The sequence below is a fragment of the Sciurus carolinensis genome, chromosome 16, assembly GCF_902686445.1.
Source record: "Sciurus carolinensis chromosome 16, mSciCar1.2, whole genome shotgun sequence".
Classification (NCBI taxonomy): domain Eukaryota; kingdom Metazoa; phylum Chordata; class Mammalia; order Rodentia; family Sciuridae; genus Sciurus; species Sciurus carolinensis.
Window position 1 is genome coordinate 52,671,588 of NC_062228.1, and position 67,046 is coordinate 52,738,633.

The 67,046-nt window shown below is 58.2% G+C and overlaps 4 protein-coding genes, 2 long non-coding RNA genes and 1 other non-coding gene across 8 annotated transcripts; 5 read left to right on the forward strand and 2 right to left on the reverse strand.

The window, feature by feature from the left end:
• Positions 1–4,048: 4,048 nt before the first annotated feature.
• Positions 4,049–13,512, forward strand: Igsf23 (immunoglobulin superfamily member 23). The gene is made up of 5 exons (XM_047528191.1): positions 4,049–4,191; positions 7,650–7,991; positions 10,404–10,682; positions 11,367–11,520; positions 12,778–13,512. The coding sequence occupies exons 1-5, from the start codon at positions 4,128–4,130 to the stop codon at positions 12,785–12,787; spliced, it is 849 nt and encodes a 282-aa protein (XP_047384147.1). The 5' UTR covers positions 4,049–4,127; the 3' UTR covers positions 12,788–13,512.
• A 3,210-nt stretch (positions 13,513–16,722) lies between these two features.
• Positions 16,723–30,516, forward strand: LOC124966658 (poliovirus receptor-like). Its single transcript, XM_047528190.1, has 8 exons — positions 16,723–16,884; positions 19,107–19,460; positions 20,596–20,901; positions 22,241–22,358; positions 25,443–25,594; positions 26,445–26,570; positions 28,496–28,527; positions 28,902–30,516. The coding sequence occupies exons 1-8, from the start codon at positions 16,833–16,835 to the stop codon at positions 28,971–28,973; spliced, it is 1,212 nt and encodes a 403-aa protein (XP_047384146.1). The 5' UTR covers positions 16,723–16,832; the 3' UTR covers positions 28,974–30,516.
• A 3,974-nt stretch (positions 30,517–34,490) lies between these two features.
• On the forward strand, positions 34,491–46,161 carry Ceacam19 (CEA cell adhesion molecule 19). The gene is made up of 7 exons (XM_047528192.1): positions 34,491–34,720; positions 35,339–35,707; positions 42,893–43,043; positions 43,189–43,235; positions 43,596–43,681; positions 44,968–45,021; positions 45,469–46,161. The coding sequence occupies exons 1-7, from the start codon at positions 34,666–34,668 to the stop codon at positions 45,520–45,522; spliced, it is 816 nt and encodes a 271-aa protein (XP_047384148.1). The 5' UTR covers positions 34,491–34,665; the 3' UTR covers positions 45,523–46,161.
• A 3,451-nt stretch (positions 46,162–49,612) lies between these two features.
• LOC124966662 (uncharacterized) lies at positions 49,613–52,767 on the reverse strand. Its single transcript, XR_007105383.1, has 3 exons — positions 52,471–52,767; positions 51,685–51,890; positions 49,613–50,548 (listed from the first exon to the last, which is right to left on the reverse strand). It is a non-coding gene; the product is annotated as an uncharacterized LOC124966662 (long non-coding RNA).
• A 1,026-nt stretch (positions 52,768–53,793) lies between these two features.
• Positions 53,794–66,397, reverse strand: LOC124966661 (uncharacterized). Of its 2 annotated transcripts, none has more exons than XR_007105381.1 (3): positions 66,190–66,397; positions 65,703–66,025; positions 53,794–54,282 (listed from the first exon to the last, which is right to left on the reverse strand). It is a non-coding gene; the product is annotated as an uncharacterized LOC124966661 (long non-coding RNA). The 2 variants fall into 2 exon arrangements; XR_007105382.1 differs by lacking the exon at positions 53,794–54,282 and adding an exon at positions 58,735–59,017.
• Positions 55,314–62,593, forward strand: Ceacam16 (CEA cell adhesion molecule 16, tectorial membrane component). The gene is made up of 6 exons (XM_047528188.1): positions 55,314–55,426; positions 56,674–57,018; positions 57,304–57,579; positions 58,605–58,883; positions 60,575–60,901; positions 62,415–62,593. Exons 1-6 carry the CDS (start codon positions 55,390–55,392, stop codon positions 62,423–62,425), a joined length of 1,275 nt encoding a protein of 424 aa, XP_047384144.1. The 5' UTR covers positions 55,314–55,389; the 3' UTR covers positions 62,426–62,593.
• LOC124967684 (U6 spliceosomal RNA) lies at positions 64,343–64,444 on the forward strand. The gene has a single exon (XR_007105602.1). It is a non-coding gene; the product is annotated as a U6 spliceosomal RNA (small nuclear RNA).
• Positions 66,398–67,046: the final 649 nt, after the last annotated feature.

Below are 67,046 nucleotides of genomic sequence, written 5' to 3' on the forward strand. Positions count from 1 at the left end.
CGAGGCCCTGAGCAGCTCTGTGAGACCCTGTCTCTAAGTAAAATGCAACAAAGGCTGAGGATGTGGCTCAGTGGTTAAGCGCCCCTGGGTTCCATCCCCGGTACCAAAAAAAAAAAAAGTGACCAGCTCAAGTTCAAGATCTCGTCCACGTGGGTGGTTGTCATGACCAGTCCCTAGCGGGGCGTGAGCTTTGGGCGGCTCTCCAGAGTCTGCACCATACGTGGACTGACCGGCTCTCTGGTCATGGTCGCCTGCTTACCTTGGTCTGCATGGAAACGTGCTGGCCACGTTACTGCACCACGTCCCAGGTGACTAAAAACTGAGCGAGACTTCTTTCCTCGAGTCATTTAAAGGGAAACGCCCCTGAACAGAGAGCGGGAGCTGTGTGTGGAGTCTCCATGGGGCAGGCGGGAGCCCGGGCTGGGAAGCTGCTCAGGACGAGGGAGGCTGGCACCCAGCTCCGGGACGCCAGGGGAGCATACTCAACCTGAGTGCGCGTTTCTGTGGCTGGGATCGCACCCATAGCCTGGCTCGGGAGGAGGGAAAAGCAGGTGTCACTCAGCAACTTCCGAAGAGCAGAGTTCCGCCCCCAGCTGTGTGGAGGGGGGTGGGCATCGGTAGGGGACAGTGGGAGAGGACAGAGAGGACACAGTGGGGAAGGACCACGGGTGGCTCCGTGTCACTGTGACCTGCTGACAATCCACAGAGCTGGGATTCCATCCTCCCACGGGGGCAGGAGGCAGGCTTCCCGAAGGTTCCATTTCCAAGGGGCGGCGCGCTCTCAGGCTGCTGTAGCTCAGTGGGCAGGCGCAAGGCCCTGGGTTCCAGCACGGGGAGAGAGCGTGCCATTCCAGAGTTTCTGGAGCCATCACACGGGGCTCCTCCGAGGAAGGGAGGTGAGGGGCACAGTGGATTCTCCCGGCAGCCTGGAACTGCCCAGGGCAGGCTGTTGAACGGGGAGCTGGTGCCATCTCAAGGACTCTGTGCAGCGGTCAGTCACGCTGGAGCGTGTTCTCAGTGCAGAGGCTGGATGGAGTTCTGCAGTGATCAGAAATGCTGACCTGCCCGATCCTCCTCCTCCCTCTGGGGTCATTTTGACTGTTAGGTCCCTTATCCAACCTCAGTCTCCTCTCGATCAGGAGTCACATCCTCTCAAATCATTATTCATCTTTGCTTTCAATCGGCTGAACCTTTGGGATGTGAGTAACTGAATTCCAAGCCAAACTGGCTCAGGAGAAATAGTGGGAAAATTAGACTAGAGTAACACAAGGGTTAGCATGGACTTCAGGCACGGCTGAATCTAGGTGTTTGAATGATGTCATCAGAAATCTCTCCACTGCCTATGACTTCCTATATGTTGGCCTCCTTGTTAGGCAGTCTCTCTACTCAGGGTTGGAAGATGAAGCCCAGCAGCTCCACATCACATATCTCCCCCCAGGGTAGCAAATCCAAAAGAAAAATAAATGAAGTGTTCCCCAGCGCTCCAATGAAATTCCTTGGGTTGCTCTTTCGTGGCCTGCCCAGCTCTCAAGTCATTACTGTCACTCAAGATGCTCTGATTGACAGACTGGAGTCACACCAACCATTCACTGTGAGATGGAGATGGCCTGCACCCTACCTCCTCTCTGCCCACGACCCCGGAGCATGGCATGCCTGGGAGAAAAGACACAAAGGGAAGAGGCCCACAGAGTCTCAGTCCTCACAGGTTGACCTGGGAACCAAGCTAATCTTGAAATTACGCGGTTTAGGGTTTAAAAGTTACACACAACTGGACTTTTCAAGACCCGGAAGAGAAGGCAATTCATTAATTATCTGAGAGGCCCGTGGGTGTGGTCTCTGAAAAGCCTGATCTCAGGAGCCAAAGGATCCAGCTTCAAATCGCTATTCTGCTCCAAACCTCCCTGAGCCTCGGTCTCTTCTTCTGTGAAATGGGGTTCATACAGCCCCCGCCACTGTGGTGGTGGTGGTGGTGGTGGTGGTAGGGGGTGGGAAGTGTTCTGATTGGCCAGTCGTGAGCCCCTCCCCTCCCTGAAGCCCCCAGGGTGTTGATTTTTCAAAGGAACGTCTAAGTGGTGTTACCTGGATGGTGATACCATGACTCTAGAGGCTGAGGCAGGAGGATTACAAGTTGGAGACCAGCCTCAGCAACTTAGTGAGGCCCTAAGCAACTTGGCAAGACCCTGTCTCAAAATAAAAAATAACAGGACTGGGGATGTGGCTCAGTGGTAGAGTCCTCCAGATTCAGTCCCCAGTTCCAAAAAAAATAAAATAGAGTGAAGGGGAATGAGCAGAAACCAGAGTCCTTGTGCACACTGCACTTGCCTGCCCGTGACTCATCAGTGGCCTCCTGGCCTGCCGATCAGCCCAGCAGAGGCCAGACAGACCATGAAGAGGGGGTTTATTAGCAAATACTAATAAATAACCAAGTCACCTGTAATGACTATTATCCGAGTCTCAGGGGTGAGCCTTTGCCCCTGGGTGGAACTCGGACCTCTCTAGAGACGGAAGCACAAGCTTGTGAGTCAGACAGATCCAAGTTCAAGTCTCCCATTTCAGTCTCTCACTCCCTTAAGAAAAAACACAAACAAAAAACATATCCTAAGCCTCTGATGTGCACAGCTATGAGCCAGACCAAATCCCTGTTCTCCTGGATCTTTTCAGTAGGGCTAAGAAGGAGACAGATTGTAAGCAAGTCAACAAAAGAATAAGTGAAGTTGTGTCTGAAAAAAATGTAAAGAAAATTTTAAAATGTGGCTCAGTAGCAAGGAGCTGGGGACCTGAGTCATAGCAGTTGTGTGTTGGAAGGCCTTTTTGAGGAGATGACATCTAATTTGAGACCAGAATCATGAGACACAGTCAGCCATGAGATGATGTGTATAAAGCTCTAAGAAGCAGAAATGTCAAGTGCAAAGGCCCTGAGGTGACTCCCTCCAAGAACTGACAGGAAGCCTCCATGAGTCACTAGTGAAGTCAGGCGAGATTCTGAGCCTCTTGGCACCACTGGAAAGTGAAGATGACCATAGCCACCCCTCGGAGGTTTCAGTGAGGATTCAGTTAGGCAACCGCCGTAAGAGTTAGGCAGCTGCTGTGCCTGGCAGACAGTAAGTGTTCAATAAACACCAGATATTCATTTGAACAATATAAAAAGGCTTTTTGTTTTGTTTTGTTTTTTTCATTGCTGGAAGTCAAATCCAGGACCACTGAGCTACATCCCCCACCCCAAGCGATAAAATTATTAATTTGAGGAGGAAAGAATGAGCCTGAAGAGTCAGTAGGGTTAGGAAAAGGAGATTTTCTGGTTCATTCTTCCAGTGTCTACACTTCAGGATATAGCATGAGCAAGGTCCTGCTAAAGCCATTCTGAACATGCCTCCTGGACACCTTGGAGGATTATTTTAATAGCTGCTGGTTTACCTTGAGCACCTACAATGCAGTATGGCCCTCACACTGATGTCCCTCTGCCTCTGGGACAGGCACAATTATTAACACACTCATTTAAAATTTTTATTTATTTGTTTGGTACTGGGGTTTGAACACAGAGGTGTTTTATCACTGAACTACACCCCCAGCCCTTTTTATTTTTTAATTTGAGACAGGATCTTGCTAAGTTGCTGAAGCTGGCTTCGAATTTGCCATCCTCCTGCCTCAGCCTCCTGAGTCTCTAGGATTGCAGGCTTTCGACAAGGCACCTGGCTGCATCCTCATTTTACAGAGGATGTAAGTTGAAGCTCAGAGCCCATGGTCACAGAGCCTGGGCGGGAAGCCAGGAGGCCAGCCCGCGGTCTCCTACCTGGGACCTTTGCCCACTCCTCCCCTTTGTGGGCAGAAGGCTGTTCTGCCCCACTTCGCCTCGTCACGGCTCTCCCAGGGAGGGCAGCGGGGTGGGGGAGGAGAAGGAAACCCCAGGGTCACTGCCGCCCTCCCGCCACCCCTAAGCAGGTGCTGGGGAAACCGGGCACTGCCTGCAGCTGGAGCCGCGGCCAGGGAGGGGCCGGGGGCGGGGCCGGGAGCTGGGGAGGGCGGGGCGAGGGCGGGGCCTGCAGGGCCGCTTAACAGGCGGTGCGACCGACCCCACATCAGCACAGTGCAGGACACTCCCAGCTCGGTCCTGGACACAACGCAGCGTCATGAGGTGTCCTCCGGACACCGGCTCTGGTCACAGCCCTGCCTGGAAGAAGCTGCTTCTAACAGGTGAGTGAGAGACAGTCACTTCCCCATGGGTTGGGGACAAGGAGGGGACACCCCCAGAGAGAGACTCTGCAAGTCAGTCACCCCGCTCTGGGCAATTTTAAGGCCGGGCAGCCAGTTCACAGCTGCCTTGAATCACACTCGCTCCAGCCGCTGCAGGCGGCACTGCGGACCCCTGTGCCCAGGCGGACAGCCAGGGGCTGACAGGGCAGGGCACCCGCCCGGACCGGGGCTGGCAGAGGGCAGCACCGGAATCCGGAGTCCCAGCCCAGGCCCTTTGTACCAGAGCACCCTGCCTCACCGCGGCGGTCCACGACCTAACAAAACAATAAGGACAATAAAACATAACCACAGTGGTCCTCAGAAGTCACGTACCCGAGTGCATCCGTCGCCAGCCCCTTTTAGGCGCTTCCAGGTGGGAACAGCTAACTCTTAACACAACCCCTTCAGGCAGGGGCTGTATGACCCCCATTTCACAGAAGAAGAGACTGAGGCTCAGGGAAGTTTGGTGCCCTCCCCAGCTCACATGACTTGGAAGTGGCAGAACAGTGATTGGAAGGTGGATCTTTTGGCTGCTGAGACCACACTTTTCAGAGACCATGCACACGGGCCTCTCAGACAATGAATGAATTGCCCACTCTACTGGGTCTTAAAAAGTCCAGTAGTGTGTAATTTTTAAACCCTAAATGACCCAGTTTAACCTGTGGGGCTGGAGACACTGTGGGCCTCTTCTCTCGGTGTCCTTTCTCCCAGGCAGAGCTGTGCTCTGGGGACCCGGAGGGTGCGGCCACTTCCATCCCCACCAACCCATGGCCTTCATCCACCCCTCCTCATCTGGGGGTTTGTGGGTGTGAGTGAGCTCCCCTTCTCCATGCTCCCAGGGGACACATCTCAGGGTCTCCAAGAAGTCCCTTCAAGCTGCTCTCCCTCAGACCTACACCAGGTCTCCGCCCTCCTCGCCCTCTCCTCCCCTCGAGATCTTGGCCTTCTCCCCAAGGCCTTCTGGCTGGCCCATGAGGGAGCCCCATTTCCTAGACCTTGGCTGGGAATGAGGGTTCCCGGTATCTGTTTTGTTCTTTTTTTACTTTTAAGCATAACAAAGGATGACATTTCAGAGCTGGAACCACATAGATGATTCCAGAACTCTTACTTTCCCAAAACATGGTTATTTGGAATAACAGAAAAAGAAAGAGAGAAAGAGGAAGGAGGAAGAAGAAAAGAAAGAAGGAAGGCAGGCAGGCCAGATGCCCCACAGAAATGATCAAGCCAGGAGACAACTGGCATCAGGTACAACGAGCAGGTACAGAAGAAACACTGGTCAGACACCCGATCAGCGGTGGATAAAACAGGAGCCTGTCCACCCCCACCCCTGGCTGAGGACAGAACCCAGGGCCTCACGCAGCTTGTAGGCAAAAGCTCTACCACTGTCCCCACCCTTTTTAGTTTTAGGGTCTCCCTAAGTTGCCCAGGTTGGCCTCCAACTTGCCATCCTCCTGCCTCAGCCTCCTGAGTAGCTGGGATTATAGGGGTGCACCATGGAGCTTAGACAGGATTTCTTTTGGGGGTAACGAAAACGTTCTAAAGCTGATTGTGGTGATGTTTGTACAATCCTCCAGGGAACGGTGCCTCCCCAAATGGCTACCTTTGAGCACTAGAACTAAGGTGTAGGAACATTCAAAGCCACCGAGGTGCACACTTTAAGTAAACTGTTGGTTCAAAGGGTAGATTTTAAGTGTTCTGGTCACAAGGATGTGAAGTCATGCATGCAAATAGTAATTACCTTGATTCCACAGTGTAGCAATATTTTAAAACCCCACGTGGTATACCATAAATACACAAATTTGTATTTGTGGATTAAAATAGTTAATTGACCTTTAAAAAGAAAAGACAATGTTATAACCTATCAGAGTATCTAGACCAAATATCCCATCATGCTCCTAAAATTCATACCGCACACTGGTGTATAACCCATCATGATTCAAAATAATGAAAAATGTGGGTAGCAGAGTAAATTATATTTTATATGAATTTGGCATCAACAAAACTATAGATTATAGACAATTGTGTATACCTACATGTATAGGCCAATGTATATCAAAAAAGTCCTCAATTAAAGCAAGGTGTAGGAAAGCAGAAGAAGCACCCATCCAGAGAGGAGGCACAGGCGAGGGCTGAGGTCCTGGCAATTTGCAGCTGAGCTGAGGACAGGGTGGTCTGCTTGTTCCAGGTCTCCAAACCGGGAATGAGAATGAGGATTGGGTGGTGGGACCTTTAAGAGGGGGGGCCTAGTAGAGGTGATTAGGTCATGGGCGCATCATCCTTCGATATGGTTAATGCCCATTTTGAGGAGTAGGGAGTAGGTTAGGTCTCATGTGACTGGATTAGTTCTGTCAAGAGCAGGTGGTCAACTGGGTGTGGTAGTTCATGCCTGTCATTCCAGCAACTCGGGAGTCTGAGGCAGGAGGATCACAAGTTTGAAGCCAACCTCAACAACTTAGCAAGACTCTGTCTCAAAACAGAAAATAAAAAGGGCTGAGGATGTGGCTCAGTTGTAGAACATCCCTGGATTCAAACTCCAGTACCAATAAAAAAGAAAGAAAGGAAGGAAGGAAGGAAGGAAGGAAGGAAGGAAGGAAGGAAAGAAAGAAAGAAAGAAAGAAAGAAAAAAGAAAGAAAGAAAGAAAGAAAAAGAGGGAGGGAGAAAAGCAAAGCAAAGTAAATTGTCATAAAGTGAAGCCGACATTCATGCTTGGTCCCTTCTGCACATGGAGGTTCCCCTTCCGTTTCTCCACCACATGGCAACACACCAGGGGGCCCCTCACCAGTGTGGAACCTTGTTGTTTGGACTTTCCAGCCACCAGAACCAAATAAACCTCTTATCTTTATAAAGTACTAGCCTCAGGTATTTTGTTATAGCAGCACAAAATAGCCTAAGACAGCCCCTAACTCTGAGACTCAAGCCTGCTGTGCCCTGGCTTCCCTGCCTGTAAAACAGACTGTCACTCCCATGACATCAGAGGCAAATGTCTTGAGTTCTCTGTTTTCTTATCTGTAATGGATTGGCATTAGTCAGGGTTGGGCCAAGAAACAGACAGTCTGATGCAAGGGAGAAATGAGTTGGCGCACTGGCAGAAGCCAACCAGCAGCAAAAGGCGAGTGGACCCCAAAGCTGCAGCCTGGGGGGTCAGCCTTTTGGGAGAGCCGAGCAGAAAGGTGAAAATGGGACCAGTGACATCAGCAGGGTAATGTTGTGTGCTTTGCGGGGTGAGTGCGACGAACTGCTGGGTTGTGACTCGAGGGCGCTGGGAACTGAGGTGAACTCATGGCAGGTGCTCAGCGACTGTCAGCGATCGGGATTTTTGTGCGGAGTCATCATCGGCCCACTCTGGGCAGCTCTGGCAGGGACTTCCCGGGGCAGCATCTCACTGACCTCTCCCCATCCCTCCTCCCACCTCTCCAAGGTACCCTGCTCGCCTCCTGCACCTGTTCTGCCTCGCCGGAGCTGCCCTTCTCGGCACCCCAGGACTCCTGGACAGAGGGAGCCAGTGCCCACCTACCCGTCCCCTGGCGCCCGGGAGGCCTTCTCGCCACTTCGTGGTTCCGAGGGCGCGAAGCCCAGGCGGCAGCCATGATCGTCTCTCCTGAGGGCCTCCCGGGACCCGCTCACACAGGCAGGGAGGCGCTGGGCGCCCAGGGCAGCCTGCTCATTGCAAATGTGACCGCCGGAGGCTCGGGCAGCTACACCGTGGTGCTGGAGACCAGCAGGGGACGGAGGAGCGCCACGAAGGAGATCCGCGTCAGCAGTGAGTGGAGCCCCGGGGTGGGGGGACCAGGTTGTCAGAGGGCGAACCTGCTGGCCCGCCGAAGGGCCTGTCCCAGTATGTCCTGTGCCGATCATCGCCTTACGTCGTTTTCTGTTGCTGTCATCGAGTGTCGGAGCGCAGGGGACTTACAAAGAGGACAGGTGTGCTTGGGCTGTGGTTCTAGGGCCGGAGGAGTCCCGGAGCGTGGCGCTGGCATCTCGGGCCTGGCAGGGGCCCGGTGTGCTACAACTGCTATAGGGAGTCACTGGCGCGGAGCCTGCATGTCTTCGCAGGAGGCTGCGGACCCAGCTCCGGGCCGCACCCTCGGACTTCACCTCATTCTGTCTCCGCTCCCACAGGCCCCGCCTCCCAAAGTCCCGCCTCCCACAGGCCCCGCCTCCCACAGGCCCCGCCTCCAAAGCCATCCGTGTGTGAACTGCGGAGCTTTGGGGGACACACAGAACCTGAGCCCTTACCAAGGGGGCCTCTACTGTGGTCAGAACTGAGACCCCCCCCAGATCCATGCCCTGGGGTCCTAACCCCCCAGCGGCTCAGAGTGCGACCTCTTTGGGGCGAGGTCTCGGGGGTTAGGACCTGCCCTGGCCGGCAGCTCGCAGAGGACGGTGAGGAATAACGAGGTAACCCAGGTCAACGGCCTGCAGGCGCCGGACCGATGAGGGTCAGCCCTTCTGCGTCCAGGGCGGGCCCTCTGCCAGCTTCACTTTCCTGCCAAAGCGGCCCTTCCGCGCCCCGTGTGTGGGAGGAACACCTCCGCCGACCTCCGCGAGGAGGGTGCCTGGGACCGGGGGCCGCTTGCCTGGCACGCTCCCGGCCCGGCCTCCACCGCCAGCACCGCGGAAAAGGAAAGAACGAAAATGCCTTTCTCCTGGCGACCCAGCGCGTCCCAGGCGCTGCACGGTGTTTGGTGCTCTAAAGGCTGAGCGCGACCTAAGCGGCCCACCTGCCTCACGAGCCTCGCGCAGCCCGACAGGCGGGAGTCCACGCGTGTGCCCAGAGTGGCACTAGGCTCGCGCTAGGACCCGGGCGGGAGGCCGTTTCTGCACTTGGCTCCCTCTCCCGCTCCCGGGCCTGGACAGGCACCGCCTCCTCCAGGAAGCCTCCCAGGAGCTCCCTGGTGGTGCCAGGTCCTTCGCACTTACCGACGTCGGCTCTGGGTGGAGGTCCCAGTGTGTGCCACAGTGTCAGACAGCCCGAGTTCAAATCCCAGATGTGTCCCTCTCCAACCACGAGGCTGGCCCTAGGACCCCGGGACCTGGAAGCCCTTTACCTGAAAAAATGTGGAAAGAGCACTCTGGATCCGCGGCCGCCTCCTCGCTAGCTCCCGTCTCCATTCCTGCTCCTTAAAGTCAGTCTCTCCATGGGCGCCGAAGAGATGCTGTTCACTCAAACCAGCTCTCTCCCCTCCTCTGCTTAGAGGCTGCGCCTCATTCAGAGTCAAAGTCAAGTCCTCCCCCTGAGAGGGGCTCGGTGGCCCAGGCCTGTAATCCCAGCGGCTTGGGAGGCTGAGGCAGGAGGATGGCAAGTTCATAGTCAACCTCAGCAACTTATCGAGGCCCCAAGTCATTTGGCAAGACCCTGTCTCAAAATAAAAAATAAAAAGGGCTGGGATGTGACTCAGTGGTTAAGTGTCCCTGGGTTCAATCCCCGGTACCATAACAAAAAAAAGTCCTCCCCCAGTCCCTCCCTCCTGCTCTCTGGTTTCTCTCCAGGCACACCTCAGCTCGCCACCCCAGGGCCCTTGCACCTGCCGTTCCTCCTGCCTGCAACACTTTTCCCCAGGAAACCCCGGGGCTCCCTCCTCACCTCCTCAAACCCTCAACCCCTCATGAGGCCTTCTTTGACCTGAAATGGGCTCCCCCACCTCCAGTCCAGCTCCCCACCTCTTTCTTCACAGTTCTTACCTCACCCCAACTATATATGCACCCACCTGTCCTCTAATTGTCCCCCCACTCCATCTCCCCCTCCACCAGGCAGGGCTGTCTGTCCTCTTGCTCCTGAGCCCAGGGTCCTTGGTTTGGTTCACCCCGAAGTAGATGCCCTCGGTTAACTGCTGGGGAGCTGGGGAGGGCTGGGGTGGTTATCACCATGGCAACTGGAGCCCAGTCCCACTGAGCGGCTCAGGGTCCCAGTGTGGGACAAGTCCCCAGAGCGCTCCTACCCTGCATCGGCCATGGCGGGGCTCCCAGGGTGCCCGCTCCCTGCTTACATGGTAAGATGAGAAGCTGGGACGCCCAAAGTTCTGTCCTCCGCGGTCTCAGCGGGCACCAGGCCCAGGTCAGCTGCTCCGGGCTCCTCCACTGGTGGATGAATGAATGCTGCCTCCACGGTGGGCAGGGAGGCCAGCCTCCCTGAGTGGCCTCCACCCCTGTGGCCTTCTCCCTGTTCCCACAGACACCCCCAGGCAAGTGCCGCTGCGGACATACCCCCAAGCCACCAAGGGCATCATCTACAGTGACCTCAACTTCTCGGTGATCCTGGAGTGGGTGGTAACAATGGACCCCGAGCCCGAGCTGACCTGGACCTTCAACGGGAGGATCTATGGCACCGGAGAGAAGCTGTTCATCCGGCGACTGTCCCGGGAGCAGCTGGGCATCTACGTGTGCACGGGCCAGAACAGCCAGACGCTGCTGTCCTCGGAGCCTGTGACCATCTCGCTGCCTCCTGAGCCACGTGAGGCTTCCCCTCTGCACTCCTGCTGGTCAGCGGCAGCCTTCATGGCTAGACCCAGAACTGTCCAGAGCTTGAGGCCCTTTCTTTTCTTTCTTTCTTTCTTTCTTTTTTTTTTTCTTTTCCTTTTTTTGGTACCAGGGACTGAACCTGGAGGTGCTTAACCACTGAGCCACCTCCCCAGCCCTTTTTATTTTTTATTTTGAGACAGGGCCTCACTAAGTTGCTGAGGCTGGCGTCGAATTTGAGATCCTCCTGCCTCAGCCTCCCGAGCAACTGAGATTGCCGGGCTCTGTGAGGCCCATCCTAGCCAGTGTCGCCCTCCCTCCTCCACCCGGCCGGCTGTGGCTCATTAGGTGGGAGGCTGAGGTCGGGAGAGGCCGACGCTAAGGGAAGCCCAGGACAGAATCTGGACCGCGGCCGGCCTCCAACCCTTTCCTTTCTCTGCGTCCCAGCAGATGTGTGCAAAGCACGCCACCAAGTTTAAAAGTCAGAAAATAGAAAAGAAAGACCGCCTTGGCCTCCAGGTGGTGGGGATGTGGGCGGGGCCAGGCTCGGGGAGGAGCCTGGGAGGGACCCTGATGGGAGGAGGGCGGGGCCGGGCGGTGTCCGGAGGTGGAACAACCCGGAGTGGGGATGTGCAGGGAGGGCGATGGCTCTTCCACCCTCGCCCTCCTTGGTCCCCAGAAGTCGACGTGACTCCCACCGCTGCTGAGCCCTTTCAGCCCGACCCTATCCTGCCCCTGTCCAGAGGTTCAGCCATCGCACTCATCGCCGCAGCAACTGTGGGAGGTGTAACGCTGCTCGGAATCGCCGGCTTTTACTGCATCAAGCACCTAAGGTACTGCTGTCCCTTTCCTGTCCTCTGGGGACGTCCCCACCAAACATAGAGCTCCCTCTTCTTCAAGACAGACCAAAAAACCGGGTGTTCTGGGGCACGCCTTGATCCCAACGATTAGGGAGGCTGAGGCAGGAGGATCACAAGTTGGAGGCCAACCTCAACAACTTAGCCAGGCCCTAAGTAAGTTAGTGAGACCCTATCTCAAAAATTAATTAAGATAATAATAATAACAACAACAATAATAAGACTGGGGATGTGACTCAGTGGTAAGAGCACTCCTGGGTTAAGTCCCTGGTACCAAAAAGAAAGAAAGAAAAAAGACCAAACCAGTGGCTCCATCAGAGAGCGTCACCACGACCTCCCATGTGCCCGTGTGATTCATCAGTTTCAGAAGCAACATCACACAACAGAGGGGCAGGAGAGGGCGCTGGAGCTGGGCTGCCTGGGTTCCCACAAGGCAAGAGACTTACCCCATGCCTCAGTTTGCCCATCTGCAAAATGGGGGCCAGAATAACAGCACCCACCTCGCAGGGTTGGTGCTGATGTGAAGAGTGGAGCAGTATGGGCTGCCCGGTCCCCTCTTCACACCTCCTCAGCCCACCATGTGCCCGGGGCTGAGGCCCCAGGGGAATAAACCATGAAGAGTCCCTTGGGAACCCCGTGTCCCAGTCGGGGACACCCATAATACCCACGGTGAGCAAGGAAAACGTGGATAATATGTCAGACGGGGTTGAGTGCCACGGAGGGAAGGCCTGGAAGGGGAACAGGGCATGTGGGGTCAGGTGCCTTATCCAGCAGGAAAGGTCTCCCGGAGAAAGGGAGGGAGGCAGGAGCCACATGGCGTCTGGAGGAAGGGCAAGCCCAGCAGAGGGAACAGCCTGTGCGGAGACCCTGAGGCAGGACTTCCTGGGGTGCGCAGGAACCACGAGGAGGCCCCGGGGCGCTTGGGTTCATGGCCTGGTTCTGCCACACATCAGCCTGTGGCCCTCTGGGTCCCTCTGTCAACCTCTCTGGGTGCCGTGTGTAAAAGAGGATGTGACGGTCCTTCCCTGGGAGGGGACGTGCCAGGAAGAGTAGGCAGAGAGGGAGGGAGGGAGGGCGGGACGTTCCAAGCCCAGAGCTGGGACGTGGTGACCTTCTGCAGAGGTCTTGAGCACTAGGATCTCCTGGAGACACGGCTCCAAACGCAGTCACGGGGGCCAGGGCCTCAGTGCGTGATGATGACGGTGACCTCCTGTCTCCCTGTCTTCCTTGCAGCACTGACTGACAGGCGAGCTGGCAGCGCTCCTGTGATTTCAGGGAGGTGAAAGGAAATCCTGGCTCTGGGAACAGGATGAGGCTCCTGAGCAGGGGGTCCTGCTGGGACCGCCTCCCTCCTGGTTCCGGATCGTGGTTCAGAGACCCAGGACTGCTCAGCTCTGCCCCTGCCGACTGCCAGCGCCCCACCTGTCTAGCTTATGGGCTCCTTGAAGGCCACGAAACAGGCAGTCGATATGTCTCCAGGGCCGCGAGCAGAAGAAACTCACGGAAGCAGATCAAGGACAAAAGGCAGGCGCCGGACCCGTGGCCAGTAATCCCAGCACCTCAGGAGGCTGAGGCAGGAGCATCGCCAGTTCAAGGCCAGCCTCAGCAACTTAGTGAGGCCCTGAGCAACTCAGCGAGACCCTGTCTCTAAATAAAATACAAAAAGGGCTGGGGATGTGACTCCGTGGTTAAGCACCCCTGGGTTCAATCCCTGGCACCAGATAAAAAAGGGGTGGTGGTTAGGATTGGGGTGCAGCTCAGTGGCAGAGTGCTTGGGCAGCATGCATGAGGCCCTGAGTTCCATTCTCAGCACTGCAAAATAAATAAATAAGCAAATAAATAAATATAAATAAAAATAAATTTAAAGGAAGACTTTAATATTAGGATCCCAGAGGATTTTCAAGGATCCAAGGCATATCAGTCAGCATCTGCTGTGTGACAAATGACCTCCAAAATAAAGTAACTTGAAAACCATTCCCGATTCTGTGGGTGCTCCGTGTGGGCCGGGCTCTGCGGGGCGGTTCTTCTGGGCTCTGCTGGCTGGTTCCCGCCTCCGCAGGCAGACTCTGCGGCTGCCTCGGGCTGGCTGGGCCAGGACAGCCTCCGCACTGACCACCGGCCTCTCCTACCTGCTGCCTCCTCCTCCAGCAGGGCGACCCAGGCTCCTTCCCGTGACGGAGTCAGGGCTCCACGAGGGGGAGCAGACGCTGCAGGGACTCTTGAGGTCCAAGCTCAGAACTGGCCGCGATCATCCCTGCCACATTCTGGGGGCCAAAGCAAGTCACGTGGCCAGCCAGGGGCAAGGGGCGAGGAGCCCGGCTCCACCTGCTGCTGACAGGGGAAGCTTGGGTGACCGCCACCAAAGGCAGACGTGCGTGGCTGCGCCCTCAGCTGGTCACCTGCACCCTCTTCTCCAGGCACACGCACCTCACAGTGCGCCCCCTGCCTGTCTGTCTGTCTGTCTGCAGACGGTGTCCCACGCTTCTCTGTCCACGTGGAGAACGACCCTCCATCCCATGACTCTGCTGTCCCAGGGAGCAGTCCGTCTTAGCTGGACGCCCTCTCCCTGCCTTCAAAGGACAAAAAACGGGCAACTTTTACCGCATTAACAGACTGGGCGGGGCCAGGTCTCTTGACGTCATCGCAGGTAGGGGTGGGGTTGGAGGTGCGCCTGCGCTTTCTCCCGGCTCATTATTCGCCGCCTCGGGGTGCAAAGGTTGTTAAGCTGAAAAAGCACGTGAATCTAGGTTGCTTTGGTGGGTGTTTCACACGTGGTGTTTGCTACTTGCCACCTGGAAATTGCCCCTTTTCATCTGGGAAAGTCCGAAAGATTATTTTCAAAACAGGACAGGCCATCGTTGCCTCCACGGGCTTGATTTTAATGACGCTGCCTTTCAGGGCTCTGGCTTCTTGGGTCCCCGCTGATCGCACAGACTTTGACGGCTGAGCTAACTTCTCTACTTTCTGTCTTTGGATGTGTTATCTCAATTCCATAACCTTGAAGACTGGTCTGCCTTCTCACTCCCAGTTTCCTGGTGTTTACTGAGCCGGTAACCAGAGGGCTAAGTTATCCGTCTCAGAGGCATTTAGAAGGAATTCTTCCTCGTCTGCTCACCCCGTCTTATTTTTCTTTGTGGACTTTCCCAGGTTCCCACAGAGCACCTGTCTACCTCCCCCGCCTGCCTCCCACTGGGGTGTGGGAACTGCAGAGGGGCAGGGACTTTGTCCCTTGCTCCTGTGGTGTCTTCAGCACCTGGGATGGGGCCCTGCATGTAGTAGGTGCTCAATAAATCTGTGTTGCCTGAATGAATGCAAGGGACAAAAGACCCAAGGTGGGGGAGTCCACAGAGCTGTGGAGCCGAAGGAGGGTCATTTCAATGAGATCCCCGACCACCCCTGGCGCTCAGAGGTGGGGAGAGGTTGCCAGAGGAGCCCCTCCCGCCCGACAGCAACCTCCTTCTACTGCATTCTCCTCCAACCATACCCCACATAAGACATTTAACTTAGCCATTTTGATAGCATGGAACTTTGGCCGCCTCAACTATTTGTTGACCCAGTTTGTTTGTCTGTTTTACTCAGGAATACCCGCCACCAAAATCCCAGCCCCATCCCTGAGGCCCTCCCATTTCTTGAACTTGTCTCTGACTCCATCGCAGCCTCACCCCATTCCTGACCCTCAGCCCTGCCTCCTGCCCATTTCTGAGCTTCCACGACTAGGAGCCCATACTCTGCCCATTACATGGAATCGTCCAGGACCAAAGCGTCCGCAGTCTGTCTCAGAGTCAAGGCCCCAATCCTGTCACCAAGAAGACAGAAGCACAGGGGGAAGAGACAGAGGATGGGGTGACGGGGCCTCAAATGTGAAGCCCAAACATGGGCAGGGAAGGGGCGGCCCCTGACCACCCAGAGCTCCGAGAGAGGTAGAGCCACGGCAGCAGGGGACCCTGGGAGCTGGGGGAACCCTGACAGTGACAACGTGCTCCAGAGGAGGAGGACAGCAGCCGCAGGTTCCCCATTTGGCAATGCGTCAGCAGAACAAGGACACTAGAAAACTCAGAGCTTTCTGAGATTTCCCCGCCCACCCCGCCTCCATGACTCCATTCAGTCACCCATGCGCGTCCAGGCTGAGAGCTGCCCGGCCTCAGGTCCACAGACACGAGCCACCAGTGGGCATCAGAACCAAGGCAGAGGGTGACCAGGGACCAAATCCTCCAAAGTAACCAAAACTCAAAAGAGGAACTTTCTAGAATGATATAGGGATGTCACTGAGGAGGATCGGAACTGCTGTTGGGGCTTATGGGGACTCTGCACCAGGAAACCTCGGGCTCTCTGCTCTGCCTCTCTTGTCCTCGTTCTCTTGAAGCTGTAAAGTCACAATACTAACCATTGTTAATGGTTAATCGCTGCTGCTGCCGCTGCTGATCCTGGGAGCGATAGAGGTTCTGTTCCTGGAATACAAACTGTGTGCCAGGAATTGGGCCAAGCAGTGTCCTTACAAGTGGTCATGAGGTACTACCACATACCCAATTACCAGATGAGAAAACTGAGGCCCGGGAGAACTTATTTTCCCCGTTTGCGCCCAGATCTGCCGAATTAATTCCCCAGCCCATGGGTTGGATGCGTGGAACATCAGCTGACGATTTAGAGCTCGGATCTGTCAGCTCTGCCACTCAGAAGCTGAGACCCTTTAGAGAATTGCTCAATCTGCCTGTGATCTCAGCGGCTCGGGAGGCCGAGGCAGGAGGATCGCGAGTTCAAAGCCAGCCTTAGAAGCAGGGCGAGGCCCTAAGCAACTCAGCGAGACTCTGTTTCTAAATAAAATACGGAAAAGGGCTGGGGATGTGGCTCAGTGCTTAATTGCCCCGGGGTTCAATCCACGGTACTAAAAAAAAAAAAAGCCAAATCTCCCTGTGCCCCAGTATCCTCGCCTGTAAGCCGGGAGTCCTCGTATCGAAAGTGTCGTGGGGTGAGCACCCACCTCCGGGCTCTGGCGAGTACCAGATGCCCACGCCTGCGCAGGGGAGGCGCGCCGTTCTGCCTGGCTGGGTCTGCTGCTTGGGCGGCAGAGGGGACCTGGCAGCCAGCCGCGGGCACCGGAGGCGCCGCTGGGCCGGGCAGCAGTGGGACGTCCCCTCCCGCTCAGAGGCCTGGGGCGGGGGCGGGGGCGGGGCCGCGCCTGCGGGATCCCGGCGCTGGAGTCGCCTCCGTCAGTAGCTGCCACACAGCGGAGGAGAAGCCAGAGGATCAGATCGCAGGGGCACACGGAGTCGCGACGCTGAGGAGCCAACATGGTCCCACTGCTGGCGCTGCTGGCGCTGTCCTGGGCGCCCCCAGGAACCGGTGAGTGACAGCCGCGCCGCTCACGGTCCCTGCCCCGCCCCCCCACTTTAGTGCGCGCCGGGAGCTCTCAGCCTCCTGGGCGGCCGAAGGCTGCAGGCACCGCCCTTCGCCACTCACCCTCCTTCGCCCCAGCGCTGGAAGGAATGCGGGACCCGGGCGGGACCCTCCTCTGAGCGGGCCGGGAAGGAGCCGCGCTGGGGTAACGAGATTCCCGAAACCAGAGTCAGACTTGGGGAAAGGAGGTGACGCACGCCGCCGGGTAACCTTACCTCCTCTCGTGATCCCCACGCCCGAGCCACATCCTGCGGCCAGGACTTCTGAGAGGGCTGAAATGGGAGACAGCGCACAGGGCGCTTCCCCTCGGACCCCAAGGATAGACCCCAGGAGCCTGGCCAGCTGCGCTCTCATTCATTCAGAGACTGGGGCATTCGTCCCACGCTCGGCTATTCGGCACCTCTGTGCGTCAGGGCGGGGTTCCAAGTGTTGGCGCTACAGCTCCGAAGTCAGTGCAGCCTGGGTTCAAAACTCAGCTGTCGGCCTTTCATACCTGTGTGATCAGGGGAAAGTTAACTATGCTGCGGTGGTGGGGCCCCTGCCTGGTAAGGCCGTGTTTTGTGAGGCTACAGTGACGCCCACGCCCCCATCCCCAGCGCCAGGATGGTCCCGGGGCTCGGTGGCGCCCGCCAAACCCAGCTCCAGACCCAGGCTCCGCCCCTCCCTTGCTGGCAAGCCCGGGAAGAGACCCCACCCTCCCAGCTCAGCTCTCCCGCTCTCCAAGGGGATGACAATTCTAGTGTGGATTTCGCAGGACTCTGGAGAGGGTTGGAGGACCTGCAGGAGAGGCCACCTCACCCAGTTTCATCCCACAGTAGTCCTGCCAGGGAGGAGGCCCCGATCACTCCAGAGGGGATTCCCTGACCCAGAGCTGCCCAGCAAGTCAGTGGCAGAGCATCAGAACCCAGATCTTCAGTCACTGGAAAAAATGCCTGAGATCATCAATTTCTTTTTGTTTGTTTGTTTTTTGTTTTGAGACAGTCTGGTCTTCACTGACATGATCTTGCTTCATTAATGTGTTTCTTCTGTGCCCAGCTGGTGGGAGTCCAAGGGTCTCAATCTGACATGATCTTGCCTTGAATTGCTGTGGGATTCCAGAAGCCTCTGGGCTGCAGGTTGCTCTGGGTGAAGATACTATTGTGCTACTGAAATCGAACTTTTTCTTTTTTGGGGGGGGGGGTGCCAGGGGCACCTAACCACTGAGCCACATCCCCAGCACTTTTTTGTGTTTGATTTAGAGACAGGGTCTCACTGAGTTGCTTAGGGCCTCAGCTGAGTTGCTTAGGGCCTCAGCTAAGTTGCTGAGGCTGGCCTTGAACTTGTGATCCTCCTGCCTCAGCCTCCTGAGCGGCTGGGATGACAGATGTGCACCACTGCACCTGGCGAGATTGTCAACTTCTAAAGAGTAAAACTGGCTCACAGCTCTGGAGGTTTTTGCCTCTCATTAACAGCCTGTGACAAGACAGCTGTAATAGCGGGAGGTGTAGTGCAGCAACACTGCCCACACCCTGGCCTGAAAGAGGAAGAGAGGAGAAGGCAGCCCAAAGTCCCACCGTCGCCGTGGAGGGCACACCCCAATGACCTGAAGTGCTTCAGGGGTCCACGCCTTTACCACGTGGACCTTTGAGGGAATCTTTTTTTTTTTTTTTTTTTTTTTTTTTGCGGTGCTGGGGATCGAACCCAGGGTCCTGTGCTTGTAAGGCAAGCACTCTACCGACTGAGGTATCTCCCCAGCCCCTTTGAGGGAATCTTAAGACCTAGACTCTAGCACCCATTTTACAGAGAAGGAAACTGAGGCTCCAAGGTGTGAACCACCTGCACAAGGGCCCCAGTGAAGGTTGGGCTGGAGCTCCCAGAACTTCGTCCCCTCCCACCAGGCCCCTCATGTTCCCTTGTCCCCCAGACCCGCTCCTGTTCCCTGAGCACTCTGAGCCAGGTACTGGCCTTATTAATAAGAACGTGGCATTATGTTCACAATGTCAGTAAGGGCTAACACACACTGAGGACCTACTGGGTGCTGGAGGCCCACAGATTTTTATGTAGGGTCTGGTGGCCTGACTCCAGACAGCCCAGGTTCGAATTCCACCCTTCCTGCTTGCCCCTGTGTGACAGACCACTCTGCCCCAGAGTCCCCATTTATAAACCGTGCCCTTGGTCCCCCCCCGCAGGGACTGGGACTGTCATCGTCCAGGCACCTGCGCAGGTGAGCGGCTTCCTGGGCAACTCTCTGATACTGCCGTGCCTCCTGAAGTCCTCGGAGCCCAATGTGCAGGTGACGCAAGTGACCTGGATGCGGCGGGACCCCGACGGCGACTTCCACAGCGTGGCGGTCTTCCACCCGCAGCGGGGCGCCAGCCTCGCGGAGCCCGAGCGCGTGGAGTTCGTGGGCGTGGCCGCGGATGTGCTGAACGCCTCGCTGAGGGTGTCGCCGCTGCGCGTGGAGGACGAAACCAGCTACACCTGCCAGTACGCCACCTTCCCCAGGGGCAGCAGGAAGGCGGAGACCCGGCTCCGAGTGCTCGGTGAGCCGGAGGGGACTGGGGAGCAGGGGTGCGAGGGGACCCGGGGGAGGGGCTGCGGGGGGCGTTGGGGTGGAGCGGGGACCCTGCGACCTTGGGGACTGGGACGAAAATGGGAAAACTCCCATAAACTGCTCCGCACTCAGAAAGGTGTCCTGGGGTCGCGTGAGTTTAGCCAGGTGAAGCTTTGCAAGGAGGCGCTTGGGGACTTGTCCCCGCCCCGGGAGTTGTTGCTCCCGTGTTTGGTGAAGAAAGAAAAGTTGAAAGCGAGGCAGCGACCTTGATGTCCCGAGTCAGGCTGGGACCACTCTGATGAGCACGGGGAGGAGGTAACAGGTTTTTCTCCTTGAACTTGAGTAGGAAGTCCCGATGCCTCAGTCCTCCCCACCCCTATGTGTAACCGTTCCTGACTGTTCCAATGAGTCACTCATGAGATTTTATCAAAATCCTGGTGTCCTGTGCCGGCCAGACACTTGAACAATTCTGGCGGCCGCTGGGGGGTGGGCTGGGATTCCTGGATCCGGATCTCAGGGTCAGGCTGGGGTAAAACTGAACCTATGAGTCAACCCAGAGACCCAGGGAAGCCCCAGGCTTGGGAATCACCAGCACTGCGACTGAGATCTGGTCAACAGGGTTCTGGAACCAGACAGACCTTGCCAGGAAGCCCCGTTCTGTCACTTGCTGTTAGGTGACCTTGGGTGGGCCACTTCCCCTCCAGCCTTCCAGGGCTCAGACTTCCTCTCCTCCACAGCGTCTGACTCAGATGCCCCTGTGCTTCCCCCATCCCACCCCGGATCATCGCTGTGTGGGGAGCATCTGCTTGTACCCCAGGAGGGTAGGGCCGGTGGCCTTGGTCATTACTGCCCACCAAATAATATTTACTGGGCATTTACATGCCAGGGACACTCGAAGAGCTCTGCCTGCCTGTACTGTCCCTTCCTGTGACCCTTTACTATCCCCAGATGATGAATAAGGAAACCAAGGCACAGGCTTGCCCAAGGCCACCCAGCTGCTCAGGGACAGAGCTGGGACTTGAGCCTGGCCATCCTGGATCCTGAAGTAGACACCCCTGCTGCTGAGGGGTTAGTGGAATGACCACAGGTGGGAGGTGACCCGTCCCTGTCACTTCTCTCCCCAGTCAGGCCCAATAGCACAGTGGAGGCCAAGGAGGTCACCCTCCCGCCACCCGCCGGGCAACCCGTGCCCATGGCCTGCTGCACCTCCACACGGGGCCGCCCGCCCGCCAGACTCTCCTGGTCCTCGCTCCTCGGCGGCTCAGCCAACAGCACCCTGGTGCCCGAGCCAGCGTCCGGCACCTACACCGTCATCAGCATCTTCACGCTGGTGCCCTCCAGCAAGGCAGATGGCAGGAACGTCACCTGCAGAGTGGAGCACGAGAGCCTGGAGGAGCCCGTCCTGCTGCCAGTGACCCTCACTGTGCACTGTGAGTGTGCCCACGCGTGAGCGAGGGGGACAAAGTCGCCATCGTCACACGGGCTCCGCTGAGCCACAGGCAGCAGTGCCCCTGGAACTGCAGCCTGCGCTATCCTGGATCCCCCACCCTGTCTATACCGACTCCCTTCAGCACAGTCTACACTGCCCTCGCCCGGCCTGCAAGCTGCTTCCCTGGGCGACTCTCTGCACTGACCTTCCCACGTGTCCACACTGCTGATCCCGTGGTCTATATCAAGCCTTGTCCATTTTTTTCCCCCTTTTTTCTTTTGGTACCAGGGATGCTCTACCCCTGAGCCACACCCCCAGCCCTTTTATTTTTTATTTTGAGACAGGGTCTCACTAAATGGCTTAGGGCTTTGCCAAGTTGCTGAGGCTGGCCTCCAGCTTGTGATCCTCCAGCCTCAGCCTCCCAAGCCACTGGAATTACAGGCGTGGGCCACTGTGCTCAGTCCTGCTGGTCCATTTTCTACATGGCTTCCCATCATCTACCCTGACCCCCGACCTGGTCTGTACCAATTCTGCTGAACCCCCATCTCCACAGGGTTAGATCAGTCTGCCTGTGTTTTCCACACTGGCTCCCTGAGCCGCATCTACATGGTTCTCCCAGTGTCTACACTGCCTGCTTCCTGGGCTGCCCATCTCCCCTGTGTCCATAGCCCCTGGTCTGCTCTGGGTCTCCCACACAGCGTCACTTCCTCCCGCTCCCTCCTGGCGTCCTCGTCACTGACACCCCCGGCTCTCACCAGCACTGTCCATGGCAGGAGGACGTGAGCTACCTTACGACTTTAAATTTTGTAGTAGCCACCTCCTTAAAAGGAAAAAGTATGGTACCAGGACTGAACCCAGGGCCCTCTGCCCTGAGCCACACCCCAGCCCTTCCTATATTTTATTTTGAGACAGGGTCTCACTAAATTGCCCAGGATGGCCTTGAACTTGCAGTCCTTCTACCTCAGCCTCCCGGAGTAGCTGGACAACCGTGACCCTGATGTGGGGTCAGCCAGGACTCTGCAGGCCTTGTCAGAACCTTGAATGTGCTCCTACGGGTTACAAGTGTCCAAGATGCTTTTGCTCACAGGACACGCAGGATAGGCCAGGACCTGTCCCAGGAATGGTGGCAGAGAAAGGGAGGTCCTGAGAAGCCCCCTCCACAGCCCCAGGCCAGGGCCACCCAGGCTTCTGGCCTCCGAGGGAACCCCGCCCTGGACTATTCACAGGCCTCTCCCTCTTGGGCGGCTCTGCACACCCACAGAGGCTCCTGCCAGAAGGGGACACCAGTCCCCTCTCACCCCTGAGAGAGCTCCCACTCAACCTGCGTCCATTTCCCCCAGACCCCCCCGAGGTCTCCATCTCTGGCTATGATGGCAACTGGTACGTGGGTCAAAGAAATGTCACCCTGAACTGTGAGGCACGCGGCAACCCGGAGCCCACAGGCTATGGCTGGAACACGTGAGTGTCGAGGACCCAGGACCTGTGTCCAAGGGAGGAGGCTGGGCCTGGACCCCTGGGTCTGAGGGAGGAGGCTGGGCCTGGACCCCTGGGTCTGAGGGAGGAGGCTGGGCCTGGACCCCTGGGTCTGAGGGAGGAGGCTGCGTCTGGACCCCCCGGTCTGAGGGAGGAGGCTGGGTCTGGACTCCTGGGTCTCTGAGGGAGGAGGCTGGACCTGGATCCCTGGGTCTGAGGGGGGAGGCTGGGCCTGGACCCCTGGGTCTGAGGGAGGAGGCTGGGCCTGGACCCCTGGGTCTGAGGGAGGAGGGCTGGGCCTGGACCCCTGGGTCTGAGGGAGGAGGCTGGACCTGGATCCCTGGGTCTGAGGAGGGAGGCTGGGCCTGGACCCCTGGGTCTGAGGGAGGAGGCTGGGCCTGGACCCCTGGGTCTGAGGGAGGAGGCTGGGCCTGGACCCCTGGGTCTGAGGGGGGAGGCTGGGCCTGGACCCCTGGGTCTGAGGGAGGAGGCTGGGCCTGGACCCCTGGGTCTGAGGGGGGAGGCTGGGCCTGGACCCCTGGGTCTGAGGGAGGAGGCTGGGCCTGGACCCCTGGGTCTGAGGGGGGAGGCTGGGCCTGGACCCCTGGGTCTGAGGGAGGAGGCTGGGCCTGGACCCCTGGGTCTGAGGAGGGAGGCTGGGCCTGGACCCCAGCACCACAAAACCAAAGCTAAGCAAAAGAAGAATAAACCTGGTCTGGAGTCTGAGTCGGCTCCAGACTCAATCGTGTCAGCCCCTGGGCAACGCCACCTCCCTATCACCCAGTGAAATCTGCGTAGTCACCTCCAGGGACTACCCGAGAAGGCTGAGGCTCCCAGCCATAGGATTCCCCAAATTCACCCCAAAGTTGAGGCAGGGAGAAAAAGGCAAAGGACTCAGTCCCAGGGACTCAGGAGGCTGAGGCAAGAGGATCGCCAGTTCAAACCAGCCTCAGCAATTTAGCGAGGCCCTAAGCCACTCAGCAAGGCCCTGTCTCTAAATAAAATATAAAAAGTGATGTGGCTCAGTGGTTAAACACCCTGAGTTCCATCTCTGGTACCAAAAGATAAATAAATAAAAAAGGAAAGAAACAAACAAAAAGAAAAGAAAAAGGCAAAGGGATAATTTATTTATTCATTCATTTGGTGCAGGGGGTGGGGTTCAGGGCTTCAAAGGTGTTAAGCAAATGATCTTCCACTGAGGTCCACCCCCAGCCCAAAGGGGTAAATTGCTTTATGTTGTTGATCTTGGGCCTTTTTCCTAATGATGAAAATAAGTTGTGGCCTTTCTTGAACCTTCAGACAGTAGTTAGGAGTGAAAAGAAGAAAATAGTGCCTAGAGTCCTGTGTAGCCAGTCACCTCCAGTAGTATCTGCTGTTACCTTTTGTCATATATCCTTCCTCTTTTCTGTTTCCAAACCAAGCTGGAATTGTGTCGCTTGTGTGATTGTGACACATCCTGTTCTGTGAATTCCTTTCCGTGCCTAAGCACATCGTTTCACAAACCTTTTTTTTCTGACATCTTATCAGGGAATTTTTCAAACATAAAGTCACAAAAATTTCCCAGAGAACACTCAAAAATCCACATGTGGATTCTCCCACTGACACTTTCCTGCAGATCATGTCCGTGTCTGTCCGCCAGCCGCCCTCCATCCATTCATAGGTCCTTCTTGTCCTTGAATTTCAAAGCACCTGCAGCCCCTTTGGGAATCTTGCTGGGATGCCACCTGGGTCCCTGCCATCATGATCTGACCCGTCCCTAAGGGGGGACACGAGATCATTCTCCACGGTCAGCTGTGCAGATATCATGGGGGGTCCTTACTAAGCCATCCATTTCCATGGAAAGCCACCAACATTTACCATTTACATTTACAACAAGGACTTTCTTTCCTTTCTTTTCTTGGACTGGAATCAAACTGAGGGCCTGAGTTTAATCACAGCCACATCCTCAGCCTTTTTTGGTTTTTGTCTGTTTGTTGTTGGTTTTAATTTTAGAGACAGGGTTTCTCTGAGCTGCTGAGTTGCTTAGGGCCTCACTAAGTTGTTGAGACTGGCTTTGAACCACGATCCTCCTGCCTCAGCCTCCCGAACCACTGGGATGACAGGCGTGGGCCACTGTGCCCGGACAGTGGTGGACGCGCCTTTGCCATCCCAGCTTCAAGCACCGCAGTTGGGTCTCAGACCCAATGGCTGGGTTTACATCCAGCTCTGCTGAGCCCCAAACCCCACCTCCTCCACCTCTGTCCACTAAACCAGGGTGCCTGGCTATTTCCTGCGTGGGGGGCCACTGGCCAACGCACTTCAGGGAATAAGATGGACCAGATTCCCTCCCCTGGTGGAGCTGGTGAGGGAGAGAGAGGCAGGATAAAGTCGTAAAGCACAGAGCCGCGCAGGTGTTATAAATGTTGAAACAAAGATAAAACGGAGGAGGGGGATGGAAAAGAGGAGGGTCAGGGTGGCTGAGGACATTGTTGCTGAGGTGACATCTGAGCAGAGGCCTGAAGGAGCTGAGGGTGAGGTACCTGGAAGAGCATTCAGGGCAGAGGGAACAGCAGATGCAAACACATTTCTGTCCCTTGGGCCCTGCATTTGTAAAGGCCACCAGGAGGCCACTGCAGATAAAGGGAGGAGCAAGGGGTAGAGTCCTAGATAGTGTGGGCAGAGGCCTGGGGAAGGGGCACTGGTCACGTGGACCTGTGGGTGGCAGGGAGGGTTCTGAGCACAGGAAGAATGAACTGAGGTGGGACTCGCTGGCGCCCCTGGTGGTCATTTGGGGAACCGACAGGGCGAAAGCAGAAATGGGGGCCAGAGAAGGTTGGACCAGGGTGGTGGCCATGGGGGCCCCAGGAGCCATGGATTTTGGATAGGTTTTGAAGGTGGGGCAGACAGGGCTTGCCGATGGGCTGGATGTGGGTGTGACAGGAAGAGAAGAGCCCCGGGACTCAAGAGTTGCTCTCAACCCATGTCATAGATGGCGTGAGGGTGTCCGTGCCCCTGCACACACTGGGTGCTGGGTGACAGTATCTCCAGGCCTCCAGCAGAGCCACTTCCTCACCCACGCTTCCCTCCCAGGACCACAGGTTCCTTGCCATCCTTTGCTGTGGCCCAGGGTACCCAGCTCCTTATCTCCACCGTGGACCTGTCCATCAACACGACGACCTTCATCTGCCACGTCACCAACACCCTAGGGACGAGCCAGAAGGAACAGACCATCCTAGTCAAAGGTGAGGAATCCTTCGCCACAGGATGCCCTGAGGCCTGAGCCCTCTCTTGAGCCGATAGCAGAGTCAGCTTTACTTTTTACTTTTTTTTTTTTTTTTTTTTTTTTTTGGTACCATGGATTGAACCCAGGGTTGCTTAACTTCTGAGCCACAAACATCCCAGCCATTTTTATTTATTTACTTTTTAAAATTTTGAGACAGGGTCTCGCTAAGTTACTTAGGACTTTGCTAAGTTGGGGAGGCTGGTCCCAAACTCATGATCCTCCTGCTTCAGCCTCCCAAGCTGCTGGGATTACAGGCAAGCAACACCTCGCCTAGCTAGCTTTACTGTCTTGTTAACTCAGCCTCTGTACCACCAGTACCATAGTTCAGCCACCTTGATACACTCCCTTCACCAACCCAGGCTGGGCCCGTTGTGGGATGCCTCTTCCCCAGAGACTCAGATAAGCCTTTCCAAGTAGATGAGGCAGAACTGTATCCATTGCAATTGACAGAAAGAAGCATGATGCAAAATAATTTAAGCAAAAAGAAGAAAAGACTTCGTTGAAAAGTATGGTTGGATCTGGGTGCCCCAACTACATAACCCATTGCTCCTACCGGGAAAACCATTCTCAATAGCTCTGAGCCAAAACCCCAGGGCTGGCTCTCATTGGCCCAGCTCAGGGCACGGCCCACCTACGTGAACCAATCATAGCAGTCAGGGAGCTGGAGTCGTTCCCATTGGCCAGGCCTGAGTCAAAGGCCTGGCAGGGGCTGAGTGGCACCTCCCGCAGGGAAAGTGAGGTGCCGGTTCCAGAGTCACGGTGCAAACCCAGGAGTCTCCTTACCTAATGGCCCGTTTCCTTCTCGCCAGACCCAGAGGTGCCTCATCAGAGCCACGGCGTCAACATCACCATCGGCGTCGCCCTGTCTCTGGTGGTCGCCATTGCTGCGGTCCTGCTGGGGGTGTTCTTCTGTCACAGGCAGCGCAGACGCTCTGGTGAGTCCCCTCCCGCCCTGGCACAGCCCCCACCTGCCCGCCATGAACAAGCAGCACCAGAGCCACATAGCTGAACACCTACTGTGTGCTGGGCTCGGTCGTGGGCAACCCCTCCCTGCGTCCTCAGCCCGAGTCACGAGTGTCTCCTGAGTTAGAGACAGGGACACGGGACCAGGGAGCCTCGTTCACCAGCTCACTGATTCATTTTACACATATTTAGGGAGGGGGGCTGATCAGGTAGGACCTTGAAGGTCACAGGAAAGACTTTGGCTTTTAGACTGGGTGACCTGGGATCCCCTGCCAGAGGGGTGGAGCGTAGGGAGACCCCCGCCCCGGCTTTCCTCCTCCTGCCTTGCCCAGGAGTGGCCCCTAGGTGAGGGGCAGGAACTGGCACCCTTGAAGCTCGGCTCTCAAGGGCCAGTGCCTCTGCACCTCCAGGACTGTGCAGGCTGTTCCCTGCCTAGTACGCTCTTTCCCGCTCCTTCTGGTGACGCGCTTCAGCTAATTCTATTGTCACCAGAGCTTCCTATGCTGGGCACTTCCTGCTCACGAGCTCTGTGAGCACCCACAAACACCCAGCAAACGGGGTGCCTCTGAGCCCTGTGGACAGAGGAGGAAGTTCCCTGTCAGCGGTCACCCAGCTGGAAAGTGGCCGAGCAGGAACAGATGGCGGGACTTGGATGACAGCTTTTCCCTCCACCACAGCACAGAGCCGCATTGCACGGCTGCCCCCCCAGGAAGCCCTCCGAGACCACCCCAGAATGGGCCAAGCCCCGCCCCTTGCCCGGCTCAGGTCACAACCCCCAGTATGAACCAGTCACTGCAGTGGAGGAGAAGGTCTGGGTCACCACTGCGGGGACCTGTCTGTCGCCCAGTGGACTGTGAGCCCAGGAGGGCACATCTGGGGCTGTCAGGGTCACAGCTGTGTCCCCAGCACCACCCGGCACTTAGAGTAGCATTCACTGAGTGGAGGGGCCGGTGCCTGTGTGGGGGCCTCATGCCCTGAGCCCACCCCCACAGTGACCCGGGCCTGACAGTCTCAAAGAGGGCTTGTGGCTTCAGACCCCGGTTGCTCGGCTTTGTCACTTTGGGCCCCTGGCAGCTCAGAATGTCCCGGTGGGAGGGTGTGACAGACGAGGCCCCATCACTTCATGGTGGCCGGGAACCGGACAGGAAAGAGGCAGGGTTCCAGCATCCCCTCTGAGGACACGCCCCCCCGTAGCCTAACATAGTCCCTCCAGACCCCCCAAACCTCCCAGCGCCTCCGCAGCTCCAGGGCTAGAAAACCAAGCCTGGGCCGGCGCCCTGGGGTTCATTTGAGGGCAACCACAGCTACTGCCTCCATCTCAGCATAAGCAAACCCGTGACTCAGTGTCCTCATCTGCAAAGTGGGGTGACGCACTTGGCACAAGCTTGCCATGCTGTAAGCACACACTGTTGCTATCGTCATTGTCATCATTACGATGACGATTCTACTAAAATTCTACCAAAATTCTAGAGTAGGAATTTTTGTGTCTCACGCACAGTTGAATTCCTAGCACCTTGAATGCACCTAGCACAGGAGAGACAGTTCCCGTTTGCTGAATAATAATACAATCTGCAGAATAAACCCCTTTTGGATAATGGAGGAAACTGAAGCACAGAGAGGTTAAGTCACTTGTCCAAGGTCGCACAGCTCCAAAGGGACAGAGATGGGATTTGAGCCCATGCACAATTTTTATTTATTTTTCATAATCAAATGAATGACAGGGTGACGAGCTCCTTAAAGAGCACATACACCATCCGTGTTGGACAAATGTATACCCCATTAAGGGAAGCAGCACATCAGTAGCAAAGGCAGGACTTTGGATTTTCAGGGCCCAGACACCCAGGTGTCTCCTTCCCGGGAGGCCCCCCAGCATTGTCCTTTCTTCCTCTTTCTCCAGGTTGTGCCTGTTGCAGACCATCAGTGAACCAGGTGAGTGTGGAGGTGGAGCTGAGGAGGGTGTGGGGGTCTGAGTGGACCCCAGATCGATGGCTAGGACTTTCTCAAGGAGGGGACAAACATCTGCAGAGGCCCACGGAATGGCATTGGAAGCCTAAATCTTTTCTCCTGTTGCCTCAAGCTGCAGGGGTCTTGGTAGAGTTTGCCAAAACACAGCCCCCTGCGAGTCAGGTCTGGTGGGGCCGGGGGATTGGCATGGTAGCACTGCACCCCCAGTGACGTTCCTCGGGGGGCACTGCCCGGTTTCCAGGGAGAGGGGAGCAGGCAGGCGTGCTGCACATCAGGGCAAAGATCCCATCTGACTTTGTGTGAAAGGGCTGAGGCCAACTCTGACTGTCCCCTTCCAGAAAGTCTCCTACTCAGGGGTGGACGTCCAGATCAACGATCCCCTGGATGAGCCAGCAGAAAGCAGAAGGTGACCACGTCGGGATGGAGCAGAGGGACAGAACTGCTTAGGCTGGGAGCCTCGCTGACTGGACCCCAATCCTACAGATGAAGACCCCCCCGGACAGGCCGGCCTCCCCATGCGAACCTCAAGATGGGCCTCCGCCTCACCGCACAGTGGGCGGGCGCAGGTTTGGGAGCCCCCGGACCTCTTTCTGGGTTCCGCCACTTGCAACAAGAATCCACAGAGCTCAGGGAAGCCTGTGGCCTCACTCAGGAACGCCGACCTGCTCACCTTGACAGTTTACCTTCAGCCAAGAGAGCAGAAGCGCAGAGCAGCCTCGAGGGGAGGCCGGCGGGGGCCAGCCTCCTGCTGCCTCTCCCAGGGGCTCCGGGGACAGCACTGAATGCCCCCAGCACTGATCTGACCACCAGCCAGGGAAGCTCACCAGCAACCCTAGTGTCCCGCCTTTTTTGCAGGGGGGTGCGGGGGGCCACTGAGCCACATCCCCAGCCCTGTTTCGTATTTTATTTAGAGACAGGGTCTCACTGAGTTGCTTAGGGCCTCACTTTTGCTGAGGCTGACTTTGAACTCGCAATCCTCCTGCCTCAGCCTCCCGAGCCGCTGGGATGACAGGTGTGGGCCACCGCGCCTGGCACATCCCGGCAGTTTCCTGGGGCAAGTCACACGGATGCTGCGGATCATCTGTGCTACTGACCCATCTGTAGCATCTCCAAAGGTCAAGCCATTATGGTGGCCCAAGGGCCTCACCTGGCTCACGCCATTACTGGAAACCCCTCCCCTCCAGATCTTTAGGTAAACTGGCAGGCAGCGTGTCCCATGGACTCAGGTGACTTTGCGGGGTCCAGGGACGAAAGGCCAGCTCTCTTTGGGCAGGGTTGGCCTTTCACTGCACGAAGGATAATCCAGAATGTGCCGGCTGCCAGGAAGCTTGGCCTCCGGCAGTGGACTCCCAAATGTCTGCGACCGATAGATCTGTGTGCTCACAAGTGGCAGCCCCTGAGCCCCGTCGCCAGAAGGGAACCAGACGCCAGAGCTCAGCTGCCCAGGGTTGTTCGAGGACCCGGAATGACAAGTGACGAGTGTGAGCTTGCAGGAGGCTGTGAGCTCCAGCGACCTGCTGCCAAGACCCAGGTCCCCGGGCAGCATCTGCAGCCACCCCACGACTCCCGGGAGGTGACCCCGCAAGGCCAGGCCCTGCGCCCTGCTGCTGTGCCACCTCACAAGGCAGAGCCTGCTGCTCAGACACACTGGAACCTTTCAAGTTGATTTTGAAAGGCCTCTGGGAGGCGGGTGCCCAGCGTGCCCGAGGCCCTGGGATCCGCACCCAGCACCTCCAAAAAACCCCTAGGATCCGGTCTGCAAGAGGGAACTCAGCAGGGATCAGGGCAGGGAGTGGGCAGCAGTGAGGGACCCCCGAGAGGACCGGGCGGGTCCATGTCCTTGGGGAGACGAGGGGAGGGTTGGTTTGCCAGAAGAGCCTCTAGTTATTTATTTAAATAAATAAAGCTATTTATTTAGACCTCCAATAACTATGTGCCAGGGGGTCTTTTTAATTTATTTTTTGTTTGTTCTTATTAGTCACACATGACAGTAGAATGTACTTTGCCATATCAGACACACAGGGAGCAGAACCTCCATTCTGTGGCTGCACACGACGTGGCTTTCACTGGTCGTGTATTTGGATGTGAACATGGGAAAGTGACGTCCGATGCGTTCCACTGTCTTTCCCATTCCCATCTGTGGAGAGCGGTGACAGAGGATGGGAGAGCAGTGACAGATCGGGGGTCTCTGGTGCCCTCACGGCTGTGGCATGCCTGGTGCCTGGGAAGGTTCCTGTGTAAGGCACAGGGTGCTCAGCTGCTGTGGCAATGCCCTGCCTGGGAGGCTCTGTGCAAGAGTCCTGTCAGCTCTGACCTTGATCTCAGGCTCACAGCTCCTGGGAATCGAGGAATTCTCATGCTAGAAACCGCAGCGTCCCACCAGCTCTGCTTCTCCTGAGCCTGCCCCTCCACAGTGCCTTTGAGCAATGGAGCTCCTTGAGGCTGCACGAAGCTCCTGACATTGCACTTTGACTGCGACTGGGAGGAACCTACACAGGATGTCCTAGTTTCTGTGACTTTTCTGAATACCAAGGATAATGTTTGCATACTCTTAAACTGATGATGAGACGAATATAAATAAAGATTGTAGATCTGCTTCTCTGTCAGAGAGCAGGCTCCACCTGATCCCAGCTTAATCTTCAAGATCCGTGTCTGTAAATCTTTATTTTCCAGTTCCCTTTCGCCCCTCTCCAAACCTGAGAGTTTGGTCACACTGGTCACAACATCCAACCCTCCTCCCTTCCCTTCATTCCCCTTTGTCTAATCCAGTGAACTTCTATTCTTTCCCCATATTTTGAGTCAACTTCTGCCTATTAGAGAGAACATTCAGCTTTTGGTTTTGTGGGACTGGCTTATTTCACTTAGCATGTTAGCCTCCAGTTCCAGCCATTTACCAGCAAATGCCATAATTTCATTCTTTATGGCTGAGTAATATTCCATTGTGTGTATGTACCACAATTTCTTGATCCATTCATCTGTTGAAAGGCATCTAGGCTGGTTCCATAGTTTAGCTGTTGTGAATTGAGCTGCTGTGAACATTGATGTGGCTACATCACTATAATGCTGATTTTAAGTCCTTTGGGTATAAACCGAGGAGTAGCTGGGTCAAACAGTGATGTAACTTCTTTTAAAAAAGAACAAAGTGATCCAGGAATTCCACTCCTATGAATGTACCCCTAAAGAATTGAAAACAGGCATTCGAACCCATATTTCCATACAGATGTTCACACCAGCACTATCACCATAGCCAATAGGTGCAAATCCGTCATGATGGGTAGGAAAATGTGGGGTGCCATACAAAGGGGTGTGATTCAACCATAGAAAAAGAAGGAGCACGACACCCGCTACAACAGGGGCGAACCCCGAGAACATCGAGCTAAGTGGAAGAAGCTGGACACCCAAGGTCACCTATTGAATGATTCCCCTTATGTGAAATGTGCAGAAGGGGCGGATCCGAAAGACAGAAGCAGGGCGTGGTTGCCGGGAGTGGGAGGAAGAAACCGGGAGCAACTGCTCACCGGCTTTGAGGCGATGAAAATGTCCTGGAACTACACAGTGATGGTTGTGCCACATCGCGAATGTACCAACGCCATCAGTTCTCAGCTGTCAGGATGGTAAAACGTATGTGTTTTACCACAATAAAAATAATAATAATAATCAAAATATTTTACAGAAAAAAATTTTTTTTCCTAGTTCTTGACTTACCGGCAGAATTTTCAGGAACTCATTCAAGCTTTGAAGGGAAGGATGAACGTATAAGAAAATGTGAGGGTGAGCCAGCACAGTGGCCCACGCCTGTAATGCCAGCCTCCTAATGCCTCAGGAGGCCGAGGCAGGAGGCTCACACATTCGCGGCCAGCCTCAGCAACATAGCGAGACCCTGAGCAACTGAGGGAGACCCTGTCTCAAAATTTTAAAATGTAAATAAAAATTAAAAGGGCCGAGGGAGTAGCTTGGGGTAAAGTGCCCCTGGTTCAATCCCAGTACCAACAGCAACTCCCCCACCCGTCCCCGCAACACCCGCACCACGTGTGAGCTCAGCCGTGCCTCTTTGCGGTTCAGTCTGTTTCTCTCCACATCTTGACATTGGCCTCAGGTTGATGCCAAGACGGCTGCTGTACTCCAGCCATCATCTCCAGTCTCCACCCAGAGAAGCAGCCCACCCGGTCCCTATGGAATCTCTAGGCCTGAACCACCTCCCCCCCCCCCCCCCCCCCCCCCGCAGCATCCCTCCCATCTCATTGGCCAGCTCCCCACACCGCTCAACCAATCCCGGACCAGAAGAACGGCCACCCAGGAGGCTGGGACCAATGGGGGAGCGGTCCTGTCCTCTGGGGCTGAAAGCCCTGATGAAGGCTATTGGTCGTCCGTCTGTGTAGTTGGAAGACGTTTGGGTTTTATTTTCTTCCTTTTGAGTACTGTCTAAATGTTAAATAAACCTCCACTTTGCTTTTAATAATGGAAAAGGAATCAGAGAGACAGGGAGGGAAGGGCAGAGAGAGACAGAGAGAGAAAGATGGAGGGAGGGAGGCAGCGCTAGCTTCAGCAACTGGAAAATCCAGAATAGCTGGCCGTGCTCTAGGTAACCAGAGCCCTGGCGGCTTCCCCCTTGCTCCGGGCCCGTGCAGACAGCCCTGGTCACTCCTCCCAGCACCTCCGTGCAGGGGCCGTGCAGAGTCCCATCCTCCAGCGGAGGAAGCCAGGTTCAGAGGTGCAGCCCCGAGATCCCGCACCCAGCTGGTGGCGTTATGGGAAAAGGGCGCCCAGCAAGGGACCCAGCACCACCCCAGGGTGGGAGAGCGCAGGGAGCTGGTGCTCTGAAGTTCTGGGCCCCGAACTGAGGATACAGGGGCTTTTATAGGAAGTTTGACATCGTTTCTTAACCGTGATGACACTGGTGGTTTGCATTCTTGGCCTTTGTGACCAAGGACCTTGTACAGAAATAGCACACTGAGTAGTTCACAGGTGCAGAACAAAGTCAGTAAAACGCTGGAGAGTGTTACTGAAGTGGCCGGCGCCACAGGCAGCAGGGACTCAGGGTCCCTCCCTGAGAGCTGCATTTCTACGGGCCAAGCCTAGGAGGTCCTAGTTCAGACAGCAGTGAACTGGCCGGGCAATTAAGGGACGCACCCACATTCCTGCAGAGTCAGGAAGGTACGAAGCAGAAGGACAAAGGACTTTCACAGGCACCTGTTGCATCTCTGGCCTTGAAGGCCTGGCCCAGGGGGGTCCCATTCGAGAGTGAGAAGCCAGGCTCCTAGGACGGCAGCTTACAATCCTGCACGCGGGGACCTGGTGAGCTGGGCTCCCTGAAGGGAGGCTGACCGGAGGGCAGGGCAGCTAACCCTCCCCGGCCCTGGCTCTCCAGCAGTGTTCTCAGAGCTTCATTTCACGATCAGGTCTGGTGTCTCCGTCACATCGTCACATCGGCAGCTTCCCGGCTCACCACTGAGCTGCTTTGGAATCTGCAGTCGCTGGGTTCCCCAGGGCCACAGTGCCCCTCCAGCTGGCTCAAAGTCAAGGCTCCTGGTTTGTCCCAATGTGGGGACTCAAAAGTGCGGTTCACCTCTGACAAGCTGGTGACTATGTGTCCAGACACACAGTGGGGCTGATACGCTGCAGCCCACCTTAGTGTGGGCTCTTGCTGGGGACCAGAGACCTCGGCAGGGTCGGGGTGCCTGGCCCCGCCCACCCCAGACCTCCAGATCCGCACTCAGCAGTAGAACCTTCTGGGAGGACGATGGAAAGCTTCCGCGTCGGTGCTGCAGGGGGATTGCTCCCCTGAGGCTGCTGTGACGGCGGCTGCGATTACTGCTGTCACTGCCGACAGTCACTCTGAGTGGGATGCAGAGGCTGGAGGGGCCGGGGAGGAGTCCGGGAAACCCCAGGAAGCGCCCCAGTCACCCTGGAGAACTGGTTCAACCAGCATCTGCGCTCCCATCCCAGGGCACTCGGGAGGAGCCTCCAAGTCTGTGGAAAGCGGGCGCTGGGACGGGGTGTGTCTCAGGCACCCCGGGGTCCCCAGAGCCACTTCAGATCCCGGGGACCCAGCCCTCTGGCCCCCTAGGGTCCTGCCTGCCACCCTTCCGCATCTCAGTGAGGATGGAGCTTCTCGTGGGGACTCAGAGCTGCTTCCCAAAGAGCCTGCTGCTGTCGGGTAAGGAGGAAGCCAAGGGCTGAGGGAGAAGGTGGGACTTCGCCCAGGGACTGAGGTTTCTTCTTAAAAGGAAGAACTGATTATTAGAAAGGTGAAATTATTAGCAGAAGATGGGAAAAGGGCAGTAAAACCACACATCCATTCCCATTTTATCTGTGGAACATTCTAGAACCATGAAGGCAGGAATTTATTTGTGTTTGATTCCCTGCTGTATCCCTTGTGACCAGGAAAAAAGCTAGGGGATTTTAGACATATCATGCAGAGCTGGAACAGTAGCTTACATAGATGTGTGTGTGTGTGTGTGTGTGTGTGTGTGTGTGTGTTATACTGTAAGTATTGGTTGAATAAATGAATAAATGGATTCAGTGAGTCCTGAGTGTTTAGGAGCAGTTCACATAGTATCTCAGGGCAGAAGACTCTTCTGGGCCAATTCGATGGCAAATCTGTGGCACCTGTGCCTGTGTTACCACACCTGCACCCAGGTCAGACATCACAAATCGATCCCAGCACTGTTCCCACACTCAGTCTTTGTTCCCAAAAGAGGACCCATTGGAAGGAGCATGGCATGGTCCCTGCCCAACACCCCCAATCTCAGGTCTCCCCCATTACTCCCCACAGCCTCCTTCCTGGCCCTCTGGCCACCCCAAGGCTCCCAGGCAGCCCTCCATATCCAGAAGATTCCAGAACAGCCTCAAAAGAACCAGGACCTTCTCCTGTCCCTGGAGGGTGTCCCCGACAGCTTCCAGGACTTCACCTGGTACCTGGGGGAGGAGCCCCACGGCGGCACCATGCTCTTCACCTACATCCCCGGCCTGCAGCGGCCCCAGCGGGAGGGTAACGCCATGAGACAGCGCGACGCCGTGGGCTTCCGCAACGGTTCCATGCTGCTGCGTCGCGTCCAGCCTTCCGACGGCGGCACCTACCACGTGGCCGTCACCGTCAACCCCGCCTGGACCATGAGGGCCAAGACCGAGGTCCAGGTGGCCGGTGAGTGCTGGGGCGGGGCCGCAGGTGGGGAGCTCGGGGTCCTGGGCGCCGCGTGTCCGCGGCCCACACAGACACCGCCGCCTTCGTTCTCTCGTTCGTCCATTCCACACACGTTGATTGAGCACCTACTGTGTGCAGGCCTTGCAGATGTCATTAAATCCTGAAGTGCATTAACTAAGGCACCTAGAGAGCGTAGGCCTGTGACAGACCCAAGGAATGACGCCACGTGTGTGAGCTAATCAAACCTGGATTGAGCGCCTACTGTGTGCCTGGTCCCCAGGGAGACCCTGCATCTCTCGATCCTCATGTTCATAGGTCAATACTGACGCCCAGCAAGGCGCTGGGGACAGGGCGGGGGACAGCGGCGCTGGCCAGCACTCAGGCGCCTGCCATGCGGGGTCCTACGCCTGACTCTCTCCCTGGAGCATGGGCTCTCAGCCTCCACCCTCCGGACGTTTCGGAGGCTGGTGTTCTGGGGCGGAGGGCAGAGGGCTGGCGGGTGCCAGGGCATCTCGAGCGCCCCCCTCCGTTCCCCGGACGCCATAGCAGCTTTCCAACTGTCGCCATGGGAAAGGTCCCCAGATTTTGCCAAATGTCTCCTTGGGGAAATATCACCCCAGATGAGAGTCAGTGCCCTGCGGTGACTTGCTTTCACCCTAAAAGAACACCGTGAGGCGGCACCATTGTTATGCCTGCTTTACATTTGGGGAAACTGAGGCACGGGGAAGCTCTGATTTACTCAGTAGAGAAAATGAAATAGGATAATGGGAGGCGAGAAAGGAGGTCACCAGGGAGGCCAGACGAGGGAAACTGAGGGAGAAAGGGGTGATGGCCTGAAGGCCTGTGTCCCCCAGGTTCATATATTGGAATCCTAACCCCCGAACTGACGGTATCACAAGGGGGGTGGAGCAGGCCTGTAATCCCAGCAGCTCAGGAGGCTGAGGCAGGAGGATCACAAGCTTAAGGCCAGCCTCAGTGAGTTGCCCTAAGCAACTTGGCGAGACCCTGTCTCGAAATAAAAAATAAAAAGGGTGAGATGTGGCTCCGCGGCACAGCAGCGCTGGGGTCAGTCCCCAGTCCAAAAAAAGAAAAAAGAAAAATGATGGGCCCTTCGGCATCTAGTGGTCATTGTGATGCTGGGGTGGAACCAGGGCCTTGTACCACTGAGCTACATCCCCAGACCACCAGGTAGGGTCACTGGGAGGTGATGGAATCCGAAGACAGAGCCCCTGTGAATGAGATCAGTGCCCTTTCTAGAAGAGACCCAAGAGAGCCTGCTCAGCCTCCCCGACAGAGCCCAACCGAGCTGGCGCCATGAATGCCACACCCCAGAGCTGTGAGAAATCAACCCCCATTGTTAACGAGGCGCCTGGCTTAGGATTCGCTGTTCTAGCAGCTGTAACGGACTAAGACGGGAGGGAGTCGTGTGGATTTCTGGGGGACAGAGTTCCTGGCACAGGGAACAGCAGGTGCAAAGGCCCTGAGGCTGGACCGGCTGTGTAGTCAAAGCAGACGGCAGGATGCGGTGGTCCGAGGTGGTGAGCAAGGAGAGTGTGGGGGACACAGGCCGGGCTGTGGGACTTGGGGAGAATTTGCTGAGAGGCCACTAACGGGTTTCAAGCAGGGACGTGATCTGATTCGTGGTGCCACCCGTCCATAGGGTGCACTGTGGGCTGAATCTCTGCTTTGCTCAGGAGGGAACCGAGGTGCAGGGCGTCCAGTGAGCCCTCAGGGAGTCTGTGGTGGGGCTGGGAGTCCAGTGCACGCTGTCGCTCAGCTGCTCGGGTGCCTGCTTCTTCAGCAGACACTCCCCAGGGGCCTCCTCCGTGCTGAGTGTAGCTGAGGACACAGCAGTGACCGAGACAGCCCCGCCTTGCCTCCCGGGGCTCACAGACGGTAACCAAGCCTCGGCTTATAGAAATACGGCACCATGAACAGTGGTGGCCCCGTGAGAAAGCCTGCAGGGCCACGAGGTGGTGAACAGGCATCCGCGTGGCATCCGGAGGTTGCCCTGGAACGGTGGCCTTTCAGCAAGGCTGAGTGGATGCCGGAGGATCTAAGCAGCAGGGAGAGCCTGTGCAAAGGGCCTGAGGCAGGACACTCGAGAGCTTGAGCTCAGCTGGCAGGAGGCCAGCATGGCCAGGCTGGAGAGCAAGAAGGGCATTCAGGGAAGCCAGCCTCGCAAGGAGGGTCCCTCTCGGGTCCATCCAGCTGGGAAAGCCTGGGTCATATGACACTTCCTGACTGTGAAGGTAGGTGACAGAGCAAGTCTCCAGCAGGATTCCCGGCCTGGAAGATTGCCCAGGCACAGGCGGCCACGGTGGGCGGGTGCTGTGGCTGCCCCGGGTCTACAGGTGAGGAGACGGAGGCTTCCAGAGGGGGAGCCAGTCGCCCACAGTCCCACAGCCAGCAGGTGGCAGGAACCGGGCTCAGAAGCACAGGGGCGCTCGCGGTTACAGACGGCTCCTGCCTGTTGACCCAGCGCCTGGTGGCACCTTCAGGTCTTCCACGCTGCACGGGCTTCTCCAACCCTCCCGGCCGGACACCCAGGGCTGTCAATCAGTGTGACTCCTTTCACCGACTGCACGCGGCGCGCTTCGAGGACACTTACCCTCTGCATCCTCCCGCCGCGGCACGGTGGACCCACTTTACATAAGGGAAAACCAAGGCACAGAGGGTTTGAGTGACTTGCCTGGGTCACCAGCTAGGGAACGGGAGACGCAGGACTCGAGCCCAGGCTGACTCCAGAGCTCGCACTCGGAACCCAGGCTCCATTCTGCTCGCCGTTGGTCACCAACGCCCAGGCTCAGCTGGACGATGCCTTGGGTTCAGTACCGGCAACACAACCTCCGCCTGGTCAGACCCCTGGGGCCTCCATGTCCATGTCTGTGAAATGGGCCAACAGCACCTTGCTGCGCCCGGCACCATCTGAAGGACCGACTGGGCAAATCTACGTGCAGCGGCTGCCCTTTGAACCCTGGAAAGAAACAGAGGCCACCGAGGGGCAGAAGCCAGGGTCATGTATCTACCCAGGGTTGCTCTAGCCAGGGAGGCGGGCGTCGCCCAAGGCAGCAGATTGGCGAGGAAGCTTCATGGTGAAAGAAAGGGAAGGCGTTTGGCCTGCCCTGCGGGGTCGCGGCACAGGCAGCTGCAGGTGGCCACAGCAGAACCGGGGGTCCTGCGGGGCGGGCCGGGGGCAGACCTGCCTTGGTTTCCTAAGTTGGAAGCAGGACCACAAGTCAGGGAAGCTGTGAGTCATTAACCAGGGCCCCACCCTCTGGGGCCGCCTGCTCCAGAATTTATTGTTCAGCTTCCAGGGCTGCCGTGGGGACAGCGACCAGGTGCCCAGCAGGACGGCCTCCGGGCAGCCTCCCGGAGCTCTCTTTTCACGTCCATGCGGCTGCCGGCCGTGTCTCCCTTCAGTCTCCGGAAGCGCTATTCTGGGGGATCGGTTCTCATCAGGGATCAGCACGCAGAGCCCGGCTGGCCATGCAGGACCCGCAGCTGATGGGTCTGCAGAGTTGAGTGCGGAGAGGCCCAGAGACCGGTGAGGACAAGTCCAAAGGAACGCAGAGCCAAGGGGCCTGTCCGGTACTGCCGCCCGAAGTCAGCACCAGCACCCAGGGCTGCGTTTCACTCCCTGTTTCTGTGCCCACGATTTCAAACAGGACACGGCAGAGATGGCTGGCTTGCTTCAGAGTCCCAGGAGAGGAGGCTCCTGAGTCCTTCCGGGAGCGTCTTCAGGAGCCCCACAGATGGTGCTGGCTGCCAGCCGGGGCTGTGGATGGCCTCGCCGCGTGGCTGCTTGGGCTTCCTCACAGCATGGCGGCTGGTTCTGAGTTCTCAGGAGCCACGTCTGAAAAGGGACTGTTCCAACAGACCTGGTTTCTGACCTTCCCTTGGTGGTCACACAGCGTCACTTATGTGGCATTCTTTGGGGTACAAGCAAATCACTAAGGATGGCTCAAATTCAAAGGAGATTAAACCCTCCTAGCGATTCAGGAGGCGGATCAGGAGGATCACAAGTTCGAGGCCAGCCTCTGTGACTTAGGGAGGCCCTAAGCAACTTAGTGAGACCCTGCCTCAAATTAAAAATAAAAAGGGCTGGGGATGTGACTCAGTGGTAGAGCACCCCTGGGTTCAGTCCCCAGTACCAAAAAAAAAAAAAAAAAAAAGGAGATCGGTCCCCTCTGCTTGCTAGGGGAATACAAGGTCCTATCACACCAGGCAGGGAGCGGGGTGCCTTTGGCATCCGCTTTGGCAAACACAAGGCTGCACAGGCTCCCTGTCTGGGGGCCGCTGTTCATGGCAATGAGACGGAGTGAATCCTGAAGACGGGTCTTAACCGCGTGAACCACGCGGCTCTGGCTGCAGCAATGGAAGCGCTCCAGGCGGAGGGAGGCAGGGCGGGAGTGGACTAAGGGGCTGAGCTGTGTCCCCTCAAAAAGATACGTTGGCTCCTCGCCCCAGTACCTCCGGACCTGGCCTCGCTGAGAAACAGAGCCTGGAGCTCAGATGCGGGGCTGGGGGCCCAGATCCAGGACCGGCGGCCCGGAAGGGGCGGGGCCGTGTGGAAACCGAGGCAGAATGGGGATCTCCAAAGCGTGCCGGTCAATCGCTGGAGTTGGGAGGAAGTCCTGGGGTCGATTGTCCTTCCCTGCCCTAGAGGAGCCAGCCCTGCGGACGCCTGGACCTCAGGTTTCAAGACTCCAGAACCGTGAGACTCGCCTTTCTGTCGTTGAGGCCACTGACCTCTCCCATCTGCAGAGACTCGGCCCTGAAGACTCAGAGATGCCAAACTCCACAGATGCTCAAATCCCTTCTAGAAAACGGCCCGGCCACGCACATCCTCTTGTATGCTGCACCCAGGGCGCTCTACCACGGAGCTTCATCCCCAGCCCTCTTTACTGTTGATTTTGAGACGTGTTCTAAGTTGGTGAGGCTGGCCTCATATTTGCTATCCTCTGGCCTCAGCCTCCCTAGTCACTGGAACTACAGGTGCGGCGCCACTGCTCCCGGTCCTCACGTCTGCTCTTAAATCATCTCTTTACTGCTTGCAACCCCCAGTGGAAACGCGAGGTACACCGCGGCCGGATTGGCTTGAGGGAATAATGACCAGGGGGACGTCTATAGCAGTCAGTATGAACACTTTTTTTCCCAAAGTATTTTCAACCTGAGGTTGACTGAATCCGTGGACTCAATTCACCCATGGGTGAGGCAGCCCTGTGCGCTAAGGACAGGGACAGCATCCCAACTGGGCTGTTCCCAGGAAGCCCTCTGCTGCAGGGGGCCTAGCAGTGGGGCTGGGTGCGTGGCCCCACGTCCCTCCATCAGCGTCCAGCCACCACTGGCTGCAGAGCCAGGAGACCGGGGCCGGCACACTCCCCCCAGGCCTCCAGATTTCCTGGAAAAAACCCTGAGCTTTGCATCGCGGTGGCCAAACCAAATCCTCCTACAGACGTGGTGGCACTGGCTGGGTGGCCCACGTGGCAGCTGTGAGCTGGAGCCCTGGAGCTGCACCTGCTTCCTGTGGGCCATGAGCTCCCGGGAGACTTCCGTCCCCAACAGGCTGCTGCCACCCGGTGAGGATCCGTGCTCTTCTTTTGTTTTACAGAAGAGGAAACTGAGGTTCAGAGAAGCCCTCTGCTTACCATTGGCGGCGGTGTCCAGACGCCCTCTCTTGTGGGCTTTGTGTCCTGATCAGTTCAAGGTCTTGGTTATTGTCAGAGAAAATCAGGGCAAAATAAGATGACCATAACCGTTCAGGTCTGGTGTCCCTTATCTGCTCACAAGTGTTTGGGACCTGGGACTTTTCAGAGTTTGGAATGTTGACGTGAACGCAGTCAGATGTCGTGGGGAGGGGACTCGGGTCTGAGCGGGAGATCCCCTCAGCTTCGCACGCCCCTGGCCCACAGCCTGGAGGAATCTCGTGCCATGTTTCCCTGTGGCCTTTTCCACTCGCGTTATGTGACTCGGAGAGCTTCCCGTTCTGCAGCATCGGGTGTGGACTTTCAGACCTGGGCTGTGACAGTGACCTAAGGGCGGCCCTCGGCAGAGCCTTGCGAGGGCGGGCCAGCTAGGAGCCGTCATCGGCCATTGGATGAGCGCCAGAGCAGCAGGTCCGCAGGGGCCAGGGAGGGAGGAGCCCGGGCGAGGGGCGGCGACCTCGAGGCGGAGGCGGCCGGGAGACTCCCTGCCAGCCCCACCCTCCTGAGTCACCTCGGAAGCCACTCGATCTTCTCTTGCGTCAGGAGGAGGCCACAAGAAGAAGGTGCCTCCGCAGGAAACCGTGTCCAGAAGAGAGCCGGCTCCCGGCCCGGCCCCGTGAACCCTCTGCGCCTTGGTTTTTGCATCTGCAAAATGGGCGTGATAAGCCACCTCGCAGGACTGTGGGGTCGACGACCAACAAGCCCCCCGTTCAGCCCAGGCCTGGGCATGGTGACGCCCCTTCCCCGTTACATTTTCAAATGGGCTTCCGACACTTTGAAGGTCGAGGTACTCACACCCACTGCAGGGGCTCCCAGGACGCCTCTTCTGGAGCCGCAGACGGGTCAAGCGTCCAGGGGGCGCGGGTACGACCCCAGCACCACGAACCCTCAGGCGAGTTGTCCCACCTCTGTGCTTCGGTTTCCTCGTCCGTAAAATGGCACAGAACCTACCTGGTTGGATAATAGAGGTAGGGAGTCTCACCGCCCCCCATTTCCCAGATGAAGAAACCGAGACACAGAAAGGTTGAGTAATTTGCCCTAGGTCACACAGCCAGCAGGGCGTTGAACCCCTGCATTCTGACCTCGGAGTCTACCAGCTTAGCTGCCAGGAGGGCTGGGGTACAACAGGCGTCCAGCTTGAGAACGAAGCCTGGGAGGTCCCCACGTGGGGTCAGATGAGTGGGAGCGGCAGGCTCGGCCTCTAACCCGGGAGGGCAGGTTCGGGAATCCTGTGAGCGCCCGTCTCCCACAAAGCGCAGCCCGCACCTCTTGTTTCTGAAGTTGGGGAGGATGTGACACAGAGTGGGTGACGGGTTGGGGACGGGGTGAGGTCATCTGAAGGACTGCGGGTCCCGAGGAGGCAGAGACCTGGAGGTGGGAGCAGAGACTCCGCGGGGACTCTGCTCTCGGTGCCCGGATGCGGGATGCTCGGGCTGCCGGGGCCGCCCTGAGACCACCGTCTCCTCTCACCCCCCAGAGAAGCATCAGCAGCTGCCGGCCGCGTCCCTGCCGGTGGGGGCCGGGATCCTGGCTGCCGCCGTCCTCGGATCCCTGGCCGCCGGCTTCCTGCTCGTCGGCAGCCTGGCCTACCTGCTGGTGACCCGAGGCTGGCGGGGCCGCAGCCCCAGGTACGGGACCCGGGCGCCTCTCCTGCGCTGCCTCGCGGCTCCTCGGCGGGCGGGATGGGCAGCCTCAGCCGGGCTCTGGCCGAGGGGCTCCCTGGCTCCTGCCGCCCCCCATCAGCCTAACTGGGTTCCCTCCACGCACCCCCAGGGCCACCGCCTCAGAGAAGCCAGAGCTGGACCCCAGCCAGGAGGCCGGTAAGCTGCAAGCCAGGTCTCACCACCCGGCCCTGGAGGCTCCCTCCTCCCGGTCCCCTGCCCTACCCAGACTCTTGGGGACCCTCAGACTCAACCCAGAGAGACCCAGTGCCCACCCCAGCCTGCTTTCCTCCTCTTCTCAGTGGCTGTCACTCCTGTCCCGTCACATGGTGGATCCTCACGGGCACAGCCAACCCAGGACCCCTCTCTGGGATTCCTGCAGCGGGCTCCTCTGCTCTAAAGCCCTCCATGGCTCCCCAGTGCCCTTGGGGGGTGCACCAATGTTAGTGGAGTGAACGAGTAAATGACGTGGACTGGCAGGCTGAGCTGGTCCCCGCCCCGCCCCGTCCTCTGCTCCAGGTGACAACAACGTGTATGAAGTGATGCCGTCTCCGGTTCTCCTGGTGTCCCCACTCAGTGACTTGAGGCCCATGAGCCCAGCCATGGTGAGTCCCACTCCCACACCCTCCCCTAAAAGCCAGGGCCACTTTGGTTTTGTTTTCAGTACCAGGATTGAACCCAGAGGCGCTTTACCCTGAGCCACGTCCCCACCCTTTTTATGTTTTATTTACTTTTTAAATTTTTGAGACAGAGTCTCAGTTGCTTAGGGCCTTGCTAAGTGACTGAGGCTGGCCTCCAGTTTGTCATCCTCCTGCCTCAGCCTCCTGAGCCGCTGGGATTACATGCGTGCACCGCAGGGCCCGGCCCTGAAGCCATCTTCTGTCAGGGCGCCTGTCCTCTGGGTGGGCCACGGTGCCTGGGCCACCTTGAGACAGTTTAGTGTCTCTGTCTCCCCCCGCCCCTCCTGTCTGTCTATTTCTCTCTCAATTTTAAAAATCATAAAGAAAAGAGCCTGGGGACTGGGGAGAGAGCTCAGCTGGTAGAGTGCCTGCCTCGCAAGCACAAGGCCCTGGGTTCAATCCCAGCACCGCAAAAAAAAAAAAAAGAAAGAAAGAAAAGAGCCTGGGAGGAAGCAGCTCTTGCCCTGGTGGAGCCCAAGGAATGGACCACGACCCCCAAGGACCAGCACTCGGCCAGGCCTTCCTGTGAGACGGCCTCGAGAGGCGCGGGGCCTGGTGGCCAGGGACGCCATCTGGGCACCTCCAGGGTTTCATGCGGAGGCGGGGGAGTGCCCTGGGCGCCTCTTCCCCAGCAGCGCCTCCTGTTGGGCTGTTTAAGGAAGTGTCCCCTCAGTTGTCCCAGGGCCCTCTCTCTCTGGGCGGCCAAGTCCCCTGGGGCTGGTGCCTCTGGTCATCCCCCTCTCCTGTCTGTCAGGGGCTGCCCCTTGGCGTCACCTGCTGGGAACTGTCCTCCTCCAACCTCTCCCACCTCCCGCGTCCCTTGACGCGTAAAGCTGACCACCAAATAATTCAGAAGATGTCTGGGCTCTCCTGGTCCCCGGCGTGGCTTGGTTTCCTGGTGCCCTCTCTGTTTTCCACCCTGCGCCCCCGTACAATGGGGGTGAGAAGTTATTTAAATTTAATGAAAAGAGAAGCGTAAACAGTGACGCGGAGTGGCTGAGCGCGTGGTGGCAGGAGGCACGTGGCTGACCCGTCCAGGTGGCGCCCAGGTGCCATCGGGTCTGTGGCAGGAGGAGGCTGGGGGTTGGGGGATCCCCTCCCCCAAGGGCCTCCCAGCCAGAGGGGCAGCTGGGACTTGGAATCCGGGCCTGTGGGAACCTAAAGGTCAAAGGCCACGGCCCGAGACACTCACCTGTGCGCTTTCCTTGCAGCCCCGGCCCCTGCCTCCACCCCCGCAGCCTGAGTCGGAGGCCCGCCAGTACCAGGTGCGTGGGGGACCCCAGGCAGCAGGCGGGGGGACTGTCCTCACCTCTGCCCACAGTCTCTAGCTCCCGGGGGACCCCTGGGCAGGTCCCTTCCCTCCGCGGGCCTGAGGTTTCCTCCTGTGGAGAAAGGAGCCGAGCCCTAGGATTTGCATGCGTAGAAACAAGGCCCAGAGAGGGACAGGGATTGCCCAGAGTCACACAGAGGGAGGCGCCCCAGTTGAACGCGGAGAGCCACTCCTGGGTCTGAGTCTCAGTCTCTCCTGTCCCCTCTTATAGGCCCCGGGTCCCAGTCTCCCTCTGAGACTCTCTATACCTGTGTCCATCCCCCGGGCTCCCCCTCTCCCTCCTTCCTTCTCGCTATGCATCTTGGCTTCTCTGTCCCTCCTGCCCGTCTCTGTCCCACCTCCTCTCCCCGCTGCTCTCACCCCACCCTTCTCTGTCCCCCAGGACCTGCTGCACCCCGACCATGCTCCTTACTGCCAGCTGGTGCCAACGTCCTGAGCTAGTGGAGGAGACGAGGGCTCGGCCACCCTCTGGGGTCCTCATACTACAGAAGGGAGACGGAGACCCCGCAGGACGGGCCTCAGGAACTGGAGAGGTGGAACCGGCTGCAGACTCAGCGCCCTGGTGGCAGGTCCTGGAGGGGACAGGAGACGGCAGGCCCGGCCCGCCCTTCAGCCCGATCCGCCAAGCAACCCGGGCTGGCCACATGCCTGGGCGCCAGGCCCTCCGGGGCAGGAGGGTGTCTCAGGTGGCCTCACGGGGACCCGCCAGGCAGGGCTGCCAACTGACCACCCAGCTCCTCCAGGGACCTCTGGAGCACCCTCCCCAGCATGAGGCAGCTCCCAGCCCGCAGGTCCCCCGGGGTGGGGGTGAGGCACTTGGCCCAGGTGACTGTCCTGGCTGGTTACCTGGGCTGCTGGAGCCCCTCAGAATGCAGCCTCTGGAACCGGAACCCGAGGCCCTGAGCTCGCCAGGTACCCGGGGGCAGCAGCCCCTGCTCTGTCCCCACCCCACCCCCTCTAACTTATCCAGCAGCAAGTGAGCCCTCGTGTGAGGCGGCAGCCTGGGATCCGCCGGAACAAAGCAGGCAGACACTCCTGCTGCCGGGAAAGAGTCCAGAAACAAAATAAATAACGAAATGCAGTGTGTCTGATGGTGGCAAGTGCACCAGGGGAATAGAGGGGGAAGGGGGATCAGGAGTTTTGGGAGGTTCAGATTTTGAAGTAGGGGAGGCAGGGAAGGCCTCACTGAGAAGGCAACAGATAAGCAAAAATAGGAAGGAGGGGAGGGAGGGAGCCATGTCGCATTCTAGAGGGAGAGCATTCCAGGCAGCCACAAAGGCCCGGAGGTGGGAGTGTACCTGACATGCTCACAGCACAGAAAGGAGGCCAGGCCAGTGTGGTAGAGGCAGAGAGGGAAACGGGAAAGGGTGGGAGGTGAAGTTGGAGAGACAGGGAGACAGGCAGATCATGAGAGGCCGTGGAGACACAGCTGCGGCTGGCTTCTGCCCTGGGGCGGGGAGGCTAGATAAGTTTAATAAGTCCCCAAAGCCTCTAGTCCTTATCCCGGTGAAAGTGACCTTGTATGGCAAAAGACTGCAGGTGGGTTCAATTCCAGACCAGAGATGGGGTAAGGTCCTGGAGGGGCCTTCAGTGAGACCGCGAGGGCCCTTTACGGGGGACACAGGGACACGGGAGGAGCAAGTGTGGGAAGGAGCTGCGACACTGACAGCAGTGGAGACCGGGGGACGGGCCGGGGGACGGGCCGCGGCCCAGGCAGGGTCTGGGTGGCGGTGACGGACGCGAGACGACCCCATGGGCCTGTGAGAGCTCTGAAGGAGAAAGGGCTGTGAGCCAGAGAATGGGAGAAGCTTCCAGAAGCTGGAAAGGCAAGACAGCGGTTCTCTCCTACAGCGTCCGTGACCTTCGGCCAGTGAGACCCGTGCGGGGCTCTGATCTCCGGGGTGGCAAGGTAATAAGGCGGGGGCTCTTCAAGGACGAGTGTGCGGCCACACAGCAGCCAGAGGAAGGCGACCTAAGGGCTGGGGCGACCGCAGCGGAGCGGGGTCAGGGCCTTCCATCCCCAGGCCTCCGGGTCCCCAGGCTAAGCTGGTCAGCGAGAGGTCGGGGCCGGGGCCGGGGTGTGTGTGGGGGGGCGCTGTGTGTGGGTCGAGGCCAAGGACCCTCCCGCCTCGCTTCTGTGCAGCAGCTGCGCGTCCCCCGTCCATTCTCTCTTTCCTCCGGGCCAGCTGGCCATAAAAACTACATTTCCCAGGTTCCCTTGCAGCTGGGCTTGGTCACGTGGCAACTTCAGTCCAATGGGGTGCGAGCAGAAGCCGCCGGGGCTCCTGCCCTCGCCGGAAGGGCATCCTTCCTCCCTTTGTTCACCTGTGCCTCGCGCTGCAGAAGATGTGGGAGTGGGAGCCCCGGTGGGTCACGGGGCGAGTGCAAAGCCCCAAGGGAAGGCAGAGCCCAGGTAGGGGGAGCTGAGGCCGTGCCAGGCTGATGCCCGGCTCCTCCTAAAGCCTGATCCATGAAGCCACCTCTGAGATGGCAGCATTTTCTAGGGTAAATTCTGAGCCCGGCAGCATTTCCTACAGTCCACCTGGTAACAGCTCCACAGTAAATTGGATTGTGACCCCCAAATTCATATGCTGAAGCCCCACCCCAGTGTGAATGTATTTGGAGAGCTTCTAAAGAGGCCGTGAAGGTTACATAGGCGTAAGTGTGCGTCCTAGTTCATTAGGATTGGGGTCCTTATAAGAAAAGGGAGGATCACCAGGCATGGGGCACGTGGAGCCTAGGCCAGATGAGGACACCGTCAGGAAGTGGCCGTCTAAGAGCAGGGAAAGGGGCCTCAGGGGGACCAAACCTGCTGAGCCTCCACCTTGGACTTCCAGCGCCATGCCAGGAGAAGATAGTTTAAGCTGCCAGATCTATAATTCCTTGTTAAAGCCACCCCAGCAGGTGAAACAGGCTCCTGCCACCACTGACCAGGCAGGGGGGATCTTCTTCCTTCATCACAACAAAAGCGCATTTAAATATAATAGCCAGGCCCAGAGGAGGTTGCCTGTAATCCCAGCAGCTTGGGAGGCTGAGGCAGGAGGATCACAAATTTGAGGCCAGTCATGGCAACTCAAAAGACCCTCCCTCAAAATTAAATTAAAAGGGCTGAAGGGCTGGGGGACTGGGGATGTGGCTCAGTGGTCGAGTGCCCCTGAGTTCAATCCCCAGTACCAAAAAAAAAAAAAGAAAGAAAAAGAAAAAAACCTGTACACACACACACACTAAAGCTGGTTTTAAAAAGGAGAGGAGGGAGGGAGAGTCAAAGGAGATGGGACCTGGGAGGCCAGTCTTGAGCCCAGTTGGGCCTGTTGGAAGGAGGGAGCAGCTGGAGACCCAGGTTGGGAGGGTGGGAGTGGAGACCAGGAGCTTTGCAGCGCCTGGCACATTGTCACTCCGGAGGTATCACCTTTGTCCTGGTTGGGGTTGGTGCTCACTGAGTGGGCCCTCATGCCAGACCGCGGGCATGACAGAGTCCAAGCTTCACCAGTAGGGGGCAGCAGAGGGCTGCCCAGACCTTACCGCCAAGGCTGCCTGGAGCCTTCTGGTTACCTAGAGGGTCCACCCACGTACCCAAGCCCAAAGCATGGGTACCTCACTCACCCTCTTGCACCGTGACAGGCATGGCCACGGCCTCCTGAACTTGGCCTTCCCTATCCCTACAGCCCAGCCCTGAGCCTGGCAGCTTCTCTCCCCTGCCTGCCCAGCCTTCTCCCTGGTCTCTGGCCCCTTCCCATCTTCCCACCAAGGGAAAGCAACCCAAGGGATCTTTTTAAAATCCAAACTGGACCCTGCCCCTCCCTGCCTAGAACTGTCCATAGCTCCCTATTCCCCCAGAGCCCAGCTCCTCGCCGCAGCCTGCAGCACCCTGCAAGGCCTGCGTTCTAGGAGCCTCCCCACCTCTTTGTCAGCACTCCTGGCCCCCCACCCTGTGGTCGTGGTCTGGAGGACTGAGCTGCTTTCTGGTCCCAGCACTCTGTTGCACCCCAGTGCGGACCCTCGCACTCTCCGCCGGCTGCCTGGAGCCTGCCCAGTCACTGCTTCTCTCCCGCCCCTCCCTACTCAGGTCCCTCCCCTAGGAGGCCCTGACTCCCAAGCTGGGCCGGGTCCCTGAGGGTCCATCCACCCAGCCCTGCCTGTTCTGCTCATCCCTGGGGGCGGGTCAGTCTGCGTACAGGACCCTGAGTCCTGGGAGGGCAGGGGCAGGGCTCGCCCCACACTGAGGCTCCAACACCGCCCAGCGCAGCGCAGGGCTCGGGGGCGTGGGTGGAATCCGTGATGTGCGCGGTGCTCATCGTACAACCTGCCCTCGCTCCCGCGGCGTCTCGTCATTCCCTGACACCCGTGTACGGAGCGGTTACTGTACACCAAGTTCTGCTGCGTGACCTTGACGCGCACGGGAGCGCCCCCTCTCGGGGGGCCCGCAGCCTCGTGGAGGAGACGGCATGGGACTCAATGTAAGAGTGATTAATAACGATCGTGCATTGAGCACTTACTATGTGCCGTGCCTGTGCCACGTGCTCTGTATTTATTGACTTGTGTCTTCACAGCGGTTCTGTGAGGGGGACATGATTATCCCCATTTTGCAGACGAGGAAACCAAGGTGAAGAACAGCGAGGGCTCAGTGCGCCCGCTGGGAACAGAACCCTCTCCTTGAGCAGGAGACCCGAGCGGAGTCCCCGGAGCGCCCACGCGCTGGCCAGCCAGGATCGCCCGCCAGGGGTCGCTGTCTCCCCGCCGCCCCTCCTTCCCACGGGTCGGGCGGCGTCGCCGGGTTCCCAGGGCTCACCGGAGTCTCAGGCGCGCGGCTCCTTGCCTTCCGAATGAGGAAGTGGCGCGGGGAAGGAAATGGGCCGGGCTGTGACCCCGAGTCATTATGATTCATGGGGAAAACCCTTCTCTTCCGAACGCAGTGCCTTTGTGTGCAGAAGGGCTGCTGCAACTCGCAGGGGCGCAGAATCCGCCGGTGTAGACTGGCTAGCAGAAGTGTAGACGACCCCCTTGAGTCCTCACCTGCCGCCTGCGTCCCCGGAGCTGTCCGCAGCCGGGTGTGGGGGGGGGGAGGGATCGCAGCGCTCGGGGGTCCGGGATGTGGCCCTGGTTCCATCCCCAGCACCGTGAAGATAAAAGTGGAGGGAGGGCGGGTGCTTCCCGGTCGCTGCACGCACTGGGGTTCCGCTTAAGATTGGGTTTGGGGAACGCGGTCCAAGGCTAAAGCCGTATTCCAAACTACTGAATCATTTTTGGATCCTGGAAGGACGAGGGGACTTTGCAAGGTGCTGACAGCGCCCTAGGGCTGCATTCCAGCCATGACTGCACAGGCCTTCGAGGCGGCCCTTACCCAGAGCTTTCCAGGGATCCCAGCTGGGCCAGGTCGCTCAGGAGGCTGAGGCAGGAGGATGGAGAGGTCATACCCAGCCTCAGCAACAGGGAGGCGCTAAGCCACTCAGTGAGACCTGTCTCTAAATAAAAGACAAAATAGGGTTGGGGATGCGGCTCGGTGGTCGCGTTTCCCTCCCCCTCACTCAGCTCCAGCCACACCAGCCTCCTTGCTGTTCCCACACTCATCAGTGACTTTCCTGCTTCAGGGCCTTTGCACCTGCTATACCATCTACTGAAAACGCTCCTGCCAAGAGCCCTCTGTGGTGGCACACACCTGTAATCCCAGCCACGGGGAGGCTGAGGTAGGAGGATCTCTGGTTTGAGACCAGCCTGGGTAACTTAGTGAGACCCCCATCTCAAACAAAATAGAGGAATTTTTTTAATGCTATCTAGGACTTGGTTTTTAAAAGGGGGAAGAAAAAAGAAAACGCTTTCCTCCTGTCTACCTACAGGCTCCCTGTTACCTCACTTGGCTCTCAGTTCACGTCCTCAGAAAGCCCCCTCCACCTCCCTGTCCCTCCCCGTCCTTTGCTGAATTCTCTTTTCTTTTCTTTTCTTAGGCACTATCTCCATCTGACGCGCGTGCTGTATCGGCCTCGTTCCTGCCCATCTCCCGCCAATAGGATCCGGCCCCACCAGGGAAGAGATACGTCTGCGGTCTGTGTCCCGGACCCCGCTGGCTCCCGGCCAGCACTCAGTAAATATTTGTTCACGGATTGAATGACTTGGAAATTCCCGAGGGCCAGGCGGCCAGGGGCTGAGGCTGGCCCCTCCCACCCACCTGCCTGTCCTGCCACACCCGCAGCCGGGCCTCGTTCCAGGGTGAGGAACTTGGGGACATGGGGTTCTTTCCTCAAACAGCTTCAGGGGCCCCAGCCAGGACCAACCCCAGGACCTTGCCAGGCGGCACAGGAAGCCGCACCCCGGGTCAGATCCATGCGCAAACACTGCCGCACCTGCCCGCGTGATAAGCGGGGCAGCGGCTTCACCCGGAGCAATCGGCCCAGCTGCCCAGGGAGGAGGGGACAAGGGTCCTGCCACCCAGGCCCAAGTCCAGGTTTCTAACAAATACTGTCAGCGGTGGGCGGGGCTTGATGAGGCTCCGGCTTCCCAGGGAACTCGTGAGGGCCACTCAGATAAGAGGACTGGGGACCCAGGGCGCTTACAAAACAAGGTCACAAAACCCAGACGGCTGGATGGAGAGGCTGAGACTCACCAACTGAAGCGCAGCGCAGATGGCCCTGAGTCTCAGGTCCTTGTCTTCCAGCAGGGGCAGGATGAGATCAGGAAAAGCCAGCAAGGTCCCAAAAGTCACCGCCGCGCTGGCCGGTGGTCCCACACCGGGGAGGCTGAGGCAGGAGGATTGCTGGAGCCCAGACGTTGAGGGCCAACCTGGGCAACAGAACCAGAGCCTGCTGTCTACTGAAATAAGAGACAGAGAGAGGGAAGGTAGAGAGAGATGGAGATGAGAGAGAGAGAGAGAGAGAGAGAGAGAAAGGGAGAATCAGCAAAAAATATGCACAGTCCTCCTGTTCCCCCACCTGGTCCAGCAAGTGGAAGCCACAGATAAAATTTAAAGTGCCCTAACCAGACCCGGGGACGCACGCCTGTAATTCCAGAGGCTGGGAAGGCTGAGGCAGGAGGATCGCAAGTTGAAGGCCAGCCTCGGCAACTTAGCAAGGCCCTAAGGAACTTAGAGAGACCCTGTCTCTAAGTGAAAAATAAAAACAGGGCGGGGGGATGTGGCCCAGGGTAAAGTGCGCTGGGTTCAATCCCTGGTAGAAAGGAAGGAGAGAGAAATGTGTCCAATGGTGAGTGAACAGTGGCTCCCACACCCAGGGCCCACTCTGGGGCCGTCCAGCACACAGCAGTCCGTGGCTCTGCTCTCACCCTCAGAGAGAAGGGAAGCCAAGGTCAAGACCCCAGGAAGTGCAGGACGTGACGTCCCTCCACCCGCACGGAGGGGCAAAAGCCCCTGCTCACAGTCTCCTCTTCTACCTACACTCAGCCCTGGGCCAGGCACATAGTAGGTGCACAAGAAACTGCCACTGTCAGCATAACCCAGAATCCAGGCTCAGGTGGAGAGCACCAGGCGGATCGCGAGGGGCGAGGACAACAGACAGAAAGGGCCACGTGATGCGTCAGGCGCTGGGAGTCATGTAGAGTCTGGACGAAGGCCAGGCTGCTCTGGACCTCCACGCCCAGCCTCCCCGCACCCCTCAGTCAGAGGGCAGATCACCAGAAACCCGGAACTCCCTGGAGACTCCCCCACCCCCTCCTCTGTCCCCATGTCATTCACACCTGGTGTCCGGTTCCACAAACACTCTCTGAGGCCCTGCTCTGTACTGGACGGTGTGCTGGGCAGTGATGGGGACGCTGTGGGGACAGCCTAGGCCTATCCTCTTGAGGTTCACACAGACCCATCCCCAGACAGTGACCATGCAGGGGGATAAGGGCTGGGATTGGGGAGTCCCCTCGGGCAGTCTGGGAGGGCTTCCTGGAGGAGGAGTTGTTGAGCGGATAGTGAAGCAGGGCCCAGGGAAGCAGGAATGTGCTGGGGTCGTGCCAGTGAGGCAGAACAGCTGCATCGGAGGGTCCCAGAAGGAAGGACGGGGGGTCCCTGGGGCTTTTAAGGTGGGCATGCAGGGCCTTACAGGTCACTTTCTTCTGAGAGCACTGGGGAGCCATAGCAGGTTCTGAGGAAGGGACAGCTTTCTGTTTTAGGAAGACCCTTTGCCTGCTGTACGGAGGGAACATGGGGGGAGGCAAGAGCGGGGCCAGAGACTCAGGAAGAGTCTGAAGGCAGAAGAAGCTGGGCAGTGCAAGGGGCTGTGGATTGAGGCAGGGGTCACGGGAGGCAGAGAAAGGAGATGTCGCAGAGGCCGTGGGCACAGAGAGCTGTGTGCTGGTCGGGAGGAGGCCCGGGTCCCTGTCCCGCTGGGGGTGGGGACAGCCCCTTCCCCATGAGGACCGGGGACGAGAGTGCTTCCAGGAAGATGCCCAGGTCGCTCTGAGGTGAGCGAGAGGCATCTGGGGACACGGGGAGGCATCCCGAATGACACTGGGCCGTGGTCCCAGGACACAGGGCGAAAGCAGGACCCGCGCCATCAGGGTGAGGCCAGGCCACGAGGTGGTGGGGAGTGGAGGCGCCAGAACCCCTCACCAGCCTCCTGGAGGCTGCCCGCCCCGCAGGAGCCCAGCCTGCGAGGGCAGCCGAGGACGCGCGCAGGAGCACACGGGGACAGGTGAGCCGCAGGCGGGGACAGGTGAGCCGCAGGCACGGCCCGCCCAGAACAGGCGCCTCGGAAAGCAGGAGCCAGAGCCATCGAGATACGGGAATGACACCCGGGAGGCCCAGGGACGCCAGCCAGGCGCCCCAGAAACAATGGGCAGGGGCAGACCCCCCCCCTCGCTGGCACCGGGTGAGGGACGGAGTCTGCTTTTCCCTCCTGGGCCCAGAGCAGGATCTGTTTCTGCCGTGACTTCGCCGGGGTCTCCCCAGAGCCCAGCATAGGGCCGGCACGCAGTAGGTGCTCATTAAATAGCCGTCAAGTAGATGAACGAGTGACACATGAAGCGTTTACTCCGTGGCAGGCCCCGCTGTGGGCACGTCACACCCCTGATCTCACCACCGCGCAGGCTGGTCTCTGCGCCCCCTCGGTCACCACATCCACCACGCTCAAATCCCCTATATCAGATGGCACAGGTGCAGCGTGGTGGCACATGCCTGCAGTCCCAGATGCTCCAGAGGTTGAGGCGGGAGGATGGCTTGTGCCCAAGAGTCCAAGGTCAGACTAGGCAACATAAAGGAATCCTAGGCAAAAAAAAAAAAAAAAAAAGAAATTAAGAGTCCTATCTATTTAATTTTATTTTGGTACTGGAACATGACCCAGGAGCACTTTACCACTGAGCCACATCTCCAATCCTTTTGGTTTTATTTTGAGACAGGGTCTCACTAAGCTGCTTAGGGCTTCACTATGTTGCTGAGGCTGGCCTCAAACTTGCAATCCTCCTTCCTCGGCCTCCCGAGTCACTGGGGTTGCAGGTGTGCGCCACTGCACCTGGCTGGATCCTGTACTTTTAACAACAGTCCTGCTGACCTGTCTGGGGCCCCGTTGTGCAAAGCCCTGGTGGACGTTCTGCCTTGTGACATTTCACTAAGAGCTCTCCATCTCTGTTTGTCAGAAAGTGGGGACTCAGCAAGAGACTGTCCCCAGCCCCATAAGATCAAAACTCTGTGGAGGGCCCCGAGCCTCTGCAGGCCCACTGGGCAGACAGGGAGATGGAGGGCACAGGAAGGGAGGAAGAATGTGGGTTCCTCGGCCCTTCGCGGAGGTCAGCGGGCAGAGCGCCCCAGAAAGCCGGTCTGGCTCTGGATACAGGGCAGGCCCGATTCCCCTCCCCGCAGGCACCGGGCAGGTCAGAGCCTCTGCCTCAGTTTCCACCTGCAGATGGGCATCGTGACAGTGCCCGCCTCGCAGGATCGTTTTGGCACTGAGGTTGGAGAAGTGGCAGTCGCCGTGGACCAGGGGCCACCCCAGACGCACCAAGGAGGCGCAGGCCTGGGAGGTCAGTAAGAACTGCCCGAAAATCTTCCCCTGCCCCTCCTCCCTCCTCCCCGGCGACCTGGTTCTTCTCCCAGCACCAAATCCGGGCCTTTGGCACAAAGAGGGTCAGGCAGCTGCCCCAGGAGGCCTGCCGGGTCCTGGCCCTTGGCCGGTGCCCGCCACACCCACCCTGGTACCCACACGGGGCCCCAGATCCTCAGAGACTCGATCCCTCCAAATTCAGGTGACCTCCCCGGCTCCAAATCGCCAAGCCCTCCCAGGGCCAGCGGCAGACCGAGCCCGGCCCCGACCGTGAAGGGCTGGGAGCCCGGGACCCCAACGCACCACCTCCAAGGCCCAGCCTGGGGTGACAGATGGCGCTGGCCAGGTGCAGCTGGCTCCTCCTCAGCGGTGAGTCAGCGGGGCCCCCAGCACCCCGGGCCCCGGGGAGGGACCCCAGCCCGGGAGAGGGAGGCCGACCGGGGCCCTGCAGCTGGTGGGGAGGGCAGTCACACCGACAGTCTGTCCCCTCGAGAGGCCCCAGTGTGGGGCAGCCACCCAGAGAGGCCTGCAGGGTGGGCTCCGAGGTTCCCATGACCACAGTGTGATCCGGGAGAGGGGCCACCGTCACCCTTCTCCCCTGAGCTGTGGCAGGCTCGACCAGCCGGTGCTGGCTGGTGGCTCTGCCCCGAATGCGTAGCTTTGGGTAGACAGCTAGCCTCAGTGGCCCATCTGTGAAATGGGTCTAACTGACGGAGTCCCTCAAAGGTCCCTAGAAGCAGCATGGATGAGCACTTACTGCGTACCTGCTCTGAGGGCTCTCCATGTGATAATGCACCCTCTGTGAGGGAGGCCACTCATGACCCCACTCCACAGAGGAGAAGACAGAGGCTCAGAGAGGGAGAGTCCCAGCCAAGGACACACAGCAGAGAGTGGCAGAGCTGGAAGGCTCTGGAAGCCAGGCCAGGCCTGCAGTTCTTTCCTGAGAAGGGCCATGGCCACCCACCTCAGGCCACCACACACAGTCCAGCCCTGACCAGCTCCTGGGCCTGGGGCTCTCTGCTCCTGGAGCAGGGACAGGGTGGGGGAGACGCCCACCCTGCTGGCCATGGTGGCACTCGGTGAGCAGGGCAGGAGCCCCCTGGGCGTCAGGACCCTGGCGTCTAACCTGTGGCATCATCAAAACAGCCGGGCTGGCCGAGGAGGGCATCCCCTCAGATGCCACCTGAGGCCACTACCAGCAGGAAACCCTCTGGGTCAGCTCAGCGTGGCTGAGCCCGTGCTAGGCACTTGCTGTGTACAGAGCAGCCCTAGGCTGGATCCTTGGCACAGACCAATTCAATCCCACGACACACCCCTCCCTGAGACTGCAGTCCTGGGCCTCACTGACATTTATGGAGCACCTACTGTATACGAGGTGGCCAGTCCTCATACCCCTGCATGGGGGTTGAGGCCGAGTCCATGCAGATGCCTCCAAGAGCGGTCAGTCAGGGGCCGAGGTGTGGAAGTCAGAGGGCTGCAGGCTCCAGTCCCCCCTTTGTGTGACCTCCCATGTCCCGAGGACCTCAGACGGGATGCCCCCGTGCCCTGAGCCAGCTCCCTGCCAAACGGGGGCACTGGGTGCAGCCCGCCCCCCGACCCCCTGCTCTCTTCCTCAGTGGGGATCCTGAGTGCGAGGGCCGAGCTCTCCATCACCCCCGAGCCCGCCCAGCCGGCTGAGGGGGACAACGTCACTCTGGTGGTCCGCGGGCTTTCGGGGGAAGAGCTGGCCTACAGCTGGTACGCAGGGCCCACGCCCAGCCTGACCCACCTGGTGGCCAGCTACATCGTGAGCACGGGCGATGAGACCCCCGGCCCGTCCCACACGGGGCGGGAGGCTGTGCGCCCCGACGGCAGCCTGGACATCCGGGGCGTCCTGCCCGGGCACTCGGGCACCTACCTCCTGCAGACCCTTAACAGGCAGCTCCAGACCGAGGTGGGCTACGGACACGTGCAGGTCTATGGTGAGACCCCCTGCCTCCCCCACCAAGCCCTCTTTTGAAAAAAAAAATCTAAAAAAATTTTTGATCGGAAAACAAAACCAAAAAAAAAAACCTCAAACAACACTAAGCTGCTCACCTCTCTCGGGAGGGCTTCCAGGATTACACCTGCCTCCTGCACCCACTCTCTGTCCCCTGGCTGGGGATACAGGGCACTGCCACGGTCGGGCCATGCCTCTTGCCTGGGGACCGGAAGCCCTCCGAGCAGGTGGTGCCCGGCCCCTCCCCCTCCGCCTCTCGCCCCCACAGAGGTCCTGGCCCCGCCCACGGTCATCGCCAACCACACGGCGCTGGTGGAGCACCGGGACACCCTGCGGCTCCTGTGCAGCAGTCCCAGCCCCGCTGAGGCCCGCTGGTTCTTCAACGGTGACGCCCTGCCCATTGCAGTCCGCCTCGGCCTGTCCCCTGATGGCCGGGTGCTGACCCGCCATGGCATCCGCAGGGAGGAGGCGGGAGCCTACCAGTGTGAGGTGTGGAACCCCATCAGCGTCAGCCGCAGCGAGCCCCTCAACCTGACCGTGTACTGTGAGTGCCCCTGGCGCCCAGAGACGCCTGACACCAGGCTTCACAAACGGGGAAACGGAGGCCGGAAGAGGGAGCCCGAGGGCACGCAGCATGTCAGCAGGCGGGTCAGGGCTAGGAACCAAGGTCCCTCTTAAAATGCATCTGACCCATCACCTAAAGAGTTACAAAGCAGCCGGTCACCGTGGCTCGAGCCTGCAGTCCCAGTGACTTGGGAGGCTGAGGCAGAAGGATCACAATTTCGAGGCCAGCCTCAGCAACTTAGCGAGACCCTGCCTCAAAATAAAAAAACACAAAGGGCTGGGATGTGGCTCAGTGGTTAAGCGACACTGGTTCAATCCCCAGTACCAAGAAAAGAAAAAAAAAAAAAAACCTACAGAGCACCTTTGACATTTGAGTCGCTCTTTGGTTTGGAGAAATCTCTGCTGTTTTGAAAAAGAAGCAGGGGAGGGAGTAACGGGGGAGTGGGAGGGGACAGAACCAAAACCAAAACACACCACGAAGCATGCAGTCATGCCCAGGGCCAGCAGACTGCCGTGTGGAATCCTGGGAAAATAGCTCACTGGGGTCCATGAGGCCATGACCTCTAAAACCCCAGCCTAGACTCCTAGACTCCCACCAGCAGAGAATTCCAGATTCCAGCAGCCCTGGACTCTAGACCCGAGAATCCTAGAAACTCTAGCAGCAGAGATGCTTAGACTCAGAATCCAATTCTAAAACCCCAGCGTCTGGAAGCCTCAGCATTTCAGATGCTTGGAACAGCTTGCCAAAAAAAAAAAAATCACTTAGACTTTTTCTCGATTTAACGAAGCCATAGATTTCAAACCTGCCTTGAACCGTCACAGAAGCAAAACCAGATGCCCTGGGAGGGGGCGAGATTCTCACGACCCCAGAGCCAGTTAGAGATCCAGGTGGGACCTGAAGAGGCCGGGCTCTGTTCTGCCCCTGCTAGGCCCAGGGGCCCCAGGGACCCCGCCTGGTGGAGAGCAGGGGGTGGCTGCCCCACGCTGCCTCCCTCCTGCCCGCAGTTGGCCCGGAGCGCGTGGCCATCCTCCAGGACGGGACCGCCCGCACAGGCTGCACCATCAGAGTGGACTTCAACGCCTCCCTCGCCCTGCGCTGCGTGTCCCGGTCCTGTCCCGAGCCCGAGTACGTGTGGGCCTTCAACGGGCGGGCCCTGCAGAGCAGCCAGGCCCACCTGGACATCAGCGGCATGACGGCGGCCCAGGAGGGCACGTACACGTGCATTGCCAAGAACCCCAAGACCCTGCTGTCCGGATCTGCCTCCGTGGTGGTCAAGCTGTCTGGTGAGTCGTCCCCAGCCTGGCTGCCACCCGCTCCTCACTGGCCTGGAGGGGCAGACCCTCATCCTTGGAAAGTGGACTCCCAGCCTGCTCACTGCTCAGTCAGGTGGTCACCTGGTCGTCCAGGCACCTGTCACCTGGAAAACAAATGGCACATCAGACCCTCTTCCTTGAGGGCTGACAGGGGAGATGGTCACGTGTCCCACATGGTGGGGTGGCGGGTGAGGGGAGGCCACACTGAGGGCTCTTCCTAGGGTGCCCTGCTCCAAATCTGGTCACCAGTCGCCTGGGGCTTCAGCCACCAGACAGCTGGACGTCTTTGCTGCCAACTAGATGACATGGTCATCTGGCCTGGATGATGGCACACACAACTGGAAAATCCCAGCCGGGCAGTGGGCAAACGGAAAATCACAACTGGGAGTCGCCATCTTCTTGCCTCTGCCCTGGGATGGCCCGGGGCCGGGTTGGCACAGACAGCTGCATTTCCTGAGTCATCGGGTGCTCAGGGGACCTTTGCTTATCCCCTGGGAATGGTGGCTTTGAACACTGGGGCCTCATTAATTCCATCTTGGTTCCTTCCTAAGTGGCCATCATCCCCCGGGGACAGTGGGGACAGTCCTCCCCTTCGTCCTCCCTCCTTCCCTCCCGCTACCAGGCTGGGTCTCATCCAAGGGGTGGATACTCTTTCCCCCAGAGCGGGAGTGGAAGCCCAGAGGTAAGTGGACCTCCCGCCCCGCCCTCCAGGGGCCTTGGCAGCCGGTCTGGGCGGGAGATGACCACAGACGCTGCAGGCCGGCGTGGGGGGTCAGAGGCGTGCAGGTATGCGCTGGGGTGTAGCCAGCGCCCCGCAGGCAGCCCTGCCAGGAGAGAGCAGAGGGGAAGGGCACCGCTGTTCCCCCCTTGGGAGAGATGCTGCTCAGAGAGCGCCGGTCAGTCTCTGCCCTCGGAGAAGAGGGAAGCATGTCCCCCTTATTCAAGGAGCTGCCTGAGGGAGGAGGCTGGGCCTGGTGGGGAGACTGTCCTTCACTCTTGGTCTGATGGGGAGACGCAGTTCCCGCCCTGGGGGTACTCCCGATCCACGGGGGAGTCCAGGCCCCGCTTGCTAGGGAGTTCTAATCCCATGGGAAACACGGGCTCCCCCAACTTCGGGGGGTTCCCAGCCTCACTAGAAAGACCCTCCCCCAACCATCTGCAATGTCTCAGTCTGATGGAGGAGACGGGATTCCCCACCTTGGAGGAACTCTCAACCTGATGGAGGAGAGACAGCCTCTTCCCTCTCGAGCCTTTCAATCTGATGGGGCAGCGGGACCCCCACAGTCTTGAGTCTCTTGATCTGGCAGAAGAGACACGATGTTGGAGTCGCCACTCCCAGCTATCTGATAGGGGAGACACGGCCCCCATATTCTGAAATTTCCAATCTGATGGAGGAGACATGGCCCGGCCCCCTGGGGTCTCCAGCATGGCCCCTGCCCTGAGGCTGGCAAGTCCTAGCCTGACAGGGGACACACACATCTCTGCCAGGCTCCCTCGGGACAGAGTCCAGCTTCCCCTACCACACAGGTCACCTGCATCCTGTCTCTTCCCCAGCGCCCACGTGGACAGCACCAGCCAGCAGGGGTGGCACAGAGGAGCTGGCCGGGGGGCAGGGACGCCATGCCCAGCACGGCCTGCTGACCCCGCCCCTCTCTCCCCAGCGGCGGCAGTCACCATGATGATCGTGCCTGTGCCCGCCAAGCCGATGGAGGGCCTGGACGTGACCCTGACCGTCCAAGGCTACCCCAAGGACCTGCTGGTCTACGCCTGGTACCGCGGGCCCGCCTCCGAGCCCAACCGGCTCCTCAGCCAGCTGCCGTCGGGGAACTGGATCGCGGGCCCGGCGCACACGGGCCGGGAGGTGGGCTTCGCCAACTGCTCGCTGCTGGTGCAGAAGCTGAACCTCACCGACGCCGGCCGCTACGTGCTCAAGACCGTCACGCTGCAGGGCAAGACCGACACGCTGGAAGTGGAGCTGCAGGTGGCGCGTGAGTGTGGGGCGGGTCTGTGCGCACGGGGCTCCCAGGCGCGCCCCTGCCTCCCCTTCATCCACCCGGCGACCAGGCCCGGGAGACGCCTCCGCCGTCAGCCTGATCGCAGCCTCAGGCCGCCCCGACTTCTGCGCCCATGAGAGGGACAGCAGAGGGTGGCTGTTTTGAAAAAGGAGCGTAGTCTGAGGGCCAGGCGTCTTTTATCCTGTGAGTGGGACCTAAAGCCGGGGAGGTACGGCCTGCTCTCCAGACCCGGGCGGTGTGGGCTGGTGCTGCACCTTGATCCCTGGTCTGACCAGAGACAGGGTGAGGGTGAGTCAGCCTCTCAGTCCAGACCCGAGTCCCTGCACAACGGGACTCACTTCTCTTCCTTTCTTTTGGAGCGAGAGTCGGGACAAAAGTTCCACCATCACACAGTGAAGTTAATTTCTCCAACCGAACTAAGGCTGATCTCCATTAGAATAGAGGCTTCTAGGCGGGGGTGTGTCTCCACCATCAGACTGGGAGTTCTCAGATGGGGATACATCTGCCCACCGCCTGGGAGCCCCCAGGTCAGGGCCCAGGTCTCCTCCATCAGACTGGGAGCCCCCAGGTCAGGGCCCAGGTCTCCTCCATCAGACTGGGAGCCTCCAGCTCAGGGCCCAGGTCTCCTCCATCAGACTGGGAGCCCCCAGGTCAGGGCCCAGGTCTCCTCCATCAGACTGGGAGCCCCCAGGTCAGGGCCCAGGTCTCCTCCATCAGACTGGGAGCCCCCAGGTCAGGGCCCAGGTCTCCTCCATCAGACTGGGAGCCTCCAGCTCAGGGCCCAGGTCTCCTCCATCAGACTGGGAGCCCCCAGGTCAGGGCCCAGGTCTCCTCCATCAGACTGGGAGCCCCCAGGTCAGGGCCCAGGTCTCCTCCATCAGACTGGGAGCTCCCAGCTCAGGGCCCAGGTCTCCTCCATCAGACTGGGAGCCCCCAGGTCAGGAACCAAGTTTCTCCCATCAAACCTGCAGAGCTCTGAGAGGCCTGTCGCTAAGGCAGGTGCGTAGACAAGGAGCAATCAGACACGGGACCGACGTCATTTCCTGAGTTCGGAATCTTGCCTCCCCTGTCAGACTGGGGGTTCTGGGAAGTCCCGTGCCTGAGCCAGGGTGGCTTTGCCACCCTCAGGATGGAGGCTTCCACGACCAGGGTCCCCCCGCTGCCAGACACTCCTCTGCACCGTGCTTCATCCAGTCCCTGACTGAGCCCTGGTCGCCTGAGTCTCTGGGGGGCATGCCCATCAAGGACGAGGGTCCCCCAGCAAAGCCTGGGAATTCCCTTTCACCCTGTCTCTCTCCTCACAGTCCACCTCCCTCCCTCGCACGAGGACCAACGCCACCTTCCTGAACCTGAAACTGGCAGAGGCTGAGCTCGGGGAGGCTGGGAGGCAGGGAGGCCGGGATGGGCAGGGCAGTGGGTGGGCGCAGGGGCTGCGGCTCACACCTGCTGATGGCCTCCTCTGCCTCCTTCCCGTCCTCCCTCACAGCCCTGGAGTAGCAGCGTGGCCTCGGAGACCTCGGGGAGAAGGGGTCTCCTCACCATCTCCCCACCTCCGCCCCGAGGGCAGGACCACGCGGCAGGGACGCTGGCTGTGCCCCGGCTCCCCGCTTCGGCCCAGCGTTAGTGCCAGCGAGACTCCGCCCCTCGCTCGCTGTCCCAGAGCCACAGGGCCATAAACGTCCTGAGTAACGCACACGTGTGTCTGCCTCTCCTTCCACCTCTGCCAGCCCAGCCACACGGGCCACACTGGCCTCCTCCTCCACCTGAGGTTGTCCCCAGTCTGGACACGTGCGTGCATACTGATGTCCAGACCACCAGCTCCGCGTCCCTGCTGGGTGGCAGAGCCCCAGGCCCTCCCCACAGCTATCCTGCTTAGACCCTGCTTAGGCTCTTCAGGGGACCAAAGGGTGCCCCTCCCTGGAGCACCAGCATCAGGTGACACCAGGCACAGCACAGCCCCTACACTGCACCTCGCCATCACGCGGGCCCTGAAGCAGGCTGCTCCTGCCGGGGGGATGGCCACCATTCTCAAGCGTTCTGGCACCTTCTGGTCCCCAGCCACCTGTGTAACTGAAGCTGCCCCTTTGTGGGAGCCACGGTCCTGGATGCCCTCACATCGCCCTCGCATGAGAGGCGACTGAGCAGGGCAGGGCGGGTGGAGAGCCAGGAGCGGTCTGAGCCGCAGGCCCCGCCCAGCCAGGATGCCCCGCTAGGGAAGCGCTGGTCAGCAGTAACGCAGGCGGGCGGGCTTGGGCTGGGGAGGACTTGCCCAGAGATGGAGATGCTGTTCTGAGGATGGCGCTGAGTTGGGATAGTGGGAGGTGAAGACCTGCGGGATGAGGGCTACAAAGTCTGCATCATAGTCCTGCATTTGCCACGATTCACTCAAGCCTCACCTTGTGCATCAGTAAAAACCCCTAGGCTTGGGTTAGTCCAACTTTTTTTTTTGGTGGGGGGGTTACTGGAGATTGGATTGCATTTTACCACTGAGCCACATCCAAGCCCTTTTTATCGTTTGTTTTCACACAGGGTCTCACTAAGTTGCTTAGGGCCTCACTGAGTTGCTGAGGCTGGCCTCAAACTCATGAGCCTCCTGCCTCAGCCTTCTGAGTCACTGGGATTATAGGCGTGCACCACCAAGCCCCGCCTCCAGCCTATTTTTAAAAACCTCAGAGTCCTTTCTTCAAATGCCAAGATTACATGGCAGGCTGCTGTGTTATTTAAACTAGAAAAGAAACAATGTAGATTTCAATTCAGAATCTATAGATTCCTACCCCACACACACCAAAATTCCCTACACATGAAAAAAAAAAATCCCAGGTGTAATATTTGGATTACAGAGGCAATTAAAATGCAAGATATCAACAGGAAACAAAAGATAGTAAAAACACTATATAACAAAATCTTTGGGATCTGACTAAATCCACCCTTGGAGGGAAAAATCAAAGCTTAAATGCTTTAAGACACTGAGAGTACTGGGGGAGGGGGAAAGGCTTGGAAATGAACAAAACAAGTTGTCCACTGAAGAAAATGGAAAAGTGCGCAAAATAAACCAAGGGAGAAAGAAGGGGAAAGAGTTAAAAAAGATAAAAGCATCGAGGTGTGGTGGCTCATGCATGTCATCCCAGCAGCTCTGAAGGCTGAGGCAGGAGGATCGCAAGTTCAAGGCCAGCCTCGGCAACTTAGAAGGCCCTAAGCAACTTAGCAAGACCCCGTCTCTAAATTAAAAATAAAAAAGGGGGCTGGGGAGATAGCTCAGTTGGTGGAGTGCTTGCCTTGCAAGCACAGGGCCCTGGGTTCAATCCCCAGCACCACAAAAAAATAAAAAAATAAAAAAGGCTGGGGATGTGGCTCAGTGGGTAAGCATCCCTGGGTTTACTCCCCAGTACCAAATAAATAAACAAATAAATAAAACTGCTGGCTTTGGCAGCACATATAGTAAAATCGGAATGATCTAGAGATTGGCACGGCCCCTGTACAAAGATGGCACACAGTTCTGAAATGTGCCATATTAAAAATAAATAAAGCAGAAACAGAACACAAATAGCAAAGAGACAGAGGAGATTCACATAAAAGGTAGAAAGAGAAGCCGGTCTGGCGGAGGCAAGGCGCGCTTAGCATGGGCATCCCCGGGGTCGCTGCCCTAGCTGTCCCACCTCGCAGGCCCGGCTTCCCCCCGGGAGCATCTGAAACCCGCAGGTACTCGCTTTCCCAGACTGCCTTGCAGCCACTGGTGACCATGTGACCAATTTGAGCCAATCAAGAAAGGGGAGGGCCTAAAGTTCCACCCACCGACTCCACCCACCGACTCCACCCTGCGCCCGGGAGTCACTAAGGAGCTGGACCGAGTCTGAAGCTGTTGCTTGAATCAGCCTCCAAAGTGGAGTCTCTGGGCGACGGTGGGGCTCGGGGCCAAGGATGGATCTGAACCCACACTGTTAACCCCAATACTTTCCGGTGCAGCAAAAGGAACGAGCATTCATATCTGCCCCCTCCCCGACCCAGGCTGGCAGAGGAGTCTAGGTATGGATTAGGATTTTCCTTCAGTGACTGGTAAGAGAAATCAGAAATAAACCGTCAATCAAGAGATAGGAATCAAATATATAAGATAAAGGAGAAACTGGTATAGTAGGAGTATACAGGATTATTTTTCTCATGCATAAAAAATGCCCAGAAACAAATTATTCCGAGCTGGAGTGGAGGCCCCAGAGAGAGTTCTTTCTGCTCCATCATCCTTAGCTTGAGACTTCTATTCTCTCAATCATCTCATGACCCGAAATGGCTGCAGAAGCTGCAGCCATCTCACCCATGTTCCAGGCAAGAAAACAGAAAGAAGGGCACAAAGGGTAAACACAACCGTTTATGGGAGGTGCCCCTTCTAAGAAACTTTCTCCAAAGCCTCATAGAACAACTCTGACCTACAGCTCATGGGCCAGCTCTTAGCCACATGCTGGCCTCACTTGCGAGGGAGCCTGGGAAGTAGAGTCTCTTCCTTGGATACGTTGCTACCCCAAATAACATCAGGGATCTGGTATTAAGGATGACAGAGACCCTGAGCCCCAGGTGAGCAGTTGGCGAGCTCTGCGTGCCAGGCCTTAAATTCCTACCTCCCTAACTACACAAAACAACCTTTCTCACTTACACGCCCCGGGGTAAGAGCCAAAGCCACAGCAGCAACTGGGGCGCGGTGGGTCCCACGGGGTTGTGGGCCATCAATGCAGAATGAGGCCAGCAGGAGGGGCAGAGGGAGGGAAGGTCAGAGGAGGCTGCTCACGTTTCTAGGTCAAGCAGATTCCATATCCTCAGGGTGCAGAGTCTCAGATGTCCCCAGGACCCAGTCTCCTGTCCCTTGAGTCATCTCTGGACTCTTCCACTGAATCCTCCCAAGCAGCCCAACCCCTTCCTTAAGTCCAGGAAAGAGTAGCCACAAACTAGCCAGGTGCAGTGACGCCTGTAATCCCAGTGACTCAGGAGGCTGAGGCAGGAGGATGGAGAGTTTGAGGCCAGCCTCAGCAATTTATCCAGGTCCTATGCCGTGGGACTTGGGCACTTTGCTCGTCCTCCTCTGTCAAATGAAGGTAATCGTACAGCCACCTCCTAGGATTGTGGAAAAGACCCAGTGAGTTAATCCTGGAAGCAGCTGGCATGCACACCCTCACAGACGCTGTGGCCCTTAAAGGTGTTAGCTTTTGGCAACAGACAGATGGAAATCCAAAGCAGCATTCTGGGGCAAAGCCTTCTTCCCCAGGGATTGAATTAACCTGACGACCAAGCGTGGCTTGTCTTCTGTCCCCATGACATGCCTCGCACCACGGTCATCAAGCCGGCACAGGAGGCACCCGATAGGAAGCAGCACAGCCTGGCTTCTGGTGACGCTCAGGAGCTCACACAGGTTCCAGGAGGGGGTCGTGGCAGAAGCTCCGGCTGCTCCTCAGTCTTCCTGTGAAATGGGGCTGCGTTTTCCAAATCACCTACCTGTTCGTTAAAAACATAGCCCCTTAGGATATCCTCCACTGGGGAGGCTGAGGCAGGAGGATCTCAAGTTTGAGGCCAGCCTGAGTGACTTTTTTACTTTTTTGGGGTTCTGAGGATTAAACCCAGGAGTGCTTAACCACTGAGCCACATCCCCAGCCCTTTGTATTTTTTGAGACAAGAGCTCGCTAAGTTGCTAAGGCTGTCCTCCAACTTGTGATCCTCCTGCCTCAGCCTCCCCAGTGGCTGGGATGACAGGTGCACGCCACCGCGCCCTGGGTGTTAGCTGGGAATTTAACGGACCCAGACTCAGGGACTGTCTGAACAACAATAAAAAGTAAGAAAAATAAGGTACAAAGAAGAGAAGGAAACTTGCCCCAAATTACTCAGCCGGGATTTGGCTCCAGGAGGAGCAGGAACCAGGCCAGCATTGCATAGCTCGCTTCTGACCGAGGTTGGTACCAGGGCCCTCCTGGCAGCTCCCGCCTCCCCCGTGAAGCCCCAGAGCCGGATGGGGCTTGGGCCCCTTGACTCCGAGGCCCTATGGCCTCTGCCCCTCTGGCCCCGCCGCCCGGCCCCTGAGGGAGGGGCGGGAGTGACCTTGAGGCCAGCGCACACAATGGCCGGTCCCTCTCTGGAGCCCCGC

What these genes read in the sequence shown, in the direction of transcription:
- Ceacam19 (XM_047528192.1), top strand. Translation starts at nt 34,666, where the DNA reads ATGGAGCTTCTCGTGGGGACTCAGAGCTGCTTCCCAAAGAGCCTGCTG. An exon ending in TGGCGGGGCCGCAGCCCCAG is followed by an intron (nt 43,044 to 43,188) that starts GTACGGGACCCG and finishes ACGCACCCCCAG; the next exon opens with GGCCACCGCCTCAGAGAAGC. An exon ending in CGGAGGCCCGCCAGTACCAG is followed by an intron (nt 45,022 to 45,468) that starts GTGCGTGGGGGA and finishes TCTGTCCCCCAG; the next exon opens with GACCTGCTGCACCCCGACCA.
- LOC124966658 (XM_047528190.1), top strand. Translation starts at nt 16,833, where the DNA reads ATGGTCCCACTGCTGGCGCTGCTGGCGCTGTCCTGGGCGCCCCCAGGA. An exon ending in ACAGACCATCCTAGTCAAAG is followed by an intron (nt 25,595 to 26,444) that starts GTGAGGAATCCT and finishes CCTTCTCGCCAG; the next exon opens with ACCCAGAGGTGCCTCATCAG. An exon ending in GCAGACCATCAGTGAACCAG is followed by an intron (nt 28,528 to 28,901) that starts GTGAGTGTGGAG and finishes GTCCCCTTCCAG; the next exon opens with AAAGTCTCCTACTCAGGGGT.
- Igsf23 (XM_047528191.1), top strand. Translation starts at nt 4,128, where the DNA reads ATGAGGTGTCCTCCGGACACCGGCTCTGGTCACAGCCCTGCCTGGAAG. An exon ending in GAAGGAGATCCGCGTCAGCA is followed by an intron (nt 7,992 to 10,403) that starts GTGAGTGGAGCC and finishes CTGTTCCCACAG; the next exon opens with ACACCCCCAGGCAAGTGCCG. An exon ending in CTCGCTGCCTCCTGAGCCAC is followed by an intron (nt 10,683 to 11,366) that starts GTGAGGCTTCCC and finishes CTTGGTCCCCAG; the next exon opens with AAGTCGACGTGACTCCCACC.
- Ceacam16 (XM_047528188.1), top strand. Translation starts at nt 55,390, where the DNA reads ATGGCGCTGGCCAGGTGCAGCTGGCTCCTCCTCAGCG. An exon ending in CGGACACGTGCAGGTCTATG is followed by an intron (nt 57,019 to 57,303) that starts GTGAGACCCCCT and finishes TCGCCCCCACAG; the next exon opens with AGGTCCTGGCCCCGCCCACG. An exon ending in CGTGGTGGTCAAGCTGTCTG is followed by an intron (nt 58,884 to 60,574) that starts GTGAGTCGTCCC and finishes CTCTCTCCCCAG; the next exon opens with CGGCGGCAGTCACCATGATG.